The 72089-nt window shown below is 34.7% G+C and overlaps 1 protein-coding gene and 1 non-coding gene across 2 annotated transcripts; both read left to right on the forward strand.

The window, feature by feature from the left end:
- Positions 1 to 8369: 8369 nt before the first annotated feature.
- IL22RA2 (interleukin 22 receptor subunit alpha 2) lies at positions 8370 to 25334 on the forward strand. Its single transcript, XM_074309734.1, has 6 exons — positions 8370 to 8562; positions 11288 to 11423; positions 18006 to 18184; positions 22874 to 23043; positions 23671 to 23821; positions 24476 to 25334. Exons 1-6 carry the CDS (start codon positions 8460 to 8462, stop codon positions 24514 to 24516), a joined length of 780 nt encoding a protein of 259 aa, XP_074165835.1. The 5' UTR covers positions 8370 to 8459; the 3' UTR covers positions 24517 to 25334.
- A 5073-nt stretch (positions 25335 to 30407) lies between these two features.
- LOC141542099 (18S ribosomal RNA) lies at positions 30408 to 31364 on the forward strand. The gene has a single exon (XR_012482101.1). It is a non-coding gene; the product is annotated as an 18S ribosomal RNA (ribosomal RNA).
- The last annotated feature ends 40725 nt before the right edge of the window (positions 31365 to 72089 follow it).

Below are 72089 nucleotides of genomic sequence, written 5' to 3' on the forward strand. Positions count from 1 at the left end.
TTAGTCCATGTGGTTCGTTTATTTCCTTCCTTAGTTTCAGCCACTGGTTTGAACTCTTCCTGTTCTATCTGTAGTAACCTAGCTTTTTCTTCTTTCTCTATCTCCATCTGTAGTTTAACCTGCAATTCCAGCAACTCTTGCTGTGGCATTTTATACTCTATATTGTCATACATACGCATTAGCTCTAGGTTGCTCCCTCTCCGAGCTATATTTACTGGGTGTGGGGATAGCCTTCTGGGAGCTTGATTACAAGCTTCCTGCTGTTCTTCAGTGGTGATCTTTGTTAAAAGATCTTCCATCTGGCTCTTTAACCTCTTGATATAAGCATTATGTTCAGCTGTGTCCTTGAGTCTGATCCCAGATTTACCTGGGTCCATATTGCTTCTCTGTCTTCCCTCTTAAGTGGCGTTTCTACCGGATCTTTCAGAATCTTAATTCTGAATATTAAATATTTTCAAAACCTGATAATTCCTGATGCGTCCACCACGTTGGGCGCCATATGCTGGAACTCTATCTTTCCAGAAATCAGCAAGAGTCAGGATCACTAAACGTCTTTATTCTAGATCTTTACCTTCGCCTCCAACGCCCGGTCACGATTGCAAGTGAGCGTGAGTTCCACCACCCAAGTTTTTTTTGCTCCTCCCACACAAGTCACTTCCCTCTCTTTGTCTCACCAATCAAGTCAGCACAGAACAGCTGGGGAGGGTCAACCTTAAACAAGTTAATAGGGAACCGTCCAATTGGCAATTAGTCTCACGTGCTTCATCATCCAAGTGCATTGCTCAGTTCTAGCCCTTTACAATTTTCTTTTCTTCTTATCAATGGTTTCCTTTGGGAATAATAATATGTTTCTTTATGTGCTGAAAGAAGGTAATTTAAATGAAAGCATTTAATAAGCAAATATAGTTGTTGGGATTGATGTCTAAATTCATTTCTAATAAAACATTCAACTAAAAATTATTGGTGAAGAAATGCTAATAATGATCTGGATGGGTATATCTATCACATGGAAGAATTAGCTTAGTTTTTGATGAAAGCTGTAAATAATGGGCTGCTTTGCATGCAGTATGTAAAAACTTGTGGCAAGACTAATAATTAAAATAATTATTTGTGTATAATTCTAAAGAAGTTCCTTTTTCCCAACTCAGTCCCATAAACTCTTTTGAAATTGTTGCCAATTATTTCCAGGAAGAGGAACTGCTTAAAGGTCATCATTCTATATCAGATTTGCCCAAAGTCAAGGGAAAAAAGACACTCCAATAAAGGATTTTGTGGATGTATTCTTTATGATCTTACAAACACCAAAATTCCAACTATTGCATGTGAAAAAAATTTGGGAAAAATGTTTATGTTGATGAATTATGCAAATTTTTGAAAAGAAGTTAACCAATTGTTCTACTTTCTTAAGATAGGATAATATCCAATCAACTTCATATATTTAAACTTCATTTTAAAAATGTATATACATTACTTTAACTTTTTAATACAATTCTAATATAACTTTCCTTTGTACAAAGTACATCCAAGCAAAATGAACAAACATGATCATGTCTAACAATATATAATCCTATTTCATATCCATAGTTCATTATCTTTCTTCCAAGAAGGAGATATGTTTTGTCATCAGTCATCCATAGCCAAGATTAACAAGTCTTTAAATATTTTATCTTATTTTTATTGATGTATTTTTTACATTAAATTTATTTAAAATATATCCTCTCCTCACATCCCCCTCACCCAGTGAGCTGTCTCTTGTACCAAAGATTAAAAAAGAAGGAAGGAAAAAAAGCATTTCACCAAAACTAACCAACATCTTAAAAATATCACCAATATATGTAATATTCTCCACCAGAGTCACTCACTTCCTAACAGAGGTGGAGGAGGTATATTTTCTTATCACTTCTTCAATGGCCTGCCATTTTATGAAGGGATAGAAGTTCAAATATTGATCCTCTGCTTTCTAGTGGAGAAACAAACCCTGAATAAGTCCATTTCTAAGAGCTTTGGTTACTACATCTATAAAAATAGGGAAACAGGGATAATAATATTTGTGTTACTTACCTTGGGTTGTTGTAAAGATCAAAAAGATAATGTCTGTGAAATACTTTGCCACTAAAAACGTCTATATAATCATCATTATCACCCCCAGTGAAATAGGATTTTCATTAAGCATTTACTCACTTATAGTACTAGGCACTGGCCCTACCTGTGAAGGAGTATACAATCCACTCAGGAAAGAAACACATGAAAGGATGATAAAAAATAAGAGTGGTACAGCAATGTATGAAGGCCTGTGGGAGGTGGTCTCGAGACCTTGGTCCAGGCCCAACAAAATAAGGCAAAAACTTACCTATCAGAGCCAAAGGGACTCAGGTACCTGCATCATAAGTTATAGCAGATGTAGGAATGATATTTCCAGTGGAGAAAGGCTGGAATAAAGGTGGACAGGAAGAACAATGGAGGCCTTGGCCCTGACAACAAAATCCCTAAAATATTAATAAACTTATGGTCACGCAATCTGTAAAAACCAGAGTAAAAAACCCACTAACTCAGCTCATGTCTAACACACTCACATCCACCAAGTCTGAGTCATTGCTAGAGTCTATTTCATTTAAACCATGGTTTCAAACTTATTTTTAAAACCACAGCATTCATTATGATTTGTAGTCAATTAGGTCTCTGTCTCTAAGTTGAAGAATGTGATTAACAGTTAAAAACCAGGGTAAAGTGCAATCAACTTTATTGTAAAATCCAAGCTTTTTACTTTAGTGATAGGAAAACTGAAGCTTAAGAAATCTGATTTGTTCAGGGTTAGCAGCTAGAAGGTAGATAGTTGGGATTAGAACTAACTTCGTAAAATTTGTAAAGTTCCAAGACACTGGAGAAGGAACTACTTAGACCTTCTTCCCTTCTTGGAAGGACTATGGATGTATAATATTGCATTTATTGTCAGACATAGGATATGTAGATTGATTCATCAAAATCTGGAGAGTAACTCAAGAGGAGGTAAAGGGCTAGCTGCTGAAAAGAAACTTATAAAACAAAGGAGGGGGAGTGAGGAAGAAGGAAATGAAAGAGAAGACATTTGCATGTTGCTTCCTGAAATTGTGAGATTGTGGACTGTAAAACCCCCTGAGAAACAGGAAGAAAGGTAAATACTAGAATTGGACTGGTGGAATCTCTAAAGGGTGAGAGTAGCATGAATTAGCCACAAGTGGTATTCAGATTTATTCACTTAAGTTGTTTAAAATAATAAGTATTGCTGAGTATCTCCTTTGTAATTCTCAAGTCAACAAATATTTATCAAGAACTATAAGGGCAAGGCACTTAGAACTGACTTTATAAAAACAAAAATAAAACAGCTCCCAGCTCTCAGCTACTTTACAATGAAAGAATACCATCAAAGAATTGTAGAGGACATAAAAAAATAACCAACACATAGAGTTTAAAGTTATTATATACATTATTCTCACAAATAAAATGAAGAACAATACAATTATATTAAGTGATAAAGTAGGTAACTTTCTTTATAAACCTTTAAGCATCATAGAAATGTGAACTATTTCATATATAATAATAATAAAAGTCCCTACCATAGAACCATATACTTAAACCCTAAAACTTTAGAACTGAAAGGGAATCTATTTTGTAATACTAGAGAAACTGAGACAAGTCAAGATTGGTTTTTAATCTTTAATGTGGAGAGTTTAAGCTAGCTGACCTCATGAAACTCTTGCCAGATCATTGGGTGTAGACAAACCAAGGCAAAGAGCTTATATAGGTTTTAGTTAACTAAGGTTTGCAAACAGAATAATAACCTGAGTATACATTCTTATAGGGGAAACAAAAGCAGAAAAGGGGGATGAGCACACTGGGAGGACAGACAAGCCATAATTCCAGGAAAGGATCATAACTTAATCCTGATAAGATGGGGGTCAGGATCAGAAGGTTAAGGGCAGGAGACAGCAAGGCGTGGGGCACTACTCAAAAGGAGGGGGAATTGTCCTAGAAAAGATGAAGATAATGTACCTGGAGTTTGTGACATAATGGTATGTAAAAGTGGTGGGAGCTTCAAGGTTTTTCCTGGGCTTTTAAAAAAAAACTTAATTCTCCCAGTCCTAATGGCAAGGTGGGGAGGGAAGGAAGAGGTATATATGTATGTATGTATATATGCATGCATACATGAATATGTATATCCATGTATGGACATGCATATATGTATATATATATATGCATGTGTATGTATGTGTTTGTATGAATGTCTGTTTTTGCTTATATGTATATGTATGTGTTTAAATGCATGTCTACATGTATTGCTATATGTATATATATGCTAATATATAAGTATCTATCAATGTTTGCATTTTAATTTTTGCATATGTGCTACATTCATTTATTTATGAACATATAAGTTCCTTGAGGACATGTACTGCTTCACTTTTGAATTTGTTTTCCCAAGAAGAATTAGGAATGGAAGTATTTGCAGAACTGGTTGAGCTTCTTGAATAAAGTTCCATCTTCACCAAAAAGCACTTCCTTTTTCATATTATGCCCCTACAGCCAAGGTTTGGAGGGGAGGAGTGGTTAGAGAGGAGAGTTGGGGTAGAGAGAGAAGGAGAGAAAGGAAAGACAGACGGAGAGAAAAGAGAAGAGTAAAGGAGAGAGGAAAGTTGGAGTGGAGAGAGACAGACAGACAGAGATAGAGACAGAGAGATGAATCTACAACTTCCTGTAGTCAGTATGTTTTATAGTTTAATTTTTCTTCAAAAATTATTTTCAAATTACTCTGGAACTGTAAAAGTAAGATTTCACTGAAGTTGAAAGAGAGAATATCTAGTAGTATGGGTAGTTGAATGTATATGAATCAATAAAGAAATCAAGAAAAATCAGGATTGAAACAAAGCCATTAATTATGGTGACTAGAAGATCATTGGTGACTGTACAGAAAACAGTTACAATAGAGTGAAAGGGTTTAATAAGTTGCTTTTGTGAATAATTTTTTTAAGATATAAAGAGAAGCAAAACCTCAACTCAAAGAAATGAAGCTCTAATGGCAAAATTTCATGTGTAAATGGCAGTACACCTGCTATGTTTATTTTTAAGGCCAGCCCCAGACATGGAGTGCAAGTTAGCCTGTTAAGGTTTAAAAAGAGCTTTTCCCAAACTGCACCAACTTATACTAATAGCTGTAAGTGATGATACTCACTACCCCATGATGTTTAATTAGGAACAGGTGATAAACATGATTTTTGAGAGAAAGAATGGTTTATTACATGTTGTCTTTGTTATTCCCTACTTATCCAGGTCTGAGTCTCTGTTTGCTCATCTATCTATAAAATAAAGAAGTGGGACTAGAAGACATATTCTGTCATTCTGTGATTTCCTCCCCACTGCTGCTTTGAAGTTACTATTGGGCTATTAGGAATCATACTGATCCCTACCTTCTGTAATAGGAAATTTGGAAAATGAGAAGAATTGATTAATGGATGAGTATGAGGAAGGAAATCTACAAATAAGAATAGGTATCTGGGGTGGGGGAATTCAACTGGAAGGAAGACATCTTATACCTTATTCTAAAGGACACACAGTAAGATCTTGAAGTTCCATTAGACAGTGTTTATACAACCCCTATTTATCTGTGATGGTCAGCTAATTATTTTTATTAGCAAGCTGTGTTTTTTCAACCCAATTTTATAACAACCCAATGTAATTTTTTCCCTTCCCTACTCAATAAATTCCAATGTCTCCCCTTTCAAAATCCAACTTTTTAATCTTGTTTAGCATTCCTAAAGTCTAACCTTTCTTCTAACCACATTGCCTTCTTACTGTTTCTAAACCATATCCCTCCATTTCCCTTGTATATCTTTGCAATGGCTCATCCCCATACTTCCCTCTTTAACCTCCACCTCTTAAGATCCTTTGTTTCATTCAAAACTCAGCTCAAGGGCCACCTTCGACTTGAAACCCTTCCTTTTTCTCTCAGTTGCTAGTATTTTCTCTCTCTAAATTACTTTCACAAATGTATGTTGTATATGCTGATCATTCAAGATATTTATGTCTATATGAATCAACTAAATCTATCTTGATTTTGATATTGATATGATCTGAATTATAGACTACCCCTGAAGAGAGAAGCCAGCACAATAACTGGGAGGAAGGGGAAGAAAAGCAGGCAAGCTTTTGAGTGCTACCAGGCTAAATGCTCTTTACTCCAAGTATTATCTATATTATATTATATCTATCTATCCTCCAACCTCCTAGTAAAGATAATCTTGGTGTGGATAGATTCAGAACAAAGCCAAACTCTGGAAGGTATTCTTTATAGTGGGGAAGATTATCCCAAGCCTATACTCGCTGGCTTGGCTCTTTCCCACCAAAAGACCTTTCCAAATAACAAATCATAAGTAAATACATTTATCTCATATATAGCAAACAGAAATCAGATTAGGATATATTGGAAAATATATAGAGAGAAGGCCTCATTTTATCCAACTGGAAATTCCCTAACATCTCTAGGGAGACAAATTGAAAATCAAAGGCATGTTGAGGATCTGGCTTCCCTTACACAACTACAGATTCCAAAGTCTGTCTCTGTTTCCACTTGTCTGAAGTTGGTTTCTAAAAAAAGAGTTTGACACAGCATATGTCTTCTCTCAAAGAAAGAAAGTCTTGCGTCTTCAAAGCTCTCACATCAATTCTACTCTTCCTGTAGACATAAGGCATTCAAACTTTCCATTTTGACTACATAATGCCATAAAATTCCCCATCATTAGCTGGAACCCTAAATTATGCAGATATTTTGTATATACTTATAGACATAAATGTTATCTATTCCTACCCCAAATAAAATAAGTTCCTTAAAGTCAAGCACTTTCATATGTCTATAAACCTATACGTATTGATTAATTCTATTTGATTCCAAATTCGTTGTTGACAAAGAATAAGGAAGATAATTTTTAAATTTCTTATTGTTCTCAAATCTGAGACAGTTCAATAAAAAAAGATATGCCTATAACCTCAATTCTTACCATTATTCCCTTTTTTTCTGCAAATACTAACACTGATAAAAGTTTATGAACTCTCAGATTAACCATATGTAATTTTTGAAAAAAAAATTAACTATTCTTTGTTGCAATTTTTCTCAATAATGACATTCTTCTGTGTGCTATCTACTCACTGACTTGGTCCTTTGTATGACTTATGAAAGGAAACTTTCCACCAATGAAACAGGGATTTTCCTGTGTTTGTCAATTATTCTTCCAGGCATTCAATTATTTTTTGTTCTCATTATCTTTAACTTGAAAAAGAACATGGAATAGTGGTTAGAGAATCTTCCTTGCATATTTTCAAGTTCTGTATCTGACATTTTACTGAGCAAATATTTTTTTTTGAGTCCCAGACAACTCTCTAAGACTTCAAATCATAGATGTAAATCTTCATTGGTAGAGGGAATTTCCTCACCAGAAGTTCTCTTCACCAATGAAATCACAATTCTAAATACACAGCCCCATAGTTCTTCCTTCATATGTTTTACATATTTGGCTAGAGTTTCATTTATCCTCCACATTATAACTAAACTTACTGTCCTGAAACACCCCTCTGCTCAGAAACTGTCTTTTTCTACATATATTTGCTCTAGGAGTCTAATGAGTAGGCCTTTGAGACTAAACTCTGACTGATCTTTGTGGCAGTGCAGGGCTGGGAATGGTCTATGGTAAATGGGTGGGACAGCTAAGTATCTTCCTGAATTCAGATCTGACCTCAAAAACTTACTAATTGTGTGAGTCTGGGCAAGTCACTTCACCCAGTTTGCTTCAATTCCTCATCAGTAAGATGTGCTGGAAAAGGAAATGGCAAACCACTCCAGTATCTTTGCCAAGAATATTCCAAATAGGGTCCAGAGGAGTCAGACACGACTAAACACATATACAAACATGTAGATTGCTATGGTGAAGATGATGAGTGAGAGTTTGTTTATAACGTGGGTAGGGTAAAGATATAAGATTAATAGATATGGAGTCTTTGATCAAAGCCACCAGAGAGCAATAAATGAACAAAAGAATCACAGCTATTTGACTGAAGCAGAATAGTAAAATAGCAGCTATTTTCTAGAAAAGTTTAGACTAATTCAGGTGTGCATCCCAGGTGGGTTTTCTCAGATCAACAAAAAGGTTGTATTTCCAGCATAGAGCATAAGGTTTCAAACTAGAAAGAACTTCAGTGATTATTTAAGGTTCTAAGATATAGGCCTAGAAAGAATTTTAAATACCATCCAGTTCCTCTACCTCCACCCTTCCAATTCTCCCTTCTCATTATAAAGACCAGGAAAATGAAGCTTTAAAGGGGCAGTACTTACAAAAGGAAGAGTCACAAAATTCCTTTTAGTATCACTTCCTTTTTTCAACCTATTTAGATATAAGGAACTGGAATTGGAGTGAGTGGGTTGGAGGTGTTTTTTAATGGAAGGGACTATTTGTTTCTCTTATAGTCATAGTCTGACCATGATGATTAAACATTGCTTTCTAATCTTTCTTATCAAATTCCTCTGGATTCATGGAGGAGGTAAGTGTTCTAATTTTTTTAAAAAATTATTATAAGTAATCCTTTTTTCTCTTCATGAACTCAGCATTAAAGATATTCTGGAAACAGTACAAGCTCTTTTCTTTGTGTCTTTATATGGTCTATTCCTTATCTTAATATGTTTCAGGATAGGCAGCAAATTAAGATGAATCAAAATAGGAACTTACATTCATTTAATAAATTTAATTTTTTATTTAATAAATTATTATAAATAATTATAATAAATATAAATTATATATTATATAAATTATATAAACATAATTATAATAAATAATTATTTAATAAATTAACTAGCAAATTAAATCTAGATGTCTTGTAATTTTGTATTTTAAAATGAACTTTTCTTCTCTCAAAGCATTTTCACTTAACTAATTTCATAAGTGTTTTTGTAAGTACAGTGTAGAACTATAATGTTAGTAACTTATGGGGAAGCTTTAAGTTATGTCTTTTTTGGAGTTATAGAACTGTCTATGTCTTATTTGTATGTGCTAACGAGTAGTGAGGAGAGGGTCAAGTTGTAATAGAGAAATAAATTATTTAGGTTATATTAAAAGACCAAGGCACCTTTTGCCTCTAGGTTATCCAGTTCCTCAAGGTTCCATGATATGTTATTTCCTGAGGATCTTTTGGCTTATTAATTGTTATAAATAGTTCTCATCTTTTGATGAACCAAGGTGAGAAAATAATCTTTGTTTTGGTCACAGATTCTTTCCCAAGAGCTGTTACCTTTTAATATGAAAGAAGAAGCAATAAAAACCAAAAAGGATCATTTTTATCAAACACCATGGGCAAAAAGAATAAGACATGACTGAAATGACTAAACAACAACAGTAGCAACAACATCTTAGGTACTGTAGAAAAATGAAGGCCAAAGGATAATGTAGCCTAAAAATTTGTAATTCTCAAAGGGTTTATATATAAGAGGATTTGCCTTCAATATTTATCTATCTCTTCCCCAAAGAGTTAAAACCATAGAGATATATTTTGTTGACATGTCAGGATTTAATTAACTTGTTTAAAAAAAAAAAAATCGACAAATTTATTAAGCACCTATTGTGTGCCAGGAATCTTGTTAAACAGTAGATATGCAAAGTAAATCATGACAGAGTCCATTCTTCAAGAAGCTTGAATCCTAATGGGAGGATAGAGGTGAATAGCAGGAGAGTGGGACACGAAGTATTTTTTTTTCCAGATGGGAACATCATCAGGTCAAGCTTCCATCATGAAAGATCTGCTTTGAGCAATTTTGGTGGAAAAACCAAAGACAGTGAGCAAGTGTAAGGTTACTTTCAGCTTCTTACCAATTATGTTCATTCACTATTTAGAAACAACTCATTATATTTCCCCACCCTCTAATCCTCCCTTCTTAATTCTCCTATATTCTGTTTAGGTCACTATAACTATGCTACCAGTCATTCAGGTTCATAACCTAAGCATCACCCTGGATTTCTTCTCTATTTTGCTGGGAATAGAAAAAGGAACTGGACTTAGAATAATAAATGATTTGCCAAAACTAGGAAGGATTTGAAGTAATATTTGAACCTAGTTTGTTTTTTTTTCCAGTGCTATATATAGTACCCTATCCATTGTGTCTTCAAACCAGATACTATGTCTGATACTTATATTGTAGCTTTTCATTTGCCAGAGGTAAGTTGCAAGCAGTCACACTGATGCTGGAGGAAATGATGGTGCTAGCATTTATATACATTCTTAAATTTTGCAAAATGCTTTACATATTATAACTCATTTAAGCCTCACAATCACCCTGAAAGGTAGGTGCTATTATTATTCCTGAATTATGGATGAGGAAACTGAGGCACAGAAAAGTTAAATGACTTGCCAGGGTCACATAGTTACACAGTGTGTGCTAATAGAACCAAGAAAATATTGTATACAGCAAAGACAAGATTATGTGATCAACTCTGAAGGACTTGGCTCTTTTCAACAATGAAGTGATTCAGGCCAAATCCAATAGATTTGTGGAGATGGCTAGAGCTATCTGCATCCATAAAGAAGACTGTTGAGACTGAAAGTGGATCACAATATAATTTTTGGACCTTTTTTGTTATTTGCTTGCTTTTTGGTTTTTTTTTTCTCATTTTTTCCTTCTTGATCTGATTTTTCTTATGCAGCAGGTGGAAATATGTATAGAAGAATTGCACCTGTTCAACAAATGTTGGATTACTTTCTGTCTAGGAGAAGGGGTGGGAGGAGAGAGAGAAAAATTTGAAACACAAGATTTTGTAAGGGTGAATGTTGAAAACTATCCTTACATGTGTTTTATAAATTATAATAGTATATATTATGTTACCTGGAAAGGGACTGAAAACAAAATTCTTTGAGAAGGGCAATTTGTCTTGGATAATAGATACCCAGCTCTGCTCCTTAAGAAAACACTGATAAAAATAAGCTAAATATAATATGATGTAATATATATGTGCACACATATATATATAGGCATTAACCTATTGCTTAATGCTAGTGACTTCCCTATGCTTATTATCTCATATATAAATTGGCACAAAAATGAGTCAGTTTAGAGTTCAAACATGATCTCAGACACTTACTAGTGTCTATTTGCCTCTGTTTTTATATATAATATATAAACAAATATGAAAATATAAAATAAAAAATATACTAAAAAAAAAGATAAGCCATTTCTGGCTTACCTCTTACTACTGCTTTTTTCCTTTCCTTCTTGTTCCAGGAAGCCGACCAGTACAGGAATCTCCGAGGTCCTTGAGGGTTGAGTTTCAGTCATTTAATCTCCAGAGTATTTTACATTGGCATCCTGGAAGTGCTTTCACCCCCAATAACACAGTCTATTTCGTGCAGTACAAAATGTAAGTGCTCTAACTTTTGCTTGGCTAAGAATTTTTTTTCTATAGTGCCAAGGAAATAATGATGGGTATGGAGTGAGAGAGTATGGATATAAATCTAAGCTTTATCATTTATTACTTGTATGACTGTGGGCAAAATCTTTAATATCTCAGAGTCTTAGTTTTCATATCTACAAAGGTGCTGAAGACAATTCTTCCTCAGTCCAAGTAAAATGAAACTGAAGTCAGAAAGTTAGAGGATATAGTCTTAACTATGTCAGTCAGCAAGCTCTCTGACCCATAGAGTTTGAGTCACATTGTGCCATGGTACAATTGAAGACCATTGAATATAGAAGACTAGAGTTCAAATTTCAACTTTGTCATTTCCTAACCAATGTGACCTTGGATAAAATACTCTCTGAGCCTTACTTTCCCCCTCTGTAAAACAGAAGTAACAATATTCACACTACCTGTTTCACAGAGTTATTATGAGGACAAAATAAGGAAGAGAAGAAAAACACTTCATAAAGCCCCTAAACAAATGTTAGCATTTATTGCTATTATTTCCTGACATCACAGGATTGTTGTCAAGGAGTTAAACTTTGTGAACTTCACAGTCACTGGAAATCTCACACAAATATAAGTAGTTATTGATACCTCACAGGATAATGGGCTTGGCTTAATGACCTGTACCAGGAATGCATGAGAACTTCAAACTGACCTGAAAGAATTGATTGTTAAATTTTCATTGTGAGCACTTATACCTTAGAAATCAGCAAATATTACACATCAAAGCTTGGTTGAGTGTCTCAGTGATTTCTAGATATAAGGAAGTGATGAAGGAAAATGATAATGATACAGGCTAAACTTAAAAGGTATGTCCATTGTGCTTTTCTTTTTCTGAGATCCTGTTGTTAAACATTTACTAGAATATCCCCTGGTAAACGTTCACTTTTTTCACTTGCAGTAAAGGAATTAAACAGGAAGAGTAGCAGTGACTTGGAAATTCCCTCAGGGATTATGAAGTAATGGACATCTTCCAGGCTGCCTTGCAAAGGTGGTTCAAATTTAGAAACTCCTTTAATACTACCTCTCACACTAAGACCCATAAATGAAAAACAATCTGGTTTCAGAGAAGGCAAAAGTCTATTTTTAAAAACTTCATTGTTTATCATCATTTCCTATTACATAGGAAATCAAAAACTTTTCCATATATCATAAATACTTTTGGCTGTTTGGTAAAGCCTATGGATCCCTACGCAGAATAATGCTTTTAAATGTATAAAATAAAATACATAGGATCATTAAAACGTGTTGAAATCAAAATGTTAATAAAACAATGTCATAAATCCCAGGTTAAGAACTAGTGAATAGCCCAATCTGCATTCAACTATATCCAAATTTCATTTGTTGGGATATAAAAGCCTTTTATAGTTTGCCCAGATTCAGTTTTCTAAATACACTATGGTAGTGCTTTAGGGTCCTTGGCTAAAGAAGTTTAATCCAACCTGGGGGCAATAATAAAGAATATAAAAGTTTAAGATGGCTATTTTTTATTCACTAGGGAGGGAGGTAATTGAGGTTAAAGGAGTCTACAGGTGACTGTACAAACTGGTTCATGATGTATGGGACAGGTACAAGACCTGCTTTCCCAAATTAACTAATCAGAGACATCTTCAGGTAAAAAGAGAAAGCATTTAATTAGTTCCTTTGAGGAGAGGCCCAGACACACACATGTGTGTTGTCATCCCAACTCCTGCCATGTGCTCATCAAACCTGACCAGTTTCTGGCTTATCTAGGCTTAAACTGCAAAGGATCCAAGCCTTTTCATTGAATACCTTAAATGGATGTAACCATCCTTGACCAATGGTCACCATGTCTGCTTCCTAAAGGTCATGTAACTTCCTGAGGGTCTGATCTTTAGAGATCATGTGACTTTCTGCAACTCAAAGTCCAAGACCTGATTTTCTGCTTCTGGGACTTAGTCTCAAACTGAGAAAACTTCATCCAACCAGTCCCATTCAATGGCATTCTCTAGCTTTATTAGTTTTGCTTCTGTGGACTTAACCATAGTCTTTGTTTTTGTGACCTAGAGACTGCCAAGATTTATATTTTCTCAAACTCTGATTTCCTGATTCCCTTAATTCAGATCCAAAGTAGAAAATAATGGACTTGGAAGCTTCAGACACATTATTTGGGCCTTTTTTTTATATAGCTTTTGATAGCTTAGATTTCTTCCTTAGAAAACTTGTGCATAATATACTTTGAGCATTTGCCAACTGGAAAATTGGAAATGAGACATTTGCTGCAAAGATTTTTTTCTTCCATTTTATCAATTTTCTTTTTTTTAATTTTAAGACCTATCTTTTTTTTAATAACATTATTTTTCTCATAATGTTAAATCACTGTGTGATGGAATACCATAGACAACAGAAGCTGTGGGAAAAAATATTGATGCAGTCGATGGATTTGCAAATGGACACAACCATTGTGGAAAAGAATCTGAAATTACATACAAAGAATTACTAACTAATGAATGTCCTTTGACCTAGTTATGCCATTGCTAGGCCTGTACCTAAAAAAGATCAAAGGAAGAAGAAAGGATCCTATGTGTATGAAAATATTTATAGCAGCTCTTTTTGCACTGGCAAAAAAAATAGAAACTGAAAAGATACATATCAATTGAGGAATGATTGAACAAATCATGGCAAATAAATGTGACTCCATTTGGGGTTTTCTTGGCAAAGATACTGGAGTGGTTTGCCATATCTTTTTCCATCTCATTTTACAGATGAGGAAACTGAGGCAAATATAAATGACTTGCTAGTAAGTATCTGAAGCTAGATTTGAACTCAGGAAAATGATTACTCCTGACTCCATGTCATACACTTTATCCACTGAATCACATAGCTGCATCCTACTAGGTCAACTAGGTAATAGAATATTATTGTATTGAAACAAATAAGAAGCTCAGTGATTTCAGAAACATGGAAAGATTTATATGAACTAATGCCTGGTGAAGTAAGCAGAACCAAAAGAATAATTTATACTGCAAGATCAATATTATAAAAAACAAAACAAAACTTTTGAAAACTTTTACAAAATGAAGAATCAAATGAACAGAACTCAGAGAATAACATATAATACCAATATTGTAAAGATATACAATTTTAAAAGTTGTAAAAATTATGTTCCATGCAAATAACTATCCCTTATTCCAGAGGTTGCTGTCCACCTCCTGATAGAAAGGTTGATTCAGGTTCAGAAATATGTTCATATATATACATGCCTACCTACATACACACATATATACACATATATTTAACACAGACAATGAAACGTATTTTGCTTGATTATGAATGTTGCACAGAATTTGTTTCTTCTTTCTTTCTAAAGACATGGAGAGTGAAAGTTAAAGGAAATGGATTTCTGTTAATTAAAAAAAAAACTTTAATTAACCCCCCACACACATTAAATTGCAACAAAATTCAGATTGGACAGAGTAGACAGCACAGTAGTAGTGAATTTTCTTTTCTCTTAATGTACACCATATACCAGTAGTTGTTATTATTTTTAGTGTATTTTGTTTAACTGGTTTCTGGAAAAATGCTTAGTAAATTTATATTTGTCTTCTGTGTTAAATCAAAATTTATCAACTAAGAAAGTCTCTAAAGAATAAAAATCAAGTCACTTAGAGGACAGATAGAGACATGCAGTAGGGGTGAGAACGCTAACATGTTAAATGAAAATTTGCACAGAAAGCAGAATAAATTATGCTGTGAGATATATAAATAGGAAAGAAAAAAGATGAAACAGGTACATAATGAGAAAGATAAAACTGGCAAACAATTCATATAAATTCATTCATATCCATGTTATTTCAAGTACATAGAGGAAGATTCTAACCTTTATTGGGTGGATCCCATGTGGAGAATCCTTGAAAGAGCATGGCCAGTGGAGGCAGAGTATGAATAGATATGATAGGTTTACTATCTGCCTCATTGTATGGAGTAAACACATCAACGAAACCCCTTGAAGGATTAAAATACTTTGGGACAGAACTTAGAACTACAACAATCACATATATCCATGTTTATTTCATGCATAACATTCCACTGTCTTCAGAGTTTCTCACTACTTGACTCATTAGCTATTTATTTCAACTCTCTTAGAACTGGCTTTCCCACCTAGAATTTCTTCTTCCAGTTCATTTTACTACCATTATCAGAGATAGCAATTCCTTAATAGCAGTTAACACACATATTAAAAAAAAAATTTCAGCATTTCCTTATTGTTCACTGAATAAAATCAAAGTCCTTTCTGGTTTCTCCTCCCCCAAGCAATCTGATTATATGCCATATTCTATGCCAGTATTTCCCAAAATTTTTCATCTCAAGATTTGTTTGTATCCTTTACAAATCACTGAAGTCATCTTCCCACTAAAGGACTTTTTGTTTATGTGGGCTATATCTATTGATATTTACCATATTAGAAATTAAGATATCTTAGCATTATTATGAAAATTGCTGTCAATGCTTCATTTTCTAAGACAATCATTGATATCACAATGGGGGGATAAATAGTGGGTGATGGGTATGCCTTGATTTGTTGGTGAGTTGAATTTAAATAAGGAACAGTTGTAATTTTGACCTCAGGGACTGACTAAAAGAGTATCAGGATCTCTCATTTTGAGAAACTTGCTACCTTTTTGTCTGTGCTCTTACCACAGTTAAATTTTGATAGCTAATAGTAATATTAAGATGAGACTGGATTTTGCACCAGCAAAAAAAAAAAAAAAAAAAAAAAAAAAGCTCTTTGAGATAGTTGTTGTTACTGAGCTCCTTGAGTTGTGTCCAACTCGTCATGAAAACATTTTTCATAGCCCTACAAGAGTCTATTTGCTATCCAAGGACAAATCTAAATAACTTTGGAGAAAAGGATCATTTCTAAGCTAGCTAAAAAGACAATATTTGATTATAGCTGTCAAAAATACTGGAACATGCCTCTAATTCTAATGGAATGCAAACAGTGCAAACTAGTGACAGAAAAGTCAGGGATTAAGCAGAAGTTTATTTAATTAATTTCAGAGAGAGGAAAATGCTTACAAATAGAAGCCCTGGTTTCTTGATAAGAAAAGCTTTCACAGTGGGGCAAAAGCAGAGTTTATATACATAAAAAAAAAAAATCACAAGTGGGCTGGACCATGACACAATCATGCTTAGGTTTTGAGTACCACTTCCCACGCAGGTTCATGCATGGACAAGTGTTACTGGGTCCTGTGGGAACAGAACAGTCACCAAGAGTTAGCATGCTGGGAATAGGAGTGCAGTATGGTCCACGTGGCAATTACAGGAAAGAGATTGTGATTGTCTCATAAATATATCAGGAAACACATGGTTGCTGATCAAAGCAATACACTTTGCCAGAGGGTGAGATGGTCCAGAATACAAAGAATTTCTGTTGGCATGCCAACCTCAGGGCACAGCTTGCTTTCAGAGACTTCATAACTAAATAAAGCAGCTAGGTGGCACAGTGAGTCATATAGTGTAGCCTACTGAACTTGAAGTCAGAAATCTTTCTCAGTTCAAATCTGGCCTTAGACACTTAGTATCTGTCCAACTCTGAGCAAGTCACTTACTCCTGTTTGCCTCAGTTTCCTCATCTGTAAAATGAGTTGGAGAAGAAAATAGCAAACCTGCCCACTATCTTTGCCAAGAAAACCACTGAACAGCAATAAAAGGTAAAACAGTGGATAGAAAATTGGGACTGGCTTCTGGAAGACCTGAGTTCAAATTGTCCTCAGATATTTACCAGCCATTTAATCCTCAGTATGTAACTTTTCTCCTATAAAATGGGGATAACTTCATCTACCTCCTAGGATTGTTGTGAGGATTCAATAATATAATATGTGTAAAGTATTTAGCACAGCGCTTGGCACATAGTAGGAAATACAAATGTTCATTCTTGTTCCTTCCTTTCCCTTCTCTTCTCCTTGCCCTAGACAAAGAGCTGGTGAATTTTTTCTCATAGTTTAGGAAAGAAAACAATACTGTACATTTTTGAACTAGGAGGGAACTAAAAGTTTATTTGTTCTAAGACACTCATTTTATAGAGGAGGAAAACAAGACTGAGAAAGATTAAAGAGTTTGCTAAAGATCCAAAATCATAAATAACAGTGCCAGATTTTTTAATCCAGATCCAATCACTCCAAATCCAGCATTTATTCTATTGTATCTTATTGAAGGCCAAAACCTTCAAAACATAGAAGCCCAAGCAACCTCTCAGTGGGACTGTGTCAATTCAGCATCCCAACAAGACTGAAGTACTAGGAGGAATCCTTTAAAGAATCATCTCAGGAGGACCTGGGTTCAAATCTGACATCAAACATTTAACACTTCCTAATTGTGTGACCCTGGACAAGTCACTTAACCCCAATTGCCTTAGGGAAAAAATCATCTCAGGCTGTTGCTGCAGAGATGGTATTTAAAAAGGCTTCAATTAGCCTGGGGAAAACAACAGTCATCTAGAAAAAAACAAGCATACAAACAAAGCAATCCAGGTCTTTACAATAGTGGTGATTGTTGTTTCCTCTTTTTCTTCTATAGATATGGAGATAAACAATGGAAAATCAAAGAAGAATGCTGGGGCATTCATGAACTCTTTTGTGACCTGACAAATGAAATGTCAGATGTACAAGAACCTTATTATGGAAGAGTGAAAGCTGCCTCTGCTGGCATCAATACTAATTGGAGCAAGACAGAGAGATTTAACCCATGGTGGGAAAGTAAGTATGTTCTTGTTGCTATTCCTGATGCTATTCCTACATCTCTGCAGAAGGAAATAAGCATTTATTAAACATCTACTATGTGCCAGGCACTGTGATAGGAGATGGAAATAAATAGCATAATAAAGTCCTGGGAGGTCAATGCTATTAATTGTAATGCCAGAGAAACTGAGTCAGAACAATAAAAGAAAACTGTGGCACAACATTCCACACTCTCTCTCTTCTGAATATTCAAATCAGATAGGTCTTAGCCCCATAATTTTGACCAGTCCTATGTGAAGCAAATAAACCAAAATAAAACTAGAAAAATGCAAGCACCTATGGCAAGGACAAGTCTCTCCCTGATAACCCCAGAGTTAATCAGCAATACAAAGGCTCCCTGTTACTAGCATGTCTGGTCCTCTGCAGTTCTGGAGCATTTCACCCAGAGAATCCAGTTTGAGATGGACAGTTCACTGTGAGTTAGGTCTGTGGTCATTTGTGCATTTAACTCAGCCTCTGCTGAGTAGGAGTGCTCAAGACAGTCCTGCTGTCCCTTCTAAGAGGGCACCCCAGGTCTGTCAGGGACTCCAAAAGAGGGGAAAAAGTGGGGCCTGTAGTAGCTCCCCCGTCCCCTCTCAATAGAATAGGAGCTGCTACTAGGAGACAGATTTCTGAGCAAAGTATACTGTTATTCCAAGGCAGGCAACCCTAACTATTAGAGGCCTGATACCAAACTGCTGAAATACTAATTAAGGAATTGGGGTAGCATAAGTGGAGAAACAGATCAGAGAGACTGCTAGTCCCAGGACAGGTGTCTGATTTCTGGTTGTTTCTAAAAAATCTAAAAATCCCAAAAACTGAGTCTGCCAGGGTAATTCCAGCAGAATAAGGGGTTTCAAAGTTAAAGTATAGCCAGCAAATCATAATCCAGTTATTTTAAGCAAAGAGTAAAAACAAAAAGGACTGTTTAAATAATTTCCAACTCAATCTGAACTAATGAGATAGGGTGTGGGGCAGAAGTGCCTAAGGCAAAGTGAAAAGGAATTGTTCCCATTCTTTCAGGTATTTTGAGAAAAATATACCAGTTTCCCCAATTTCCTATCTTTTACTCCCTTTTTTTCTCACGGAAAGGAATTATCAAATAACCATTCCACATATAAATCCCAAGAGTGAATCAAAATTCCTTTAAACCTACTAGCAGGCTGCTTCTCAAGGAAAAACCTTTTTTTTTTTTTTTTCCATTCCTAAAATAGACAAGTTTTTTTTTTCTTTTTCCTGTTTAGTAACAAAGATTTCAATATTCAAACATTCTGATGATGTTGAAGATAGAAGATCTTTCTCCTTATCTGGGTCATCATGATTAGGAGGAAGGGGTAGTGTTGCAGGATTGACCAGAACAATTAGGAATGAGGCAGGACAATTCAGGGAAATCAAGGTAGAACAATTTAGGGAAACTGAGTCAGGATAATTAGGGAAACTGAGTCAGGACAATAAAAGATAATTGTGGCACAACATTAATATCTACATTTTACAAGTGAGGAAACTGGAGAAAACAGAGATTAAGACATGCAGGCTCAGTATCACATAGATAATAGTGTCTGAGGCTGGATTTGAACTCAAGTTTTTCTGATTCTAAGCTCTAACCACTGTACCTCCTAGCCATAAAAGCACCAAAAGAAAAATGGACTCAAAAAATATCAGCAGAAACTCCAAAAAACAAACCGACAAGCCAACACTAGTATCTTTAAAACATTAAATATAGATAATAAATCCACTAAATTGGATAAAATCCTCTAAAATGAATAATAAATTTATTGAAAGAATTAAATAAAATTGGCAAAATTATCAGCAGATGAAATAAAAAGAATCTAAATGTGGCTAAGATATTTTAGAATAAAATGAAACAACAGTTTGTAAAGTTGAGAAGAAATATAAAATTATTGGTCATTAGGAAAAAATACTTTCTTTGGAGGGTATAAATAGAACAGAGTTCCTAATCTGGGGTATATGTTTCTCTTTGGAGTAGAAGAATCTTGTCAATATGAATGGGGAATATTATGTTTTACTGGAAGTATATAGCATGAACATTGATAAATGTTTGTTAAGAATTTTCTATATTCTCAAAAATTTGGGCTCAAAATCAAGAAGATTCATCTTCATGAGCTCAAAAGTATCCTCAAATACTTTTTAGCTGCATGACTCTGATTGTAGTTTCCACATTGTAAAAATGAGCCAGAGAAGGAAATGGAAAAACAATTCCAATATCTTTGCCAAGAAAACTTCAAATGAGGTCATGAAAAGTGGGGCTCAACTGAAAAATGACTGAATAAGAATAACAAAATAAGGGGATTGGGCTAAATAACTTCTCTGGTCCCTTTTATCTCTAAATTTATGATCCCATGCTTGCAGGGCCTTAGCTTTGGAAAATAGGGTATCTGCTAATAACTTGACACAGCTTTTTCTGAAGCCCAACTGATAGATCTGAAGAGATTATTATCTACATGAAAAGACAGATTATAAATAGCAACAAAACAATTAATGAATTGGAGAAAAGCCATTTACCCTTCTCTCAAGAGATCAATATACTGTGCTGGAACTCTATCTTTCCAGAAATCAGCAGGAGTCAGGATCACTAAATGTCTTTATTCTAGATCTTTACCGTCACCTCCAACGCCAGGTCATGAGTGCAAGTGAGTGTGAGTTCCACCACCCAAGTTTTTCTTACTCCTCCCACACAAGTCACTTCCCTCTCTTTGTCCCACCAATCAAGTCAGCACAGAACAGCTGGGGAGGGTCAACTTTCAAACAAGTTAATAGGGAACCGTCCAATTGGCAATTAGTCTCACGTGCTTCATTATCCAAGTGCATTGCTCAGTTCTAGCCCTTTACATCACTGGGATCAAGAACCCAGTCTTTTGTATGGCTGAAATATCAACCATACAGAATTCCTTCTAATTTTATGATTATTTTGTACTTTAAAGCTGCATTGACTTGAGTAGATAAATCAGGTATGAAACCAAAAACTCATCATCATCAACTCCCTTACTTTCTCTCAGCTCACATATATCACCTGTTACCAAGTCTTATCAGTTTCTCCCCCTGTAGCTCTGGAATATCAACCTCTCTCTTATCTCACCTGGTCACCAACTTAGTTAGGTTCTATCCTTAACTCTCATTCAGAGTTTTTCAATAACCTCCAAATCAATTTCCCTCTCTCAAGTCTCTCCAATTCATCCTCCATACAGTTATTGCTTTTTGATTGATCTCCATTCTCAAAGTGGAACAAAATGACATTGCTATGTTAGTGTGTGTCCTATTGGAGCTGATCAGAACAATGTAATCTTGGAATGCTCTATCACAAGTCAGGTACAAATATGAATATTTGGGGTGGATTCTCTAAATCTGTGCTTTCTTTTGAAACTTTAATTCTGCTTTGCTCATAGAGAACAACACCTTCTCTGACAGGGGCATTCCATGCTGGACAGTCCTGTGTCCGTATCTTCTATATCACACAATCATTTCTAGAGCTCCTAAGAAAGACCTTGACAGTATTCTTGTACTGTGTTTTCTAACCTCCATGGGAGTACATGCCCTGTGTGAACTCTCCATAAAATAGTCTTTTGGCAAGCATACATTTGACATTCTAACAATATGGCCAGCCTATCAGAGTTGTGCTCTCTAAAGTGTGAAACTGCTTGGCAGTTTAGATCAAGAAAAGACCTCAGCATCTGGCATCTTATCCTGCCAGGTGATTTTCAGAATCTTCATAAGACAATTCAAATGGAAGCAATTCAGTTTCTGGGAATGGAGCTGGTATACTGTCCAGGTTTCAGAGGCATATAGCAATGACAGCTATTAAAGTAATATTTCCAAACACAGTTCTGACCAAATCACGTTGGAACTTACTTAGCAAGCTCCAAAACTATTATTTCTGGATAAAATATAAATTATGTTGTCTGGTATTTAAAGCCTTTCATAATCTAGATCTGATCATCCTTTTCAGAATATTATACATTATTTCTTCCCATGAACTTTATTCTTGTTTTGTTCTTGTCCAACCATTTCAGTCATGTCTGACTCTTCATGACTCTTTGAGATTTTTGTAGCAAAAATACTAAAATGGTTTGCCATTCCTTCTCCAGCTCCTTTTACATATAAGGAAACTGAGGTAAACAAGGTCACACAGGTAACAAGTGTCTGAGACAATATTTGAACTGAGGTCTTCCTGATTTCAAGTCCATTATGCTTTCTATTACTCAACCTAGTTGCCCATGAACTTTATGATACAGCCAAACTAGCCCTTTTTTACTTCCTGATACATAATACTTCATCTCTCATCTACATTCTTTTGCACAATAAGTTCTCCCATGCCAAAAGTACACTCCTGACTCTTGGCCTCCAAGGTATGGAGTTTTTTTTATTTTGTTTCGTTTTGAAAGTCACATTTCCCAAAAAAAAAAAAAAAAAAAAAAAAAAAAAGTCTCTGATGAGCTGAAAATACTTCTGGAGTAATTTTGAAATGAGAACTATCAGAGAGCCTTCTCTCCTGCAAGACCATTAGTGATACCAATAAATGCTACTTTTGAATTCCTTTCTCAAGAATTTGATAATAATTGACCATTGCTTATAATTTGACCAAGTGAAGTAATTAGATCCAGTGAAAATATTGTTTTTCCTAATATCCTAATTTTCCTTTTCTTTCTTCAGCAAAAATAGGACCTCCATCTATCAATGTGATACAAAGCAACAAATCAATGCAGTTGACACTCCATGCTCCAAGTTCACCATATAAAAATAAAAAAGGAAGAAACATATCAATACAAAATTTCTATGAGCTAGTATACCGAGTGTTTGTAGCTAATAATTCACAAGACATGGTAAGTTGAATTATGTGTAAGCTTTGATCTTTCCCTCAAGTAAGAACATAAAGCATTCAAATGGCTTCGTTTTCTTCTCCCAATTTAACATCATCAAGATTACCAAGAAAAAGATCTAATCTAGTACATAACACAACAATAATTATTTCTTTGTGAATTTCTTCATTTTTTTCCATATATATATGATCTGGGAAAGGGAGTATGTTTTGATTTGATTAGATAATTTCTAAATTCCTCTTAGCTCTAAATTAACCAAATTTCAATGACTGATAAATTTCAGAGTAAATTTCCTGGATATTTTTTCTGAGCTTGGTGGAAATATAATTATATTTACTTTTGTGAGAATTCTCCCTCCCTAAGCCATTTATACATAAAATCCAAGAGCAATTTCCTTCTTTCAACATTGAGAATTTGGCAGGGAAAAACATTTTGCCTAGGATTTTTCCATGACTTTATCTAATTATTTTCCTTTTTTCCTGTGTTTTTTTTTTTTTAATTCTTGTATGATTGTGAATTCCATGTGTCCTTTTATTCTCCATGTATAATTGTTCTGTTTGTTGGAATCATAGTAAAAAAATGTCTTTATGAAGTCCATTTCACTTTCTACTTTATCATTCTTGCATGAAGAAGCAAAAAGTTTATGAAGGCACCAATCACAAAGTTGAAATGGATATGATACCTGGCCCCAACAACTGTTTAGTTGCAGAAATATATTTGCCTGAACTATACCGAAGCAGTGAGAGCACTGAAATCTGTATCTTCATGACTCAGAGAAATGGTATGCACATTTGAGAAGACTGTGAGAATTTGGGTTCTATGTACAAGGTTTCATATTTCTTAAAAATTAAATATTCAAGTTTTTTTTATTTTACATATCATTCATGAACAAAGCTTTATTTGGGGTACTGATACCAGGGGGGAAAATTTTGGAATTGAAAGGGGAGATAAAAAGCAGGTCCTTTTGTGAACCATTCTTAATAACTTAAATCTTGTATCTAAAATTATACATATAATTGTATATTTTGTTACTGTTAAGAAGACCCTTTCAGGAAGTTAAAATTATTGTTAAAGACCAAAAAAAAATAGGAATTTAATAAATAATAAGTAAATTATGAGTAATTATGATTAATGGATGGAAGAATGAATAAATAAAGCATTGGAGATTACGCTGAGGCCATCCACTTAGAATTTTTATTAAGCCTGTCACATTGAAAAAGAAAGATATGGTAACAAAGTTACTTATATACTATGGACTATACTTGAAAATATTCTCTTCCCTATTACATGATGTTTCTTTTAAATAAATAGAAATTTGGCCTCTGAACTAGCATGTCAGAGAAGAAAATAGGAACAATTTTCTTGAATCTTCTGTATAAGGCACCAAAAATATGGATTAAGAGAACTGATAAACATTTCTTTTCTTTTTCCAAAGATTCAGAAGATGACCCTCTCAGAAATGCCAACAGCTCATAAATTGATGGACTGCAGTATTCCTAAAAATTGCTCAGATTTAAAGATGGTGGTTACAAAAACCTGGAAGAAATAATCAAGCAAAATGCAAAAATATTACTCGTCTGTCCTTATAAATGCTTCTCTTAATTGCTAAAAATATAGGAATGAATATATGAAACAGTTAAGTTTGTCATTATCCTGAAAAATATTTTTAATAGCTCTTGTCTTTAAAATGTTGTCATGTTTTCAAAAAAAAGTGGTGAAAGGACCTCTATGTGCAAAAAATTATAGCAGCTCTTTTTGTGATAGTTAAGAATTGGAACTGAAACTATAGTATATAATTGATGGGATATTATTGTGTTATAAGAAATGACAAGCCGACTTCAGAAAAACCTGGAAAGAATTACATGAATTGATGCAAAATGAACTTTGCATAACTAGCACTAAATTGGTGATGATAATAAGACAATGATCATGATAATTATGATGATGTCTAGTACATATAACTGAAGTGCTTTGAGGAACATCAGTCCTTATTACCAGTCCTAGATACCTCCCTGATGATTTAGGGTTACTCTGGAAGTTGTCCTCTAGTCACAGTTCTTAATGGTTTTTCCCAGTTACATGCACCGAATTTTAATAATGTCCTTGGAGCTCTTGTATACTTCCCAAGTTACAGCCTTTCTAATGCTTGTACTCACATTAAATATAATAATACAGATTTAACATACAAACAAAATATTACAAAGTTCCTATAAATTCTACCAGCTTTGGTGCTTATTAAGGTATACCTAAATCCAATGAAAATTAGAAAAAATAAAGTAATAATTAAAAATAAACTGGAACCAAAAGATTTTTCTGATGGGTATATAGGACTATCCAACTGTAGGTCCGGACTCATTTTATATGCTGCTGCTTGTTGCTTTGCTGCTGTTTTGTCCTTTGTTCTCAAAGGACCATGACATCAGGGAGGTGATGCCATGACATGCAAGTGAACTGGATTTAAGTGAGAGAGGGCTGGGCAAGAACATCTCCCTAATTTTCCCCTCTAGAGCCATCTGGAGAAATAGAGAGAGAGAGAGAGAGAGAGAGAGAGAGAGAGAGAGAGAGAGAGAGATATCAGGATGACTTGGAGATGGCCTTGGATGCAATGGAAGACCATTGCATTCTAAGCTAAGATCTTCAATGCTGAGGTTGCATCCATTCAGTGATTAAGGCTAGATTGCAAATGAGGCAAAGAATCACCTCTTTCAAAAAAATATGCTTAAAAAATCAGATAAGTTTAAATGATCCCCCAAAATGTGAGATGCCTAAAAGAGAATAAGCATAGGACTTTGATTAAAAAATCAACCTCTGACACTTTCATCAACTGTTGCCCTTACTCAGAAAGAGCAGAGTTAAAACTATATAAAGCAAAACTGGGGTGGGGCCAGATGAACTTATTAATGATTCAATAAAATTCTTCCCAACAATTTTGGAAGGATATTATAAGTTGGTGACTGTGTACAGAGTGAGGAAATGAGGAAATCTGTTCCTATAGTGTCTGCTGCATTAGTCCCATCTATTTTGCAGAAATTGAAAGATTAAGAGGTTTGTCTAAGCTGATACAAATAAAAGCAAGATTTGAACGCAAAAACAGCTTCCAAATACAGTTCCTTGTCCACTGTTTCACATGGTCTCATTCACTCAACAAGCTTTTAAAAGTATCTATTGTGCACAGTGGATAAAATGCTGGCCCTAAAGTCAAGATCTGAGTTCAAATCCTAGCTGTATGACCCTGGGCAAGTCACTTAATCCCAATTGCATCAGCAATGATAATAATAATAATAATAATAAGTATCCACTATATGCCATGGATTTGGATTAATATGGGGTACCATGAGGGATCTTACATTCTATAGAAGGGAAAGAACATGTAAACAGGTAAGGAAATATAAAATCTATATGAAGTGAATACAAAGTCATTTCTGGAGGCAGAAGAGAGGTGTAAGGGGATAGCAGAATGGAACTTGCATGGAAAATGTCACTGAAGCTGACCCTGTAGGGGAACTAAACAGAGGTAAGGAGTACATAGTAGTCATGGGAAACAATTTATGCAAATAAATGGAAATATGTGAGAATGTAGTATACAGGGAAAAACAATTTGGAAAGTTTGACTGAAATCTAGAGAGGTAGAGAGGCTAAAACAAGACTATGAAAAGCTCTATACACCTAAAGAATAGCAATCCAGGAGAAAATACAGTCATAGAATCTTTAAGAGTAGGGGAGTGACATGATCGGATATGTATTTTAGGAATATCTATTCAGATGAACAGATTAGAAAGAAGTAGATACAAGATGATCTGATAGGAAGGTATTTTATTAGACTAGTGATAATGGCTTGAATTAGAGTAGCTTAGTGCAAAGAAAAGGGTCCTGATGCTAAAAATGAGGTGGAGAAAAAATCAACAAGACATAGTGACTAATGAAGCCTTTTTAGAATCCTAGTTTCCCCAGGAGTATACTCAGGTTGCATTATATTTGCACCATTAAAATATCATTGATTCTTTGGGAAGATTAAAATAATGGTCACCATCATCATTGCTTTCCCTGCTGTATATTTCACAGAAACTCCATACTTACATGCATTTTACATAATTTATAATTTTAAATTTTTTATAATTATAATATTCTAAAATTATATTTTCTTTGAAAAATGGAAAATATCTGCAATTATTTTTTACAAACATCTTATCTTTACTTATAGAGACAATGCAATCACCAAATTTGAATTCTAATATCACAGTACCATATGTGCTTATAAAGAACAATGATATGATACCAAAGAGAACAAAAAACAAGGAAGAAAAAAGGATTATGCCAGATAATCAAGTGTAAATAAAGGAGAGTCATGATAGAAATGACAAAATTTGGATGGCTTGAATATTTGATGTATAAGTTATCAGAAAGAGGGTAAAATATAAAAAGGCTGAAAAAAATCTCTTCTCTATTGCTAAATCAGGAAAAGTAAAGTGTGATTCTATATTCTTATATTCCATAGAGTCCTTTCACTCACTAAAGTTGGATTATTTTTCTTTATTTTGCAGTAATTATTCATAGATCCCTGAACTTATTTGCTAAATCTAAGTCATTTTTCCTACTGTAAATGTTTTCCCTATTGATTTATCTGCTTACATTCAAGGTTTTTGAGTTTTCCTCTTCCTGAGATCTTTGGTAATTTCAGTCCTTTCTTTCCTGATTTTCTCTTATTCACTTTCTGACTATGTCCCCTATAATTATTGTTTATTTACTTAGAGACTGGATCTCAAAGTATTTTAGTCTTTCTTCCAAGTGATTTTGGGGTACTTAGAACTGGCTCCAGCTGGATGTGTGCTCATTTTTCACACACACACACACACACACACACACACACACACACACACACACACACACGTCCTGATCCTGCTATCCTGTCCTGCTCCCTCTGAGTTCAGGTCATAAAGTAATAGGCTCCTAAACCTGAAGTTTATAGCTTTACAATACTGGTGCTATGGAATTCTGTTCCAGCTTGTCAGCAACATAACTGCTACCTCAGTACTATGAAGTTGTGACTCTCAGCAGGTCTTTGTTGCTAAAGGGCTGCTACTGCCTGCTATCTGTCTGTCTGTCTTTGCCTATGCAAGCTAATCTGGAATTGTGCTGTCTATGGTACTGGCAAGAAAAATGGGGTACCAAATTGTGGGATTAGATTTTGTTGCAAGTCCCAACTGGTGTGTGTCTGTTTGGTTCTGCTGCTACAGTTGCACTATTAGCCTCTATCCTAATCTTACTAGTAATTCCTTTCCTCCACACAGCCAACCAACGAAGCATGATATTCTGACCCATTTCTCAAACACTATTCTGAATCCTTACTGCCAACCTCATTACACTCACCTGAATCGTCGGCCAGCCAGTAGAACAGCCATTTATTATTATCGGCCAACTAGCCTCCATTCTCTACTTCATACTTATCCTTATCCTCATGCCTCTAGCAGGCCTATTTGAAAACTACGTACTTAAACCTAAATGAAGAGTCCAAGTAATTTAACTAAAATACTGGCCTTGTAAGACAGCAATGAAGGTAAACCCCCTTCCTAGGACACATCAGGAAGAAGGCATTACGCCCCACCATCAACACCCAAAGCTGACATTCTGTTTAAACTACTTCCTGCCCACACGAAAAATCATTTGATAATATTACAATTTTTAATTTATATACTATGCCAGCATTAAATTTTTTTGTTAAAAATAAAACTTATTACATAATATCCATGTTATAAGACATACTTATATATAAAGCATTCATATACATTCCCCTACCATATAAGCAAGTAAATTACATATTATGTAATAATAAATATTTATGTATATAGAGCATACATTTATGTACCATTAGCATATAATAATATACATAATAATCATATATTACTAACTACATTAATATAAGTATTACTAATAATTATCTAATACATGCAGATCATTACCTAATATATCTCATATAGTACATAATACATTGTATGTATATATTACATAAGACATTACATGTTGGTGTACATAGACATAACATCCATGAAGGGGGATCAACAAAGCTATTTCCTCTAGCAGATCATCACCAATAGGAATACCTTTACCCTCAATTCACGAGAGATCAGCAACCCGCCATCTGAAGATACATGATCCTTCAGAGCAAACCCATTAACTGCGGACGAACCTAAATTCCCTTGACTGGCTATTAGTTGCTACTTCAGGCCCATGCATTCCTATTTCAGCTCAACCATGCTTTTCACCGAGGCATTTGTGATGGTAACAGTGCAGTTTGGCCTCATATTGCGGCATCTCCAGTGATTTCAACGGCATAAGGTAGGGCTTTATTTGGGGGTGGTTTATCAGCAGGGCGGGAGCCTGGGGGACGCCAATAAACAGAGCAGACTTACATAACAAGAGGTACTAACATCATAACCTGACATCAACTGAAAAATGATTGCATCGCACACGGTTATTTCCAAATGGTATTAATCAGCGAATGATGATAAAACATAATATTAATCTATTTGACAGTAGTATATATATTGTTAGATATTAAGCAAGATTATAATATCAATTACTTAAAGACATTATCAATGATCTATAGACATAAATATTAATTATTACTTAAACCTCAATAGACATGCATTTATACTCCCCCCCTCAAATCTAGGCGGAGTGTGAACACGTGTTTGTGTATGCATATGGGTACGTGTATGTGTATGCATACATGTGCACATATGTGTGTACTGTGTGCGTGTGTGCTGCATGTGTATGTGTGTACATGTATACGTACGTGTGTATCTGCGTGTGTATGTGTGTGCATGCCTGTGTGTGTATAAATATATGCAAATAATTTATAATAATTTTTTTACTGCTAAGCCCCCTTACCCCCCTTACTAAATTTTATCTCTTCGGTCAAACCCCAAAACCGGATGATAGGCCTTTAGTATGGTACAAAATACCACGGAGAAATAGGTTTAAACACATATATAATAATAGCTGGCTTTCCCTAAACTTATTCAAACTACTATTAGACACTACTGGTATAAATTATTATAGAGTATTATAGAGTATTACAGAGTATTGCAAAATATAATCATACTAGAAATCATAATCAACTACTATAAATATTATTTAAGCTATATAAGCTATTGTAAAAACTAGATGTATTACACCTTTTAAACCAAAACCTTGGCTCTTTTTTCTTTTTAAGTTTTTTAAAAGTACAAAAAAAAATTTTAATACTGACATAGTATACAAATATAAATTTTTGTAAAAAACTTTTTTTCCTATTTATTAGTTTGTGTAGCTTAACCAAAGCATAGCACTGAAAATGCTCAGATGGACTTTAATCAGTTCCACAAGCACAAAGGTTTGGTCCTGACCTTACTGTTAATTTTTATTAAACCTACACATGCAAGTCTCCGCAATCCAGTGAGTATGCCCTTCAAACTTAACCTTAAGTTTTAGGGAGTGGGTATCAGACACACTCTTAAAAGTAGCCCATGACACCTTGTTTAACCACACCCCCAAGGGATACAGCAGTGACTAACATTGAGCAATAAACAAAAGTTTGACTTAATTATAGTAAAAAGGGTTGGTAAATCTCGTGCCAGCCACCGCGGTCATACGATTAACCCAAATCAACAGAAGAACGGTGTAAAGTGTATTTAAGCAAAATAACACTTCAATAAGGTTAAAAATCAACTGTGCTGTAATATGCCCTAGTTGTTATTAAAATACGCAACTAACGTGACTTTACCCCCTGCTGAAGACACTAAAGCTAAGGTCCAAACTGGGATTAGAGACCCCACTATGCTTAGCCATAAACAGAGGTAATTAAACAACAAAATTACTCGCCAGAGAACTACGAGCCACTGCTTAAAACTCAAAGAACTTGGCGGTGCCCTAGACCCTCCTAGAGGAGCCTGTTCTATAATCGATAAACCCCAATACACCTCACCCCTTCTCACTCAACAGTCTATATACCGCCATCGTCAGCTCACCCCAACAGGGTTCAAAAGTGAGCAAAATCATGAAACCATAAAAACGTTAGGTCAAGGTGTAGCATATGGAGGGGGAAGCAATGGGCTACATTTTCTACTCTAGAACACAAGGAAATGTCTATTGAAATAAAGATATGAAGGAGGATTTAGCAGTAAATTAAGAATAGAGAGCTTAATTGAAAATGGCAATAGGGTGCGCACACACCGCCTATCACCCTCCTCAGCAAAGTAACTTACCCATACCTAACAAGAATACGTCAAAAAGAGGAGATAAGTCGTAACATGGTAAGTGTACTGGAAGGTGCACTTGGAATATCAAAATGAAGCTTAACGAAAGCATTTAGCCTACACCTAAAAGATTTCAGCTAACCCTGACCATTTTGAGCGAGACCTAGTCCTAAAACACAATTAAACCATCTTACTTAATCTTCAAAACATTAATTAATCCTAGTATAGGCGACAGAACAGATACTTCATAGGCACAATAACGAAAGTACCGTGAGGGAACTTTGAAAGATCCTTTAAAAATCCTGCAAGCAATAAAAAGCAAAGATTACATCTTATACCTTTTGCATAATGATTTAGCTAGTCAAATCGAACAAAAAGAATTAAAGCCCGACTTCCTGAAATTAAGTGAAGATAAAGGGTTTTGAGCAAGCATAAGATCAATGAGAGTTCAGTTCATGAATGTTTGGTTTTTTAACTGTATCTTGGATTCTAAGTGTTCTAGCCTACAAAGACAATTAACAATCTTTGGTACATAATTTCTGTTTTTGGAGAGGTTCAAGAGATCATGGGCATAACTAAATATATTTAATTCTTCATCTTGTTGTTCATGTTGTTGTGCCTCAGTTTCCCTAATTGGTCCTGCCTCAGTTTCCTTAATTGTTCTGCCTCAATCCTCTTAGTTGCAAACACACACCCCCTCTAGTTCACTAAGATTGATATAACTCAGAGGTTATAAATTGTCAATGTGTAAGCTCAAGATAAGGGGGAATCCAGACTTCCTGGCTCTAAAATGGACACTTTCTAAACTCCCAATTTGTTAGTACCCCCCAACCTGTCAGAACCAGATTGATGGTTCCTACCTGGAGATTCCCCACTCACCAGAGTTTGTACTCCACCCCTTGCCTTTGTTTAGCTACTGTATATAAATATGTCATTGAGAACTCACATTCTCTGTTGGATTCTTTGGACATCAGCCCTGGGGGCAACGTGCCCTCAGTACAATCTCTCCCTCTCAGAAATCCAAATAAAATATTAAAAATTCTCTAATCTCTATCTTGCCTCAGTTTCTCAGACATTACAATGTGACCCAAAATTCAGCTAACAATGTATTAAATGTTTTGGTCTCAAAAAAAAAAAAAAAAAAAAAAATAGGGGCAACTAGTTAAATACAGAAACAGCCCTGAAGTCAGGAGGACCTGATTTTCAAATTCAGATACTTACTGACTGTGTGACCCTGGGCAAATCAATTAACCCAAATTGCCTCAGCAAAAACAAAAAACAACTCTTTCTTGAGAATTTGATTTTTTTTTGTACATACCAGATTCTATTTATTAGTATATGTGTATATTTGTTACAACTTGTGATTTCAACCTGATTAGGCAACTAAAAGTCTCTTGCTTCAGAGTCTCATCCTATATCTGATAAAGGATGTTATTGCCTCTTGTAATTTCTAGTGACTCCAAAAGAACTATCTACCAAGAATCGGACCACTTTTGGTAACTTTTGAATAAAATTTAGAATAAAATAAACATTTGTATGTTTGTATATGGAATCGTGACATCATACATAAAATAAGTTCTGAATCTCTGAATTAATGAATTGCATCTGTGGGATACAACTTAGTCATTTCCTCAAAATATTTTATGTGGCATAATACTTCCTTTGCACCTGCAAAGAAACCACAAAGTATAGCATCTTTTAAAGTTTACTTTCTCTGAAATAAAGGCACTGACATCACCACTGTCCGGACACACACTGTTAGTTTTGGTAGAACCAACTTCATTTTTGGAGTTAGTAATATTTTAAGAATACTTATAACTATCAAGACTAATGAGAACAATTAATAGAATTATATAGATTATATAGCAATTGGAATTGCTATTAGAGTGCAATCAGGTAATGTGTATGTCTTTAATAAAAAAAAAAAAAAGATAAAACACTAATAATTTGGGGCTTCACAAGACTTATTTATTTGACAAAAACAAAAGAATGAAAATAAAATCCAGGGCAATTTCAGTGTTCAAAACCACTTTTCAAACTTTTAAAGGTACATACCATAACATCCTTCAAAGATAAAAGGCTGGTTTCTACTTCATCATAACAGGAAGTCAGGGTTTACTTAGGGAGACAGTATGTTCTTGTTAACATTTCTCAGCCAGTTAACTATGAAATACTAGTGTACAACGTAAGAAAAAAGAGTTGTTAATGCAAATAATAATATTGAACATAGGTTATGAGGTAGTATGGGATGGGGAAGGAGGGAAAGGAGGAAATTCTAAATCTTCAATTTCCTTACAGGAAGATGCCAGGAGCCTTGGACAAGCTATTGGGACTTGATAGCATTATCACTGGAAGTAGGCTAAGAGTGCTGAGTGAGCAAAAGGTAAGTGAGAGTCAGTTCATGGATCTGTTTGGTTTGGGTTATTTTTAACCTTCCTTTGGATTCTGGATATACTAGACTATATTAATGCCAGAGAAACTGAGCAAGATAGAGATTAGAGAGTATTTAATAATTTATTAAATAGTCCCAATATAGGGACCAAATGGATCCATGGTTTGGTTTTAGGGCTGAATGAAACTATCATCTCCAAGAATCCAGAAGACAATGAGAGTTCTCAATGGCATATATACACATGGCTCAGACTCAGGGGGTAGAATGAGGCAGAATAAGGGATTTCAAAGTGAAAACATAATCAGAAACTCATAGTCAAGTAAATTTTAAGCAAGGAGTTAAATAATTTCCAATTCAATCTGAACTAATAAAATAGGGAGCAGGGCAGAAGTGCCTAAGAAAAATACATCAGTTTTTCCCAATTTTCTGACCAGTTTCAACCAGTTTCCTTCCTCCCTTTTTTTAACACAAAAAAAGAAATTATCAAATCACCATTCCACATATAAATCAAATTCTTACACATAATGGACTAGTACAGTAAGTTTCCTAAAAATCTCTCAAACAGAACAGCAATAGTTAAACAGTTTTAACAAACCCAAGTTTTCACAATACAGTGATACAGTTAAAATTTTAACAATAATTCAACCACTTTCTCACTCCCCAATATCAGTCCAAATTACATCAGGAGCAGTGGGCTCTCAAAAACTGCTTCCTGCTGAGGATTGGTCCCATATGATCAGTCCAGGGAGGGGATGGGCTGTGCTGACTGCTACCAAAGCTTCAGATGACCCAATCCATGTCTCAGAAGCAAGTCAATACCTGTAATTTTGACCAAAATCTAGAACAAAAAATTCAAATCTAGCAAATGAAGGTTAGAACAGACTGATACAAAATGTGAAGAAGCCGATATGAATTGGCCAGCAGCCCTCCAGTAGATAAAACAGCAGTTAGGCTTTTGTTCTCTCATTATTAGAAACCTTTAAAAACCTGAATATCCACAGAGACAAATATTCAGTAACAGATAGATGACCAGGAAATACCCATTTGCCAAGTATTTAGGATATAATGATTACATATAACAAGGCTTAACATATAGCCAGATTGGAAATAGCAATGTATGACATAATTGAATTGCAGTAACAGTTTACATATATATATATATATATATATATATATATATATATATATTTTTTTTTTTTTTTTTTTTTTTTTTTTTTTTTTTTTTTTTTTGAGGCTGGGGTTAAGTGACTTGCCCAGGATCACACAGGAAGTGTTAAGTGTCTGAGACCAGATTTGAACTCAGGTCCTCCTGAATTCAAGGCTAATGCTCTATCCACTGTGCCACCTAGCTGCCCCCAGTTTATATTGATCATTGCTCTGATCATAGAAATTTGTTATAGGAGGAAAAAATGCAAGGGCACAACCATAACATAAGCAGTTAAAACTTAACTTTCAGCAAAACAGGATAAAATAACTTTAATTCATTTTTTCTCCTATGGATTGTCCCACTAACTGTCAGAGGGTGGAGCTTTAAAACTCCCAAATAGCATTAATTATAAGCTTAAGGAATTTCACTTCTAATAACAAATTCTATTAATCAAGTTTCAGACATATCCTAAACAGATATTTACCATAACCTTATATTTATGACAATAAGAATTTGTCTCAGTAAGTTCATTTCTTTTTTATCTAAGTAGATGTTCCCATAAGTAAACATTATACATATAAATCAGTTTGCTTTTAAAAATACCCAATACATAGACAAATATCCCATACATATTGTCCATAACAGAAACATTTTCAAAAGGACAAAAAAAATATATTATTTTCTGAGGCTCTTTAAATAATCTCAGGATGACCTAATATAATCAATTAAAGCTTAGAATATCCTATACAGAACATCCTAATATCACATAAAAAAATCCAAGAGGTTCTTAAAAATATTAAACTTTTAGAAATACCATAACCTCATTTTGATAACAGTAATAAATTGGTTTCAGTAAGTTCACAAGTTAGCTTTCATATTTAACAGAAATATTTTCAAAAGGACAAGGAAGAACTATTATTTTCAGAAGTCCTTTAAATTATGGGCATATATAAACTCAGGATACAATCAATTAAACTTATACAGAATATCCAATTCTACAGAAAAGAATCTGAAAGATTTTTTTAAAATATCTTGAAGGAGTGTGGAGGGGAATTCCAAGTGGCTGCCCTTCCCCCTACTCCACCTTCAAAGAGATAGGGTGGAGGGAAGGGGATAACTAAGTGCTCCGTAGATGGAGTAGCAGAGAGCAGTGGGGGTGAGTTTAATCTTCACTTTTGAAGACAAAAGATCCCTATCCCACCCAACATTTGGGGTTGGGGATGGGTTCCCAATGGACTTTTCCTAAACTCCAACTTGGCCAGGGACATCACTCCCAGAATTTATGCCTATCAGCATTTCATAATTCTGGGAATCCAGGTGCTGGCACATACAGACAGAACAGAACAGGTCTTAAGACTTAATCAGATAGTATCCAAAAGGTACTCAGAAAAACTTACTCTCCTATGGCTGAAATGGAGTGTCTACCATCAGGCTGTTGTGGCTGGAAACTGCTCTCTTTCCTGGAGGCTCTGGAAAAAAATAATCCAGGGGGGCCGGCTTCTCTAGTAAGAATTCAGATCCACAGCCACTCTGAGGCCCAAGGCAGAGACCCAAAAGTCTCATCTCTAATCCTGCTCATTTTCTAACATCTTGCTGGGGAGCTCCAAATGTAATGTTGGAGAGAAACTAAGGCAAAATAGAGATTAGAGAGTGTTTGATAATTTATTAAATGGAAGAGATTTATTGGGAACAAATGGATCCATGGTTTGGTCCTAGGGCTGAATGAGACTATCATCTTCAAAAATCCAGCAAACAATGTGAGTTCTCAATGACCTATATATACATGGCTCAGACTCAGAGGGTAGAATGAGGCAGGGATGGAATCAGGGTGGTGAGAGCAGGAATGGGACTCTGACAATCTGGCTGGTGAGAAAATCAAAAATAAATAGAAAATATGCTAGAAGAAGAAATGTTTGACCTGAAGAAAAGGGCAAAACTGTTATTTTTTAAATACTTGAAAGGTTGCCTAGAAAATTTTCCTGAGCCCAAAAAGTATATCTGAGAGCAATGGGTGGAAGTTTCCAAAAGTCAGATTTGGACTAATACAAGGGAGAGTTTCCTAACAGGGGCCCTGTCTCCTATTCCCTTCCCACCTCCCCCTATCTTTCTATTGTTTTGTTCTCTTGGGATATAAATTCCTGTTGGTAGGGATTGTCTTTTTTTTTTTTTTCCTTTGTATTCCCAGCAGTTAGCACAATGCCTAGTTAGCCAGCTAGCTAACATTTATGTAGCACTTTCAAATAATAATTAATTTGATCTTCACAACAATCCTAGGAAGTAAGTACTATTATTTTCTACATTTTCCACTTGAAGAAACTGAGGCATATAGAGTTTAAGTGATTTCCAGGATCACATAGTTGCTAAACGTCAGAGGCTGGATTTGAACTCTGATTTTTCTCATTCCAAATCTAATACTTCTGTGTCACTTCTGTGTCACCTAACACATATTAGCTGGTACAAAATAAGTGCTCAATAAATGCTATATCTAATGAGAGTTGCCTCAAAGTGGAAAGGGTAATCCCAGGAAATAACAGTATTCCTCATCTCTGGATGTCTTCAAAAAGAGGCTAAATGATTAATTGCTATAAACAGGATTCCTGTTCTGATATAGCCTAAACCTCAGCAGTACAATTCTGAGCATTTGTTCTATGATATGTCAACCTGTCATCTAATTGTTCTTAATGCTAAGTGGAAGCAAATGGCAAAATTTTCCTTAGGTTTAGTGCTGAAGATATTTTAGAGTTCAAAAACCTTTCTACAACTTGCCAAGGATTTAATATTCTTTAGGCTGGTTCCCTACGATGCATGGGATTGGTGAATTCTGTAGAACCCTTGTAATTAGCCTTCGTGCAAAAAGGTCAATGTTGAAATCTCCAAAACTTCTTAGCAAAGAAGTAGAACCTAGTTTATAAACTTGCTTCATAGCAGTTAGGTGACTCCTAATTTCTAAGCCTGCTTTCTCTTTTAAGGACAACAGGAACTTTGATATTCACCCATCTAGATACTTTTATGGCAGAGATCATCAAAATGGAGAGATACACACACACACACACACTTCTAAAATATGATAGAAAAGGGTACAAAAACACATGTTTTACATATGTCTATAGTTTTTAAATTTTTTAAATATGCAGATACATAAATTATATATGTTTGAGTAGTATCAAGCTTGAATTTGAATTCTGTACTATGGGGGGAGGAGTTAAAAAGAAGAAAAAGACATAAACAAATCATAGGACATCACTAATTTCACATGGTTTGTTTCCCCCACTGCCTTCAGCCACACACAAATATGGTCATATCCTTGATCTTACCATTTCACACAAATGCACAACCTCTAATTCCAAGGATTCTGAAATTCCCTTACTAATTGCCTTAATTTTCTCATTTTATAAAATTAAAAACATCTATTCACAGGGTTGTGAGCATAAAATGAGTTAAGATATGTAAAGTATTTTATAAATTTAAAGTACAATATAAATGCTAGTCATGATCATTATTATTATTATCATCATCAGTACTAGTAGTAGTTCTAGTAGAATAATTCTAATAGTATTATTTGTTATATATCATCTTATAGCTGTCCTTATGTACTCAATTCATCCAGGCATTGTTCTGGGGCCTCATTGACCTCAATCATAAGCACTTTGTTTTAGCATTGATAATTTCTCCAGGTAGAAAATATACAAATCCTTATTTGCTTTGTTAATGAGGACTTCATTCTGGCACTGATGATGGTTCCCTATCTAAATCTGATTTGCTTTAAGGACATTACATTGAGAATGACTTATTTCTAGCTAGCTTATACACTCACTTAGTAGTGATCTTTTAAAAGCAGAACAGAAATACGGGGAAAAAGAAAGACTAAATAAATAATAGGAGGTTAACAGAAAAAGAAATAAAAAGTAGTACAATGGAAATAATTGGGGTTTAAATCCCACTTCTGCCTGTTTGACTTTCAGTGAGTCGCTTATCTGTAGTGTCCTTCTGGATATCCCTATTCGGGCGCCAAAATGTAGTGTACTTTCTAGAGTCCCCATGCTGGGGTGCCAAAATATACCCTCCAGACTAGCTCTCTGGAGGATCTTGGGACCAGCTTTGGTCTTAGTAGAGGAGTCAAAGAGGCAGAAGACTAATGAGGATGGTCAAAGATGGAGTGTCTTTATTTCAAATCTTCTTAGCCCTTAAATACCATTACAACACACTAAGTATGTGCCGACTAGAGAACCATTATATCACCACAGCACACTGAGCAAGTGCTAACTATAAGTACCCTTCTATTGATATGTGAATGCCTCTTTCTGTAAGTATCCCTTAATTCAAGTAGAACACAGATGGTCACACCTTCCTTGACTTCCCAGGAAAGGTAAGAGACCAAAGGGAGATGTGTAGCCAAACCAGACTTTGTCAGCAGGTTCCCTCTGAGCTGAAGGATCTTAAACCTTATCTAGAGTTCCCCCTCTATCTGCAGCCCTCTACATCTCCCACTTTTTTGTTGTTGTTGTTTTAATTGAAACAGGTATACATAAATCCATCAGCATGGGAGGTATTACACAAGTAAGTAATAATGTAATAAATAATATGAATGAACATGGTATTATAAAAGATTTCCATGAGTCCTAGAAGGAGCATATATAAATAACAATCACACATATACCTCCTTCAGCAGCCAAGAGGTAGTCCAAAACCAATATATTGTCCATCACTTCACATGTCAGGGAATCCAATGATTCCTGCAGGTTTTGAAGTCCTGCAACAATCTCATTAACAATTTTTGATGTTCATGAGTCAATTACCATACACATTGGGTTAACAGCCATGCTCTTTCAGTGGCACATATAGTCAGAGATGGAAGCACGAGATGTTTCTTGGGTCTTCTTCATTTCTTCTCTTTTTCTGTCTCTTTCCAATGGACAAAGCAAATACAGCTCATTGGCACCTCTCTGATTCCTTCTCTGTCTGTAGAGACACAAGTAAACCTTCTCCCCCAAGCAGTTAACCTATCTGATTCCTTCCATTCACCACTTTCTAAATCTCTCCACATCCCCTAGCGATTATCTAAGGATAGTGGAACTGCTCGAACTGGACACTGCCCTTCTGGTGGAATATGAAATTTGTCTGACAGAGCCAATGCATCTCCATCAAAAATCAAAAAATTAATAGTATAATTGGCTAAGTATAAAAGTTTTCTAGGGTTACCTGTGGCTCCCCCTTTCTTTTATTTTTGGAGGAGCATCTTAATGTCTCTGCTTCTCCTCTCTACTATTGCCTGTCATTGAAGATTAAAGGGTATGCCAGTAATGTGTAAAATCTGATACTGTGCACAAAAGTGTGCAAAATGTTTAGAAGTATATGCAGGTCCATTATTTGTTTTTATTGCTTGTGGCACACCCATGATTGCAAAAGCCTCTATAAAGAATTCAGTGACTACTCAGGTAGTCTCTTTTGCTGCTGGTATTACGAAAGTGAATCCTGAAAAGATGTCTACTATAACATGAGTGAAAGATAGATGACCAAAAGATTTATAATAGGTCACATCCATTTGCCAAATTTCTTTGGGTCTGAAACTATGAGGCTTCTTCCCTGTAGGGAACATGGAAAGGAAGGCTGTACAGGCTTTTACTATGCTCCTAGCTTCCTCTTTGTTATCCCAAATTGCAGATGGAAAGCTCAAGCAGCCTGATAATATTTAGAATGAGATTCTTGGACTTCCTGAAATAAAGGAGTATTGGCCAACATAGTTAGAAGGCTATCTGCCTTTGAATTTCATAATATAACTTTTAAAGATGCTTTTCTTACAGGAGTAAGAGCAGCAGCCATATACATTTGACATATAGCACGGCTATTTTTCATTCCCTGTGGCAAAACTGTCCATTCAAATCTTTTATAAGGTTTAGCTAAATTAACGCTGGTCACTGAAAAGGCAAATCTTTTGATATCCTCCTTATCCAGAGTGGTAGAATAGAAACAATCCTTAATGCCTATAACCCAGAGAGGTCATTCTCTAGACAACTGAATAGGAGAGGGAAAATCAGGTGAAGAGTTCCCATCATTTCCATCTGTTCATTTACTTTTCTCAAATCAGTCAGCATCCTCCATTTTCCAGATTTCTTTTTTATAGCAAACAAAGCAGAATTCCAAGGACTTAGAGAAAGTTGTAAGTGTCCTTGGTCAAATTGCTCCTGTACTACATCTAATAAGGCCTGAATTTTTTCACTTGTTAAGGGCCACTGTTCTACCCACACTGGTGTATCAGTTTTCCATTGAATAGGAATAGATGAGAGTACAGGCAGGCCTTCAACCACAGCCCTGCCTAAAAAGCCAAAGTACTCGTTTGTAATCTTAACTGTTGTAAGATGTCTCTTCCCCACAGATTGATGGGGATTTTTTCTACTAGAAAAAGAGTAAAAACTCTTTCATCTTCAAATATCCATCTCAAAGGGGTAGCACTAAATTCAGCTGCTATTGATCCTCTTATGCCAGACAAATGGGTTTCTGTTGTAATCTTTGGCCAAAGACTGGGTCAACTGGCCTCTCTAATGACTATATGATCTGCACCCGTATCTACTAATCTTTTAAATAGTATGCCATTTACATAGTGAGCATAGAACAGTCAGCTATAACAGCTGCAGTTAAGAATATTCCTGGATTCTATTGTTGGGAGTCAAAAATCTGGGCAAATATCACCAAATTGTGTATCAGGAGTGTGTATCAATAAACTTGATGCTACTACTTCTCCTGGGTGATAAGTCACACATTGTCTACCTGTATTAGTGACTGGGATATTAGCTACATATTCCCCAGTTTCCCACATCAGTTTATACATGAACACTGTTTTGTAAGCACTCTCAGGAGGTGAAATGGTCAAGCCTTCAGTGCCTGGAGGCAAAGGATCCATAGGCTGGACAGGGACAGATTTCAACTCTCTAGGGAATATCTCACTAGTCCCAGTGGCATACAGCTCTATTCTCCCTAATTGCAATCCCTTTTCCCCATCAAGTTGCTTCTCAGCTGATTGATCATGTTGGAGTACTGAACCTTTAAAGACACTCTGGTTGTAACATCGGCTGCTATTATGCCCCAAGTGTTTTTTGCCTGCGGTCCTAGAGCCGAGCCTTGCTTCCTATTCCCCTGAGTCAATGTACATTCTGATGACCAGTGGAAGCCCTTATTGCATTTTGGACATGGGGTTTTGGTCTTGTTCTCTCACCCTATTCTTTCACTATATCTTTTTGCCAATATTGAGCTTTCAGATACCCTGCCTTACACATTGAAAGCACTGATGAGTCTCTCTGAAAGTCCCTTGCCAAAAGGGATCCTGTTTTCTCATGTTCAGATTTTGAAAAGCTTGCATCATAGTCTGGGCATAAAAGGTATTTGTGCCCACTATGTCACAACATCTTATGATCTCCTCTAAAGGAGTATCCTTGTGTAGTCCTAGTATAATTCTTCTACAATACTCATTGGCATTTTCTCTAGCAAGTTGTCTTATCATAATTTCTGTTGCTACGTTTCCACCAATAGTTCGTAAGACAGCTGCCTGCAGATGTCCCACAAAATCAGCAAAGGGTTCATTTGGCCCTTGTGCTATTTTCATGAAGACTTCCCCTCTATCTTGTCTTCCTGGGAGAGTGCCCCATGCTTTGATAGTTGCAGAAGCAGTTTGCTCATATTCTGTCAAAGGGTAATTAATCTGTGCCAAAGTGTCCACATAATGACCTACAACTGTTAGTTGGTCAGAGGTGACTGGTACATTAACTCCAATTTTCCTATTTCATTGGGTTTGTATTCTAGAGAGTTCACTATACTCAGAAAGCCACAACAAGTTTTGTCTAGGTTCTAAACATGTCCTTGCTATAGATTTCCAATTACTAGATGTTAAAATTACATAAGCCAAATTCTCTAACAGCATCTTTACATAAGTTGAAGTAGACCCATAAAGAGTGCAAGCCTTTTTTCAAATCTTAAATAATTTCCATATTAAAAGGAGTATATCTTCTTCTGATTTGGCCAGAAAAGTCAAGCTCTTCAATCACAGGATATGCTTCTATTCTTAATCCTTGTATTGTATCCTGTGCTTCCTTCTTAGCTTTAACTACTGCCTCTTGTAATAGTGACATAGGGGGTGGGCAAAACTGCTTCATGGATGATGCTGATGATGTCGCTGCCCCTCCCACTCCTACTCCTCCCTTTGCCCAAGAAGTCAGAGTAGAGGGAGAAGGGTCAGGAGATGGGGAATGCTCTAAGGGCGCTTGCTCAGGTGTAGCTGGAAGTGAAACTGAGCTGTGAACTATAAGCACCCTGTTGTTGATATGTAAATGCCTCTTTATTATAAGTATCCCTTGCTTTAAGTAGAATACAGATGGTCATGCCCTCCTTGACTTCTCAGGAAAAGTGAGAGCACCAAAGGGAGGTAGGGAACCAAACCAAACATTATCAGCAGGTTCCCTCTGGGCTGAAGGGTCTTATACCTTATCCAGAATTCCCCCACTATCTGTGGCCCTCTACACTTGCCTTCTTTGGATCTCAAGTTTTTAATTTATAAAGTGATGAGATTGGATTAAATTGGTTCTAAGGTCCTTTCCAGATTTAACACTTCTAATCCTATGATCCTGTGATTAGTTCAGGGAAAGAGAAGCTAATTAACTACATAGATTCAATTTCCTGATGTTGTCTGCCCATCATCAATATCAGGGCAAAGTCTTCCTTTATGGTGGAGATTGAAAGTGGCAAAAAAAGGACTAGTACAATGCTTATGTCCACTCATTACATTGATATAATGATAATAATTTATGTAATGCCCTGTATTTATGTGCATACATCTTTTTATCTAATCTGAATAAAATGAAACTAGTTGAGCATGTGATGGAAAATTTTTTTAAATTAATTTTCATTATTTATGACCCAATGCCATTCCTCCTACACCTTTAGTAAACCAAAAGCCTGTCTTCTCTTAATAGTAATCTCTCCTGACTAAAACCTGACTCCTAGAATAATAGTATTAAAGGAAAAGTTTTGACACTCCGGAATCTCCCCAAAAGATTTTATATGTGGAAGAATTTCTCTGGTTCCCTGAGCCAACTTCCCTGGCAAGTAAATATTTTCTTCTCAATCAATCCTCTAAATGTAGTTTACTCTACAAACTAACTTAGTTGACCTATAAAGTTTCTTTAAGGAATTTATGAATATTGATTTTATTTAACCAATTTTCTTCAACTATCATGACAATGAAAGAATAATGTGATTATGAATCTTTCTTTTTAAGTAGTCTTAAATAAGTAGATATTTACATGTAAAATGATTATTTCTCTGTCATTCTGACATAATTTTATCTATTAAAGCCTCTTTAGAATTTTAATATTTGTTTAGGATTTTGATTTGTGTTTTTTGTTTGTTTGTTTTGTTGGGATTTTTTTTAGAACCTTGAGCCTATGCTTAAGCATAATAAAACTTCTATTGATTTCTGCATTGTGGTAGCTTTATTTTGGTTTGTGTTTTGGGGGGGGGGTTATTGTATTTTAAAATGTTAATAGTATTTTATTTTTCCAGTTTCATTTAAAGATAATTTCAACATTCATTTTTGTAAGATTTTGAGTTCCTTTCTCCTCCCTTAAACAGCAAAAAATCTGATATGTGTGCATTTTAAACATATTTCCATATTAGTCATTTTGTTAAAGAAAAATCAGAACAAAAGGGAAAAAATGAGAAAAAAGCAAACAAACAAAAAAGGTGAAAATAGTATGTTTTGATCTGTATTTAGTCTATATATTTTCTCTCTGGATATGAATGAAATTTTTGTTTATCCCAAACCTATTGGAATTGCCTTGGACCACTGTATTGCTGAGAAGGACTAAGTCTATAAAAATTGAGCATCACATAATCTTGTTGTTACTGTGTACAATATTCTGTTGGTTCTGCTCACTTCACTAAGCATCAGTTTGATGGGGTTCTAGTGGCAGTCAGAAATCCCCTTTTGATTGGAGGCCCAGGTCCTTCATGAAAGAATTCACTAACCCAAAGTAAGCAAAAATGGAAGTTTATTGTTGGATTAAAAGTCAGCTTTGCTAGAAAAACTGACTTCTTCAGTGGCAAAGTCCTATTAGGAAAATAACAAAAGGTTTTTCACTGAGAAGAGAATGTCTTCACATCAGGCAGGGTCCTGGCAGCTATGCCAAAGGCAAAGCATGCTCTGCAAAAAAGTAAATTTAGAAATATCCTTTATAGAAAATCTGAGGCTCAGGTTTCAGGTTGAAAAGAAAGCCAAAGACCCTAGGCCTAGATCTCCAATCGAATGGAAATCACTTTTTGAAGGCTTCTGGAATTTAGAATTTCCTGAAAAGGGTCTGCATCAATGGGGTGATTTGCCTTAGAAAAAGCCAAGTCAGATAATGCCACTTAACTTTTCTAGGGAGATATGCTTCCCAGGAAGGCCTGAGACTAGAATCTCCCTTCTTTATAGATCAAAGGGTATACAATTATAGAATGTTGATTTTACAGATCAAAAGGGAACACAGTTTCACACCCCCATCAAGTTCATGTAAGTCTTTCCAGGCTTTTCTGAAATTAGCCTGCTCATCATTTCTTATAGAACAATACTATTCTATTACATTTAAATACCACAGCTTATTCAGCCATTTCCCAATTGATGGGCATCCACTAAATTTCCAATTCCTTACCACCACCACAAAAAAAAAAACCAACTTGAAGTTTTTTAAAATTATCATTTATTTTAACATTAATATTTAAAATGTTTTAAGTTCCAAATTCTACCCCTTCCTCCCACTCCTCAAAAGACAAGAAATGTGATATTATGCATGGGAAATATATAAAGTATATTTCCATATTAGCCATGTCACAAAAAAAGACAAAGAAAGTTTTAAAAAATGCTTCAATCTGCATTCAGATTACATCAGTTATTTCTTTGGAAATAAAGAGCATTTTTCCATCCTAAGTTCTTTGCAATTATCTTGAATCATTGTCTTGATCAGAGTAGCTAAGTCATTCACAGATGATCATCATATGATATTGTTGTTACTATATATGATGTTCTCCTGATTCTCTTCATTTCACTTTGCATTTGTTCATATGACTTCCCAGGTTTTTTTGAAACTTTCCTGCTCATCATTTCTTATAGTACAACAATTTTCCATCACTAATATATAGCATAATTTGTTCTGTCATTCCTCAAATGAAATCAAAAGATTTCCAATTTTTTGTCATCATAAAAAGAGCTGAGATAAATATTTTTGTTTATATATTAGTCCTTTTCCTTTTCCTTTGATTACTCTGGGATACAGACATATAGTAGTGGTAATTCTTAGTCAAAGAGTATGTACTCTTATTTATCCCTTTGGACACAGTTCCAACTTATCCTCTTGAATGGTTGGATTAGTTCACAACTTCACCAATATTTCATTAATGTACCTTTTTTCTATATCCTTTTTGATTCTATATCCCCTATATCCCACTTATTATTTTCCTTTTCTGTCACATTAGCCAATCTGATAGGTGTAAAATAGTACCTCAAAGTTGTTTTAATTTGCATTTCTCCAATCAATAATGACAAAGCATTTTTTTCATGTGACTATACATAATTTTGATTTCTTCTTCTGAAAACTGCCTATTTATATCTTTTAATCCTTTATCAGTTGAGGTATGACTCATGTTCTTATAAATTTGACTCAGTTCTCTACACATTTGAGAAATGAAGCCTTTAGGAGAAACTTGCCATAAATTTTTTTCTCAGTTTTTTGCTTTACTTCTAAACTTGGCTCCAGTAGTTTTGTTTGTGCAGAACCTTTTTAATTTAATTTTTTAATGTCTAAGTCAGGTAACTATTTTGGCCTTATTTTGGTCAATATAAGATATGTGAGATGTCGATCTATACCTAGTTTTTGCCAATTTTTGTCAAATAGTGAGTTCTTATCTGCAAACTTGCATGTTTATGTTTATCAAATACTAGATTAGTATGGTCATTTACTAATGTATATTATTTAATGAGCATACTGATCCACCACTCTGTTTCTTAGTCAATGCCAAATTATTTTCATGATTACCACTTAGTAATACAGTTTGAAATCTAGTACTGCTAGGCCACCTTCCTTCACAATTTTTTCCAACTATTCCCTTGATATTCTTGACCTTATATTTCTTTCTTTAGACATTGGTATGGCACTGAATAAGTAAATTAATTTAGGTAAAATTGTCATTTTAATCACAATAGCTCATCCTATCTATGAACAATTAATATTTATCCAGTTGTTTAGATCTGACTTTATTCATATGAAGAGTGCTTATATAGTTCTTCAGTTTGCCTTGGCAGGTAGATTTCCTTTTTCTGTATTTTTTTTTGCAGTTATTTGAAATACAATTCTTTTTCTGTCTCTTCCTATTGGACTTTGTTGGTAATATGTAAAAATGCAGATACTTTATGCGTGTGTGTGTGTTTTTTTTTTTAATACTCTGTATATTTGTTAAAATTGTTCATGGTTTCAACTAATTTTTAGTTAATTCTCTAGGATTCTTTAAGTATACCATCATATTATCTGCAAAGTGATAGTTTTGTTTACTTGCTATCTATTCTAATTCTTTCAATTTCTTTTTCTTCTCTTATAATTCACTATAATTAGCATTTCTAGACAACATTAAATAATAGTGGTGATAATGAAACCTTGCTTCACCCCTGATTTTATAGGAAAGGCTTCTTCTAGCTTATTTCTATTATATATAATGCTTTTTGGTGGTTTTAGATAAATACCACTTATCATTTTAAGGAAATTTCTAGTTATTCCAATGTTTTCTAGTGTTTTTAATGGCAATAAATGTTGTATTTTGTCAAAAGCTTTTTCTTCACAGAATTAGATAATTACATAATTTTTGTTGTTTTTGTTATTGATGTGGGCATATAGACTGATATTTTCCTAATATTAAACCAGTCCAGTATTTCTGATGTAAATCCCATTTAGTCATAATGTATGATCTTAGGGATATATTACTGTAATCTCCTTGTTGATATTTTACTTAAATTCTTTGCATCATTATTCATTAGTGAAATCAGTCTATAGTTTTCTTAATCTATTTTGACTTTTTGTAATTTAGAAATCAGCACCATATTTGTGTCATAAAAGGAATTTGGTAGAATACCTGCTTTGTCTATTTTTCCAAATAATTACATAGTATTGTAATTAATTATTCTTTAAACATTTGGTAGAATTCACTTGTGAATCCATATGTCTCTGGGGATTTTTTTCTTAGGGAGTTCATTTATGGCTTGTTGAATTTCTTTTTCTAATAGGTGATTTACAAATTCTTAATCAATGATTTAGCTAATTTTTTAGTGATTTTTTTTCATAAAACCACATTCTAGTTTTAGTTGTCTTTTTTTGTTTGTTTTAATGTTGGGTTTATAAAAAAGCAGCATAAAAGCCTACTTTTGTTGTTTAGTCCTGTCCAAGTCTAAGTTTGCTGTTTCCTTCTTCAGAACATTTAACAAATGAGGAAATTGAGGAGAACTAGATTAAATGACTTGCTTAGGTTCACACAGATTGTGTCTGAGGCTGGATTTGAACTCAGTGAGGTGAATCTTCCTGATTACAATTACACCACCTACCCTACATGAACTCAAAGAAGAGATATTTTTCTTACAAGATTTTTGTTTATTTGGTTGGTTAGTTTTTTGGTTTGGGTTTGTTTGTTTTTTACCCCAGTGCCTAGTTCATTGCCGTTTATGTAGTATGCTTATAAATTACTTGTCTAGTGGAATTGAATTGAGTACTCACAGGTCCTGCAATGTATGAAGTACAGCTGTTATTCTTAATTTTACAAATGACAAAACTGAATCTCAGAGGAGTTAAGGAAATTGCCAAGGATCTCACAGAAAGTTAACCTCAGAACTAAGAACACAGCCTCTCTGACTCATAGTCTAATGTTCTTTCCCCCTTTATCATTCCCAGAAGGAAGAATTGGCAGTCTTGACAAAAATATTTTTGTTGCCTCTTCTGGATCATTAAAAAAAAAAACTATTTATCCATCTGCATCTAGAATCCATAAATCTGTGTTTGAATACAGATTTCCATTTTTACTTGCTTTGTAATTCTAGTGAAATCACTAATAGTATTTGAGCTACCCACTTCATAAGGATACTGGAAAGAAATATCTTTGTAGACCCTAAAACATTATCTAAAAGGAAATTATAAAGGGAAAGAAGATAGAATCTGTTCTCACAATGCATCTAATTAGTAAGATAAATTCATAATACAAGGTAGGAAAAAAAGGACCTGAATGCAAATAGCTCTGTAACCTTGGGTTTGTCACTTAAACAACTTCCTGGGCATCCTTAAATTGGAAGATTGAACTAGATAGCCTCTAACGTCCCTTCCAGCATAATGGTTTAATGATCCAAAATGCCATGAGAAGGTCTCATACTACATGCCATGGGGAGATTTATTCATGCTGTCTTTTGAATCCATAATTCATTAGTTATAGGCTAAAATAATGTCTTGGGTCATCAGTATGCATGTAACTATTTTATTTCCTAACTGAAGGGAATGAAAACTGTTTTTAACTTGAAGAGGAAATTTTTATTTCCATGAGCACATATTTTTTTTCAATTAGAGGGGCACAATGAGATGGATTTTTAAAAAGCAAACAGAAATGAGCAACTCAGGAAGTCACTAGTGTTTAGAATACCTCATCCAGCTGCATTGGCCTTCTTTCAATCCTCGGCCAGCAGCAGTAGAAGTATCACATAGCACTTTATGTACAACAGTATTCAGAACTGTATAGAAGACTACATTACCAATGGACTAAAGGAAACATCATCTCCATAAGGGGAATTCTACTTCATTAATCTGTTAGACTCTCTGTGGGCTGTGGATGATAAAGAACCAGTGCCTATGTTTGAGCCAGACTTTCAGATAGTTTCAAACGTGGATGCCTAGCAGGATGGGTGGTTCTATTTCTTTGTGAACAGGAACTTGGCTTAGCTAGAAGGAATAAAAAACCAAGCTACACAAATGCTCTCCCCAGAAAGATGGGAGAGAGTGAACTTTTCTTAGAATTTATGTGAAATGAGCTTTATTTAAAATCTTTATGAATAATGACAAAGAAACTATTTGGGAAAAAAAACTTTTTACCTCAGGTAAAAACTTAGTTTACAAACTGAACTACCTTTTTTTTTTCCCCGCTAGATGGTGAATGGATAATATAGTGGAATGAAAAGGGGACTGGATCTGGAGTCCAGGTGTAACAGTTAAATTAAGGTAAACTGAGAGAAAAAGTTTCTAGGATGTTAATTTCTTTTATATATATAGCTTTTTATTTACGAGATATATGCATGGGTAATTTTTCAGCACTGACCCTTGCAAAACCTTCTGTTCCAACTTTTCCCCTCCTTCCCCTCACCCTTTCCCCTAGATGGCAGGTAGACCAATACATGTTAAATATGTTAAATACAATATAAGTATACATATAGGATGTTAATTTCTTAATAAAGTGAGAATTTACCAACAAACAAGATCTTGGCTTCCTTAGCAAAACAAAGACCCTGAATAAAGGAGACAGTTCTTTTGGGGGATTACATACAGACCAAAGAATGAGATGTCATTGACTTGGTTACAAGAGCTCAATATAATTAATGGCAAACAATATGATTGGTTATGGAGCTGAGATATAGGTAACAATATGATTGGTTGGAAATTGGGAAATTGGAAATAGCAACAATTACCTCCTTTCCTCCTGTGACTAAGAAATATTCATTGTTTGAGTTTGCCTGCAATGTCAGAAATAGTGGATCAAACATCCTTGACATCTAACTGTATCCATTAAAGATAGTTGATATCCTTGAGGCAAGAATGGAATGGTGATTAGCAAGAGAACTGGATTTCTAAATTTGCAGTTCTACTGAATTTTTTTTACTAAGTTCAAAGACAAAGAACCATGACTTAAGCAGTAACAGGACAAAATCAATTATACATAGGATGAATTAAATGATACAGAATTAATCTTGATTTCATAGATATCTGTTTTCAAATTTCAAGCTGTGTGATCTTGGGTAATTCAATTAAACATTCAGATCTCAGTTCATTCATCAATGAAATGGAGTTAATCAGTTAACAAATAAGCATTTATTAAGCATTTACTTCTGCGGGTACTGTATTATGCACTGGTGATACAAAGACAAAAACTTGAAACAATTTCTGTTTTCAAGGAGTTAGCATTCTATTGGGTAAAACAAGTTCACTTGGATTCTTTTCACTTCCATTTTACCTTTTAACTCTAAGATATCAGAGAAGTTTTCCTCTGCCTAGACACTTTATTTGATCATGGCTTTTAAGTAGTCAAATAGTTCTTAAATTATCTCTCCTTAATCTGTTTTCCAGGTAAGCTTTTTTTTTTTTTTTTCTGATGAGATATTTCAACTTCTTTTTTTTTTTCACTTTCAATTTTTTTTGTTTCTTGATATCTCATGAAGTCATTAGATTGCACTTGCCCAATTCTAAATTTAATTTTTTTTCTTGAACTAAATACAAAATGAAAAAGAACAGATTTTTTAAAAAAGAAAGAAAAGGTAAATAAAAAACAAAACAAAACATTGACATGTACCCAGAAGAATTACAGGGAGGATTAAAATATATAACAATAAATTTCCATTTCAAGAAAGCATATATAATAATAGAAGATATTATATTTATGATCCAATTCTAAATTGTAAGGAATAATTTTCTTTGGTCACATTTCTATCTCTTTTTTTTCCATTTAGCCCATTCTGTTTTTTAAGGTTTCCTTTTCAGTGCATTTTTGTGCCTCTTTTACTATTTGACCAATTCTGTTTTTAAGGTGTTATTTTCTTCAGTATTTTAAAAGTCTCTCTTACCAAGCTTTTTATCTTTTTTTCATAATTTTATTATATCACTGTAATTTTTCCCCATACTTTTCTTCTTATCATTCATCCCTTTCTTTAATTCTCCCAAGAATTCTTTTTAAGTTTGGGTCCTGTTGACATTTTTCTTTGACGCTTTTATGTTTTCACATTTTTGTCATCTTCTGAGTTTATGTCTTGGTCTTTCCTGCTGCTATAATAATTTTTTGTGATTCAATTATCTTATTGTTGTTTGCTCATTTTTGTAGCTTATTTCTTGACTGAGTTTTGTGTTAAAGTTGGGCTCCTATGTTGGGTTTTTCATTCTGTTTTTAGAGATAGTCCTGAGGATCTGCAAGTTTTTGGTGCTTCAGTATAAACCTGGGAGACATGTGATTTCTCTTGGTCTGTGTTCTAATATTTACTCTAGAAGGGTCCCTGGTCACTTGCAGCCATAAATTCTCCTCTTTGCTTTGAAACTGTGATCAGGTTCCCTGTTCCTTTGTGATGGGTTATCAGTGCTTCACTCCATCTTGGAAGTGAGCAACCATGATTTCAAAGGATGGATGATTAAAAAAAAAATGCTATCCAGTGCCTAAAAGAAAGGTATTAGACTCAATATACAGAATGAAATATTCATTTTGAACATAGTCAGTTTGGAAATTTGTTTTGCTTGGCTATGCATATTTGTTATAAAGATTTTATTTTTTTTCCTTTTACAATGAATAGCAAAACAGAAAATAAATGCTTATTAATTAAAAAAATGTAATAAGTGTTAATTAACAAAAATTATCTTTCTGGCTATCTTTTTTCCTTCTTCTGTCTGTTTCTGTTTCTCTGTTTCTGTCTCTGTCTGTGTCTCTTTCTCTGTCTGTCTCTCTGTCTCTGCCTCTGTCCCACACACAGCTATTAAGCTCTTGGGATTCTGCCATTTTTCATAAGCTCATCCCCAACACTTAACATAATATTCCACACATAATAAGTAATTTTAAAATGTTGTTAAATTGAATTGAAAATATTTTTCCTTGTAGAGGAAGAAAGGAATGAAAACAAGGGGTGAGGAAGGGAATTATAGTAACAGATGGATGTGGTGAATAGACTCTACAAAAGTATAAGCTATGGTTGTGCAACAATAACAAATTATGTTTTGAAGACCAAATTTTATTTTACTCTAGTCCATATGTTACTTGTAAATGCTCTTATTTCTTGTTGGCTGTTCAAATAGACTTAAATTGCTCAGGCATAGGGACTTTTATTTCTTTGGTGTTTTCCTTGCATTGTTTAGTAACAGTGCTATCTAGGCAAGACCAAGCTGTACCAATCAGTAGATTAGACATTAGAAAACAAAGTAGGTTGATCTTGGAATTCCTACTTGTTCCCATCTCATCCTGCCTCTCCACCTGTTGAAATTCTACTCATTCATTAAGGTCCAAATTAAGTATAACTTTCATCATGAAGTTTGATGTCTTGATTCTTTCCCACCTCTATATCCTCTGCCAAGAGTAATCATTGCCTTCTATAAAGGAAGAAAAGAAGTAAACTGGCATTTTATTAGTGCCAGGCACTATGGTAAACATTACAAATATAAGCAACAATGTGAGCAAAAAGATAATCCCTACCTTCAAGGAACTGAAGAGGGGAAAGAGGAGGAAGTTGATCTCCAGTACAGGGGCATGGTTTTAAAATCCAGAAAATCAGGAAACAGGGCAGGGAAAAGAATGAAGGCAAGCCACTTGAGCCTTTCCACAAAATGGAGATTCCAGGGAACTCACCAATAGGAAAAGGGGGAGGAGGGACAGGTATTGAAGAGATATATTTGAAATGAGCAAGCCACAAAAATATTATGATATTCTAGGGAAAAAGGAGACCTCAGATACGGAAGGAAATTCAAGATGAGTCAGCAGTAGAAAAGGCATAGTTTTAAAGCATAGAAAAACAGAGGAGGTAGGTTGACCACATCCCTTCCATAAAATGAATTCTCATTTCTTCTCCTATGTACTTTTCTTATGTACTAATCACATTCTGCTTTGGATAGTTGAATATGCCTTTGAATGGAGTGAGATATAAAAATATTCAGGGATTTATTGATAACTACTCTGCCAATCATACTTGTTAATACACAGAGATATTTTCATGAATGGTTTATTATATATTCTAAGCACAGTCCCCATGGCACACAAAAATCAATGGGCCTCAAGTAGCACTTCCAAAAATCTTATCTTCAGTTACATTAGCAGGAAGAATACAGCTAGAATTTTAGAGAGGGCAAAGGGGATATTTACACCTCACAGGACCAAAAAAGCAGAAACAGAAGATCTCTATCAAGTAAAAAATCACTTTGATCAGCAAATACAAGGAGATTTTAACTAGAATTTGCAAACAGAGCAGGAACTAAGCAAAGAGCATCAGTCCTAAATTAAATAGGGAATAATAAAACAGAGCTAAATTTTTTTCTATCATTAATCAAAGCTAAACTTTTGAGTCTCAGCTAAATTCAAAAGGCTTGAGCTAATTAAATGGTGATATTGAAGCCAATATAGAAAAATTAAAAATTCTTTTATGATATTGTATAACAGGGGTCTGGCCAATGAGAGCTCCATCTGGTCTGCTCACCACGTGGTAAAGAGACATAACCAGTTATGGAATGTCTTCAGAGGCTCCAAATAGGGAAGCAGGATCCTATTACAAGTTATCACAGCTCTGGAGATTCCCCAGCCTCTTCCATTTGGGCTGGTAGCAAGCCAAATCCTCAGAACATGCTTTGGAGGTGGGGTTTTCCATTGGCCTGAACATACAAGCTCTTTGAGAGCTAGGAAAAGTGCCTTATTTGTCTTCATACTTTTCACAGTACTTTGCATATAGTATGTATTCAACAAATGTTGAATTGGATTTTGGTATGATAATGATTTAAGGAACTTCAATAAATTTTCTCTCCCTCCTCACTAATTTATTTCCCCTACTTTGTCATCAGTGCCTAAAATTTTGCCATTAGAGATCTGTTTCTTCTGAATTTAGAATTTTTAAACCTGAAAAAATTCCTGATTAACATGCAAACATCACTGAGAGAACTAACACTACAAGGCATTATTAGTTCTCTGATTCTTAGGTGGGAAAATAAGAGAAAAAAGACCCTATCCACAAGACATAGGATAGGTACTCTGAGGGAAAGAGGATAAAGGAAAAAGAGGCATCAAATAGGGGGAAAGAGCTTGAAAAGGAAAGCAAGAAGAGACCAAAAATGATCTACTTTCTTTCTAGTTTTTTTCAGGGTTGGCCCTGGGTGCAGATGATTGTCCAAAATCTTGTTGATATGACTTAAAAAGACCATAGAGACCAAGAGACAATTAAATTGATAGAAAGTTTAAAATCTAATTAAAATATCTAAATTAACTAAAGTGAAGAAAGGAAATCCCTATCACTCAGCTCCAGAGACAATGGGGTCCTGTTAAAATAGTACGTTTGATTTAGTGACCAAATCTCAACTTGTTAATCTGATAGCAAAATAAACAGGATGGAGTTCCAAGGATTGGGACATGATGGAGATTTAATAAGAATAAAAGGAAAAGATCTTTATAAAGTTAAAAGCCCTTATAAAGTAGATATTTCAATGAATATATTTATATGTACATACATAAATATATATGCATAAATATATGAATGTGTATGTATATTTTAAAGCATATATTTGAGAACCAATCCTTCAGTGAACAACCCTCGGGTGAAATGGAAATGGAACCAAAGCTGGAGAAAACATTTTGCTTGTCTCATGTTCTTTTAGCCACTGCCTATTTCATCGGTAGTGACCCTCCCTTGTCTCCTTGGCACAGTGGGGCTGCATAATTAAACAGGAGATTCAAGGATGAGGCTGTTGGAAAATTGGAAAGAATGACAACAGCAGACCAGATGCTTCAGCCTTATAAATTAGGGGAAGATTATGCATAGCCAGCTGTACCATATAAATGCCCAGTTTTTATACCATACCATGATCCTCTGTGTTCATCATATGGTCCAGCATCTGGTCTGGTCCTGTCCCCAACTCCCACATATATATTTTAATCAAACATGGACTGGGGCCTGTTTATGTGGGTGTGCTTCAGTCTCAAGCAGAAATTCCTCCTGCAGTCTTATCTTACCATGGGCAGGGGACAGCAAAAGAGCCCTTTATATCATTGCTATCAGTTTTTGACTAGTCAAGAGATTATTGAGTTTAAATAAAGATTGGGTGAGAATAGGTGGTAATCAGGGTAGGGGGAATCTTGTCATTGTTATGAATCTTCCGTTGGGTTATAGTTTGATGGCAATACCAATGGAACTGATGTTATTGCAGAATGATGACAGAACTGTAAGTTAGTAGGAGGGAGGAAGGAAACTTGCATTTTTATATAAGGCCCCTTATGTGCCAAGCACTGTGGTAAGTGCTTTAAAAATGTATACTATCTCATTTCATTCTCACAATAGCCTGAAGGTAGGTGCTAAAATTTCCCCCATTTTAACAGTTCAGGAAACTGAGGCACATAGGAATGAAGTGAATTGCTCAGGATCATGCAATCAGTAAATGACTGAAGCTGAATTTAAACTCAGCTCTTCCTGATTCCAGACCCACTGTTCTATCCACTGCACTACTGTCTGTATCTATTTTCTATGCTTAAGGCACAAATAAAAGAAAAGCATTCAAGATTTTTTTAGAAGTGTGTACCAACTCTGGACATCATCTGAAGCGTTTTTCATTTCCTTTTCTTTGTTGCAAAATAACAGTAATCTCCTATTAGGGAAATCATGTCAGGACTTAGAATGTTTTGCTCATGGCTTTTTTCTCTGGTAGAATAATAGAGATGTCTTTGCAATGGACTATAAAGTAGAGGCCGGCAACTTCCCACGGATATTTCTGATACCTCAGATGATCTATAATGTTATTATTATGGATACTGCCATCACAACCAAAGCAGATTGAAATTAGAGTAGAAAAGGACCTTAAAAATCATCTGCTCTGATTAATTCACTTTACATATAGCAGCTGGGAACCTCCTCACACATGACACTCCCTGAAAACTACCAAAGACTCCCAATACTTTGTAAATCCATGTTTGTTTAAACTCACAACTATTGAGATCCCACTGTTATATCTATTTTGACAAATTAGCCATAGGACACAGTTAGTACAAAGTAAAATATCACAGTAAGCTTGTGAAAAGATCAAAATGTCAAAAAAGAGTTTGTATTTTATATTAAAGGCAATTGAGAATCATTATAATTTTTTGAAAAAGGAAATAGCACGGTCAGACCCGAGCATTAAGAATATCACTTTAATAACTAGGTGTAGAATGGATTAGAAGGGGAGAGGCATTTTGAGTTTACAAAAATAGGGTTCCATTAAGATTTCCAGATTTTGAGATTGAATTTTATGTCATGCCTAGTACTGTGTCCAAGTAACAAAATAAAATTACCCCTGATTTTTTTTTTGATCATTATTTAAACTTTCTGATTTGCCTGGTTCCTGATATGACTAATGCTCTATGGCTCTGTTAGGATACAATTGATCATGATGTAATGTATGTATCGTGTTCAAGTATGTATTCTATTGATCAGTTTGAGATAATTTTAACAAAAAAATGATTTAGATTGTCAGGTTTTCCCCATTTAGGATATAAGATTTCATCAGCATAAGTAAGTGTTATCTTCAATTTATAATCTTATGGAGTTCCCTTAGTAAGTGATAGGTTAAGTGAGTTACCAAGGTCATGAATCAGACATGACTGAAAAACAGGTGAACAACAAAATTGGTTGTACTCATTTCTTCAAGATCTGGGGTAGGTTCTCAAAAAATATCTATTCATTCTCCATGTCTTTCCAGTAACAGTCATTGAAATATACTCTGCTCATTTCTTTTACCAATATGTTTCCTAAATGCTGATTTTTACCTCAGCCATAAAGAGATCACAGGTTAATCAAAGATACATCAGACTTCTTTAAAATAAATTTTAATTAATGTCTTTTTTTACATTATCAAAATTATTCAGAGTATCCTTTTTTCCCTTTCAAAGAGCCATTCTATATAATAAATAATTATTTTTTAAAACAAGAGAAAAAGAAAAAAGAAAATCATCAAAACTGATCAATAGATCACAAAATTTTCTGTTATTTCTATTACATAAATAATATATGTGCATATATATATATATGTATATATATATATATATATATATATATATATATATATATATATATATATATATATATATATAAAACTATATGTAATGTCATATCACACTATCCATAGAACTGAAACCTCTGCAAAGGGGAATGTTTCCTCAATTTCTTCTTTAGACGTGCTCTGTTTTTGTAATTTTATAGCAATTCTTTTTTTAAGTGATTGTTCTTTCTCTTATATTGTTGGAATCATTGTGTATACTGTATTCTCTGCTTTTTTACTTCATATACCTTCCACCAAGCATCTTTATACTTATCATAATCATCATTTTTACAGCACTATTTATTACACTAATATTCTATCATATTTATATTTCTCCATTTGTTCAGTCATTCTCCAAATGACTGATATTCCTTTGTTTCTATGACATCATTAGCACACAAAGGTACTGTTATAAATATTGAGGAATACACAAAACTTTTATTTAGGACAGACAACCAAACCCATCTGAATTTTCCTTGTTGATGGCTCTAAGAAAACACAATCATATTTATATCACATTTTATATGTATATAAACTCCATAAAATAGCAGAGAAAGGGACCACAAGGTCCCCAGTGCCACTAAATTATAAAAGTGAGCTGGATCCTGTTAACAATGTGTGGCTAATGATATTTGCAGCTTCAGATGTGAGGAAGAAAAGGAGGGGGGAGAGATGGTGGAAACAGGTGAGGTCCAGATTACATTCAATTCCAGATCCTGCAGAAGGGAGGAGGGAGTGGAAAAGATTGATTACCTTCAGCAGTCAACCCTTTTCTTCCCTTAGGAGTTATACTTATTCATGTACACATCCACGGAATGTCTGATTCTGTTTTTGTTCTTATATCAACAAGGCATAGTATGTACTTTTGGCACATAGTAGGTACTTTAAAAAATACCTGCAAAAATCAATTAATTAGTATCATAAAACAAGATTTAGAACTTTAGTGAATAATAAAAATTAAAGGAAAAAAGCTAACAGAGATGGCATACAAATACCGGTAGAGTACGGTTCCAATAGCAGAGAGTATTTTTTTTTAAGTTTGTGCACGATTTCAATCTATCTTGATTTTTTTTCCAGGTACTTTGGGACTGAACCTGCCTATAAAAGTTAAAAATTTGAAAAATCATGCAATGCATCTGAAGCATGTCCTTCTATATATGTGACCACAGGATTCTATAAATGTGACCACAGCTGTTTACTTTGTGTGATAGACAATATAAAAATTCCAACTGCCTTACCAAGAGACTTTTAAATATCAGTGGTGCAAGAAAAATTAACTTCTTTTCCCCCTGCATTTAAACAGACTGTAAATGAATATTATTGAGATGTGCAGGGATTCCAATTTTACCTGCACTGAAATCCATGGATCTTGTTTAACCATCAGAATCTTCACCACTGAGCCAGGGAAAACTGCTTAGTCCATATAACAAGCAATTGAACTCTAGCATAGATGGACAGTTTTATAAGGTTTTTTCATCACCAAGCTGAGGCCCCAAATCTCTTAAATCACAAAATGTCCGGTTTAAATTCACTAAGAAATCAATAAGATCCAACTCTCAGCATCTTGAGACTGAGGACTACAGAGAAAATGAGAGGTAGAAATGGCTTTAAATTCAAGCAATTGGCAAAGAAAACTTCTGAAATTATCCTGTAACAGAATTCAGGAACCTAACTGAAAGAAGTCTAGAGAACCTTAAGCTAACCAAAATATGGCTTGTCATGCTTATAGATAGCAGGTCCAATCAAACATTCTCATTCTACCAGTGAGGAAATGCCCAGATATATTAAGTGAATAGCCCACAGAGACAGCAACTGTCATAGGTGGGAACTTGAATCCAGAATTGGCAAATGCAGAATCCATGCTGTTGTCCCATAATGACTCTCTAAAGGGCAAAACAAAGAAATGTCAATCTGTTCCCTAAGAAAATTTTTGCCTAAACTAAATTGTAATACCTGTGAATGTGATGTCAGATATCATTAAGCTTGTTTCTGACAAACTGATGAGGCTCTTTTTTTTAAAGGCAATAGACATTTTGCAAAAATTTTGTGTTCTGAATTTTTCCTCCCTTATTTCCCCTCTCCCCAAGACAGCAAACAATATGATGTAGGTTAAATATGTAGAATCCTTTTAAACCTAATTTCCATATTTATCATGTTGTGTAAGAAAAATCAGACTGAAAGGGGAAAAAAACACAAGAAAGAAAAAATAAGCAAACTATGTTTCAATTCACAATCAGTCTCACATCTTTCTGGATGTGATTGGTATTTTCCATTCCCAAGTCTATTGGAATTATAAGGCAATAATCTTTAAAGCTCCAAAAAGCCTTTCATTGAAAGATGACTTTTGCCCTTATAAATGGAATTGTCAATGATCTCAGGCATCATTTGCAAAGTCAATATTTTCTGCTGACTCTTGAAAGTTGCTAATTAATTTATGAAATAATGAAATGGGGTAGGTATGCCCAGATCTGTGGGCATTTACTGAAAAACCATGATGGAAGCAGGAAGTGAGGTTATATTCATACTTTAATAAGGTACAAAAAGTGTGGGGCAATCAGCACAGAAAGTACAGAGACAATTGGAAAAAAGACAGGACAGCAGGAAGATTTTGGGAAGATGGTGTAATAAGTCAATAAAGTTCAAGCTCTCCAGATTCCCCCCCCCCAAAAAAAAAACAGATAAAATTTGTTCCTCAGGGGCAACATAATGAAAGATTAAAAAGACTTGGGACAGAACATGGGTCTTCCTGTAAAAATATGAGAAGACCTGAAGAAAGATCCCAGGTGGGGGATTAACCCTTGGGAAGTATAAACATCTCCTCATTAGCTCCATAAAAACACCAAGTGAGAACCCACCAAGTGGCAAGCTGAGTTTGACTGAAACCTCAGAAGTAGCCTTAGAAACTTTCACTTCCCAGGAAGTGTAGGGATTTAGGGGTTTGAGTCCAAGAAGACTGAAGGAACCTTGGCTGATTAGGAATGCTGGGTTCAACTATGCTGCAGACTCAAGGTCCTGGGTGAGAAAGAACCAGCACATCTATGAGCGCAGAGACACAGGGCAGGAATGCTGCTAGCTTTGTATACTTGCAGGAGACTGGAGCTTTAGATTTAGGATTTCAGGTCAGAGGAAACAGTTGAAATGAAGTTTAGAGGCACTATCTCCTGACCCTATAATTTTTCTCATTGGGAAAAAAAATAAACCAGCAAAGAAGAAAGAACCCCAAACATAGAAACTTACTATGGGAATAGGGAAGACCAGAGTTCATTTTCAGAGGAGACACAAGTAAAAAGAGCTTCTTCCACCTCAAAGAGTAATATTACATGACTCCCTGCCCAGAGAGAATTTAAAAATCTAATGAGACGCAATGAGAAAAAAATAAAAATAAAAAATATAAAAATATTAAAGAAAAAAAAGATTATGAAAAAAGTTATACAACTAGAAAAGAAGATATAATATCTTAAAGATAAAAATAACTTTTTGAAATTTAGAATTGGGTAAGAAATGATAAGAACAAAAATGGAATATAAAGAATGAAAAATAGAACAGAATGTGAAATATTTTCTAAGAAAAACTACAAATATGGAAAACAGATCAAGGAGAAAAAATATAAGAATAATTGGACTACCTAAAAGCTGTGACCAAAAAAAGGATCTTGACACAATAATACAAGAAGTAATCCAAGAAAATCATTGTTGGTAATAAGACATGAGGGGAAATTTAGAAATAGAAAAAAAAATCCACTAATCATCACCTCAAAGAGATTCTTTGTAGAAAAAACATGGGAATAATATTGCCAAATTTCAAAACCCCCAGATCAAAGAGAAAATTCTTCAAGAAGCAAGAAAAAAAATTCAAATACACTGGAGCTACAATTAGAATTGTACCAGACTTAGTAGCAGCCATAGTAAAAGGCCACAGATCTTGGAATCATGTATACCAGCAATCAAAAGAACTAGGCCTGCAGCCAAAAATATATCCACCAAAATTATCCCTAATATTGAATGAAAAAAAAAAACATTCAACAAACTTGCATATTTTCAGGACTTACTTTCAACCAAACCTGAACTCAATAAAAAAGTGAACATATAAGAGCCAATATCAAAGACCAGTTTCAAGGAATTTAATATGGAGAAATTGTTTATGTTTTTAACATGGAAATGTATACTATAGGTTTAAGACTGACATCAACAATTTGGTAGCTCAAAAGAAAGATTGGGGCAGAGTTGAGTAGGATCTGACTCTGAAAACCAAAACTAACTTACAAAAAGGTTAAAAAAAAAAAAAAATATATATATATATATATATATATATATATATATATATATATATATGTTACACAGAGGAAAAATAGACACAAAGACATTAGTTTGGGGAAGAGAGCTTGTAGTTCTGAAAACCTTAAATAGGCAATACGACATAGATACCATGAAGGATGTAGAACTCCAAAATCTATAAAGAAACAGAGATTGGGATGGGTGGAGGGGGAAGCAAAACGTGTGGGAAGATTAGTTTATTAATATATCCTCATTATATTAATAGGGCAACTAGTTAGGGAGACCTGAGTTCAAATCTCACCTCAGATACTTCCTAACTGTCTGACCCTGGGTTAGTCACTTAATCCTTAATCTCAGTTTCCTCATCTGTAAAGAGAGCTGGAAGGAAATGGCAAAAACACTCCAGTATCTTTGCCAAGAAAATCCCAAATGAGGGTCACAAAGTTGCCGACACCACTAAACAACAACAACAACAGCTCAAAGTTATCGATAACATTTGACATTCAACAGCCGGTCTTACTGCAGTTATCTAGATATCATCTGAGATTTTCATATATTATTTCATATTATGACCCTAACAGCAAATCTTCCCCTGTTTTAGCACATGTTACCAAGATGTGATTTTTGGTTAATATTTGATAAAACTTGTGAATTATGCTCCTTTGATCTTTGAGATGGATGGTTTGGCACTTCTAGGCTCTCCTTTGCAATCTTACTTCCTGCTATTGCCACTTTAGATTAAGTAGTTATGAACTTACTCATTATACTGACTAGAAAGAGAGGAAGTGGTCAGGGCAACCAGAACAAGATACAATTTTAACACAAGTTGCTAGTAGTTACTTCCTATATCCTATTACCTCTATGATCAAAAAATAAACTCTTCTCTTTGGCCTTTAAAGTTTTTTTTCTATAATCTGACCCCAACCTACCTTTCCAGCTTTATTATATTATGTTATTTATAAACTTTAATTTATGCAAATAATAATTAGTATATATATATAGTAGTATTTAAGTTTGAAAAATTCTTTACAAATATTATCTCATTTGATCCTCACAATAATTTTAGGAAGTAGGTATTATTATTTTACAAATGAGGAAAGTGAGTCAGACAATTGCCTGAGACAAGGACATGCCCAGGGTCACGCAATTAGTAAATGGCTAACACTGGATTTGAATTTATCTTCCTGACTCCAACCTTCTATCCACTCAGCCACCTACATGCCTTATACTGGACAACTTATTCTTCCTCATAAATGGCAATCTATTCCTTCTCTATATGTCTGCACCTGAAATACACTCCCTCCTTATTTTCACCTCTTGGAAATCCTAGTTTTTCTGTAAGATTCAGCTTAAGTTTCACATTCAACATGCATCCTTTTCTAATCTCCTCCCCAAAATCCCCTCTATTACATATAAATGTAGATATGTTTATATAGAGAAATGTGTTATATAAATATGTTATACACACACACATATATACATATGTCCGTTTATCCATCTTTCTAGTCTCTTTTCCATCCCTCATAGACTGTAAGCTCCTTGAGGGCAGGGATGATCTAACAATACCTAAAATATAATAATTGTATAGTAATATTTGGAGATTGAGTGATGGCTATTAAGTAGAAATATTAAGATCACAAGTTACCCTTTACTCCTTTTCTGCTTCTTCTGAAGATAACTTAGTGTCTCTACTAAGTGCAGGCATATCTGAGAGCTGCTAAAAGCACAACCTCCACTTTTGGAGGGCTTTAGTTACCTGTCAACTAAATCAGGGGTTCTCAAACTACAGCCAGCTGGCCAGATGCGTCCGCTGAGGACATTTATGGAAATGGGCTGAGGGGCGGAGACAGAGTGTAAGCTTTTGTTTTCAGTATAGTCCAGCCCTCCAACAGTCTGAGGGACAGTGAACTGGCCCCCTATTTTAAAAGTTTGAGGACCACTGATAAATCCTGTTTTATGTTCAAGCCCTTCAAAATCGAATTTCTTCCTACCTTTCTGTCTTTCTACAATGTACTTGCTATTACATATTCTTCCAATCAGTGACGTTGGCCGCCTGGCTAATCCATGAATAAGACAATATAGATATAGACCAAGTTTCTGTTTATTTACACTTTGCTTAGCAGCTGAATAAGAGAGACGCTGTCACATCTTGAAAATTTCCCATTGGGAGCCACTAGGACTGGAGGAACTAGGACTGAGACCAATACTTGTTTATTATACCTGTTGGGTACAAGAGGGAACTGAGCCAAATCACTGAAGTTACTGTACTGGCAGAGGGCAGCTGGAAACCAGTTGAGAACAGTACTCCAAGCCATTTGCTAGGAAGTCATTGGAAAAACAAAACAAAATAAACAAAACATCCTAAATATCCATACGTCAAATTTACTAGGGATTTATGCTGATCTTTAGGAGAGGTCCTTTTACTATCAGACTTTGCTTTGTTTTTCCAAGTGGTCATTTTTTTCTATTATCTTTAACTTTTTTTGTTGTTTGTTTCAATTAGCAAGCATTTATTTTTTTTCCTCCTTCTTGCCTTTTCCATATTGAGAAAGAAAGAAAAAAAAAAAGGAAGGAAGGAAGGAAGGGAGGAAGGAAGGAAGAAAAGAAGGAGGAAGGAAGGAAGGAAGGAAGGAAGGAAGAGAAGGAAGGCAGGAAAAAAGAAGGAAGGGAGGGAGGGACAGAGGAAGCAAGGGAGGGAGGAAGGCATATATATCACATACATAAATATGCCATATTCTGTACTCTAAACTATAAGCATCCTTTCTCCAAGTAAACGTATTAATTTACATGAAATGAAATCCTAAATTGAGCTTGGTACAGTAGAAAAAAATGCCAACTCTATGATCACAGGAGATGTAAGTTCAAATTCTGACTGCTTGGTGACCAAGGATATCTGTGAAATGTTTTGGGTCATGTCCAATTCTTAGTGGCCCTGATTCAGGTTTTCTTAGCAAAAATAATGGAGTATACTGCCATTTCCTTCTCCATTTTATGGATGAGGGAACTGAGGCAAGCATGTTTACCTGATTTGTCCAGTGTCACATAGCCAGTAACTATCGAGACCAGATTTGAACTCAGGATGATGAGTTTTCCTTGTTCCAGGTCTGATGTTCTATCCATTGTGACACCTCATTGTCAGTAAAATGATGAGCGTTAGGCTAAATTATAGTGCTGAAAATCCCCTTAGAGGCCATCTGGTCCAGCCTCTTCATTTTAGAGATAGAAATACTTGCCCAGGGTCACATAAGTGACACAGAAGCAGAACTCACATTTGAATCCAGAATCTAAGATACAAAATCCAATGCTTTTTCTTTATCTCTCCTAACTCTAAGTCTATTATTCAAAAGTATTTCTCAAGTCTTCTTTGTGACTTGGAGCATTCTCAAAGCCACTAACTGGCTCTAGGATATTGGACAAGATTCTATATGTCTGTATATTTCTAGTTTCATTTTGAGGAATTTCTGCTTTGAAGTTTTCTCAGGTTAGGTCCCTAAAGCATAGGGTACAATGTAGCATTGGGCAAGAACTTGTAAGAGACTCCTGACACCCTGTGGCCAAATTAGGCAAGTGCAGCTTCAGAATAGACTAGCTCAGGTTAGACTAGAGCTGAGAGTTTAAAGCTGCAAATGACCTTGGAGATTATAGATTTTAAAAATAAAAAGGACAGGAGAGGCCATTTCGTTGAATCTGAACCACTCATTTTACAGATGAGGGCACCAAGGAATAAAATTAGAGGTATAATTGTCTTTATATCCTTACACAGTAAGAATTTAATAAATGTTTGTTGGTGAACAGACTGAGACCTGTAGAGATAATGTGATCAAGGTTGTGAAGAAATAATTATATGAACGTTTAAACTTAAGTTCTGCAACTCTGAATACAGCACTTTCTCCCTTGGTTTATGCTGTGCCTTACTTCAAGGGATTATAGTATAGATTATAGTATATTCATTTCTACATATATTTAGTTCCATTCCCATTAGGGACTCTCAATGGGCCTTAGTGTCATTTTGGATGTAAATTGTCATTGATTTTTCTTTTGTCTTTACCTCCTATTTCCCCCATTCAATCAGTCACCATGTCCAATGAATTCTCCTTCTGAAAAGTTTCTTGCATCTATTCTTTCATACCCATTCTCATCATCAATACTTAGACAAATGCTATAGTTTACATAGATGGTGTTCCTACCTCTTCATGGTTCTCTTTATCTTTCATTACTCTAATCCTAGATCCAGGACAACCAGACTCTTCACCCCAGAAAAGTTTTCCAACTGAGCCAAGGGAAGACTTAATTCCACAAATTTGTTAACCATGAATTTGTCCAGAGGCTGATATACTTGTAGTAACTCTGCTAGAGAAGGATCTTCCCAAAGCTTTGTCACTGAGTAGCAAGTAAGGGACCATCTGAGACTATTTAAGATCATGCAGGCTCTACCTCAAGGGATGATTTATCTATTTTCTAGTGAGTAATTCTGAGGCTAGATGCCATGACTGATGGAGTTGTGGAAGAGAAGAGAGAAATCTCTTTCTCCCTAGTTGACCTCTACTATCAGTTCAGGAGTACATGTCACAAAGCTGCTCCTGGCTTGAATTCATGAAAGCCATCTCACTCTTAGAACTACTTATTAGACTACATGGTTGAAGAGCCACTTTAGGGCCCTTTAGGAAGGAATGTCATGTATGCAGAGCAATAAGGAGAGTTTGACCTTATGAATACCACAACTTGTCATCACAAATTCTAAAATACCAATATTACCATATGAAAAGGCACCAAGACCCCACCCAAATAATCTTATCAGCCAGATATCCAATAATAATGCTAGCTAACATTTATATGGTACCTGGCTTTATGATAAATGCTTTACAAATAATATCTTATTTTGCCTTCATAACAATACTGAGAGTAGATGCAATTATTATCCCCATTTTACAGAAGAGGAAACTGAAGCAAACAAAGGTTAAGTGATTTGCTTGTAAGAGTCTAAGACTAGATTTGAACTTGTCTTTCTGACTCTAGGATTAGCACTCAAGGATAATTGCCTCAAGTTTGCCTTAGCAGTCTATTCCCTCTCTCTGGCTAAAGGAATCACATCTGCTACATATCATTCCTCCTTCACATTCACTTATACTGCCATCAGGAACTTAATAACAACTCTCTTCCCTATCTTCTTCCTCACATACATCCCTATCTTTTTTTTAAAACTTCTCATTCAATTATCACTCTACACTCTCTTTCACAAACTCGTAGGATCTAGTATCCTACAAATTGTCAAGAAGAGGTCATGATGTGTTTTTTATTTTTCCTTTTTTTCCTTTTTTTTCTTTTATTTTTTAATTATAGCTTTTTATTTACAAGATATATGCATGGGTAATTTTACCACACTGACAATTGCCAAGCCCTTTGTTCCAATAATGATGTTTTTTCAATGGTCTAAGAGTAATCAGCGATTTTAGACAGCTGTGGGAAATATTGTCTTTCCCCAGAAGTACACTGCCTTCCCCTATGGTTCTTAAGTCTAACATTCTGTCAGCACTAACCTCTGATGAAAGCTTTCTAACTGTCTTATGAGTAAAAATCTGCTTTACCCAACACTGCCCATTTCCCAATAAAAACCTCTGTCTCCTGCCTTCTGGACCAATAGCATGTCAAAGGAATGTCTAATGACTGTCTCTATTATTTGATCTCTACTAATAATCATGAACAGACCAACCCTCACCTGATAATACCATTACCTACATCCTTCAAGTTCTCTTTACTACCTCACTGCTTCATGGCAAGCATTACCACTCAAATTCTAGTGGCAGATACAGCATACTTATTCTTCCATCTGATATATCCTAAACAGACTGAGCCATTTAATTCAAAGTGCTGGTAATAACAAAATTGACTAGCTATGTAACCTTGAATGTTTTGGTTTTTTCTCTCTTCCCTGGCTTCAGTTTTATGCCTGCACAATGAGATGATTGATTCAACGAAATCAAAGCTAACCTTTATATAGTGTCATATATATAATGCCAGGTTCCTTCCCAAGGTCAGGCTGACATGTGCTAGTAATTAGGTACAATGTTTGAGTTGGGAAAGGGCAACCTCCTTATGGGGCCAAGAAAGCAGGATCTTTATTGAAAGTAGAACAAGCTTAAACTGCAGGAAAAAGAGCAGGTTTGTACAAGGATGTGGCTGAATAGCAGAATCCAAGGAATAAGATGAGTGAGAAGATTGGTTGCCAAACAGGTTCAGAGTAGGGATTCTATTCAAGATCAGGAAGCCAAAAATGCAGGGAGTGACAGGAAATGGATGATTTTTCTGACTCAACCTAATTGTCCAAAGCATGTCTTATAATTTCAGTTGCCTGAGTTCCTGCTGCCTTTGTGGGAAATCGAGAGCGGTATCCCCAGAAAGGTCTTTTAAATTATTTTTAAAAGAATGAAGGCTCACCAATATGAGAATATATTTATACTAGCATATGATGTATTAGGATGTACTTACTGGCTTTAGGTAAAATGTACATAATAGAGAAGTAAAAAGTTGGCTAAACACTACTAAAATATTTTCTGAAATTTTTAGCTTATTTTTTTTTGATATAGCAGAATGTAAAAACTATGTGATCTAAATTTGGTTTTTAATAATTAGTTTAGCTCCCTGTGTAATAAGATTTGTCTAATGTAACCTTTTCGTGAAACTCTATAACAGACTCATTTAAAGTTTTGGAATCAGTGATTCACCCCATTTTGACAGCTAAGCATGAGAGGGAGGGGGCGTATCTCTTATTTTTTTTCTCTTTTCATCAGAAAGTCAAGTTCCAGTCTGTCTCATGAATTTCGAAACAGCATTGTTAGGAGATGACTTATAAAAACAATGGTATGTATGAACCAGTTCACATTCAGCATGGCACAATAAAAACCACATTAGATAAGATGGGCATTCTATTTTGATTCTGCCACTCTCTCTGTGTGGTTGAGCACTTTCCTGGGCTTCAGGTCCTTCATCTATAAAGTGAAAGGATTGTATTAAACAATCTCTAAAGTACTTTCCAGCTATAAGATTCTCTGAATTCTACAATGACTCCACAGTTTAGTCAGTAAGGATGATACAGAAAAGTAATTGCTGTGAGTTTTCAACCACAAAAGATCACCTTTTTTCTCAATATTGATCATATTGTTCATTGAATGGTTAACAACCTATTTTGAGACAGATAGAATAATGTAAAGAATGCTGGATCTGGAGTCAAGATCTGGATTCAAATTCAGTGGTTGTCAATTCTTTTCTTTTGGTATTGATTTTGTCAACTATAAAATGGGGGAGAGGGTTGGACTAGGTGACCTTGAAAGTCTATTCCATCTCTAAGTCTAGGATTTCATGCTTTGGATTTCCTGTATAACTGGAAAAGGAGATAGAATCTATGAAGTGAGAGGCAAGAATAATAGATATATTGGCCAAGCATTATTTTGGGACCCATGAACTATTACTGTAAGAGAGCAAGAGGAAAGGCTTTGTTCAACAAGCATTTTTAAAATCACTATTATTTGTCAGGTTTTTATATGGAGAAAAAAAGGTCAAAACACAGTCCTTACCTTCAAATTTTCTAATCAAAGAAAAATTATACAAATAAGATATACATATATATGTATATATGTATTGCTTATTTGTATAATATATATATGTATATATATATATATTATATATATATTTATATACACACACAATAGAGCTCTGAGTTTCATTTCTTTTCATTTCCCAATGTATTTTTACCAGTACTGGCTGCTAGAGAGATGACTAAAAATGTCCAAATAATCTAAAATACATAATATTATTAGTGTTGTTATTCTCTTTTGGTGTTTTCATTGAATCATTTTAGCCAAGTCTGACACTACATAACTCCATTCAATTTTTTTTTTTTGGCAAAGATATTGGAACCATTTGCCATTTCTAGTTCATTTTGTCAATAAGAATACTAATGGGAATGTTATTATTTTACCATTATTATTATTATTATTATTATAAATGGAATTGTATTATTGTTTTACTTGCAAAAAAAGATTTAGTATAGTTAATAATTCTGGTTTAGAAAATTGCCTTGAGAAAGAGGTCAAAATGCTCTTGACTGAAGTGGATTAATTATACATGGACTTAGGTTATAATTTATTTCTTACCTGAAAAACCCGAGGACTAGTTATATTTTGGGGGGTTTTCTGCATGTGTAATTTTCCAACTTAAAAAATTAAGCAATTGAATCCTGAGTTTCCAGACCAGAGCTCACCAAAATTTTGGATTACAGTATCAAAGAGACCACTTAATCCAAACTCTCCTAGTGAAGATCCAAACTGAACCTAGACAGATTAAAGAATTTGCCAAAGGTCATTAAATAACCCAAGTCTTCTTCCTCTAAATCTAGAATTTTTCTATTGTGTCATTTTGTTAAAAAGTCATTGTACGTCAATACAATAATATTGACAAATATTATTGGAAGGGCATATTTTTATATTACAATGAATGACATGTTATTTCATTATTTCTCTATTATTGCACATTAAAAGTCAATGAATTTTTTTTCTGTATTGATGCATAGTACCTCTGCTTATAAACTCCTCAATACAAACTGTCTCAAGCAACATCCAGTTTTCTTCTGCACTTTCCCATAAATCTTCCAGAGGTATTCTACTTAATAGGATATAGTTCTTCCTATTCTTTAGGTATTTTGGGAATACCATTTTATTTGGTTCTTAATACCATTATACCAAGCTGTCCATTTTTTGTCTCTGCTGCTTTTTGCTCATATTATTAAGGTCCTTGTTTATGTTATTATTAATTTATTATTACATATCAAAAATCAATAAAGATATTTTCTTCATTGGTGCATGGGATCTAGGATTATACTGTCATTGCTTTCTTTGTAAGACTGAACCTGTGACTTCATTGGTCTATGGAATTCCAAAGAAGGATCTTCTTCTCTTGATGCAAAATCAGCATCATCTGTGCAAACTCTGGTGTTAGAAAGTTGCCTCGGTTACTGAGGGTTCCAGTGACTTGCCCAGGATCAAATACTCAATATGTATCAGAGCTAGGATTTGAATCCACTTCTTCCATAGTTCTAGATTGACATTCTCTACATAATAACTATACTGCCTTTCCACAACACCCTTACCTTGTCTTATACTTAGCCTTACCATTCAGTTGAAAATGTAAAAAATAGTTTAATAAACAAGTATAGGCCCAAACTTGCAGTCTTTACCCATAATTAACCACTTTCACTTTTATGTGTTGAACTATATAGCTAGTAGCCAATAATGAATCAGAATTAATCTGAAAAGGGAATGGGTCTTTCTTGAAAGAGCTTTGCTTTACTTACTATCATATCACTGGAATAGGTAACTAATGTTCAAGAACTTTCAACTTTAATTGTTAAAATTTAAAAGGGCTTTCCAGGCAAAGGAATTAAAAGTATCTTCAAAAATTTATCGATCCATCTATCTATCTACCTATCTATATTATATATTTATGTTTAATTATGGTATATATTATAATATATTATTCAATACTTTAACATTATCCACAAAAGTTTATTAAATAACTATTTGTGTAGCATATGGAAATGGGATTTGTACTGACTGAATTACAAAGATGCTACATGTGATCCACCCATTAATATGGATGAACATGTGGAAGATAAACAGATAATTGGAAATCAATCTATGAATATTATGCAACTTAAAAAAGAAATGAGTTTAAATATTTAATCAAATATGTCAAGCCTAACAATACACACAGGAAAAACCCAATAGACAAATGTCTATTATTCAGTTGATTGTATAAGTAAATGTACAGGCCAATGAGCAAGGCCATCTGTACATTTATCTTAGACAAACATTTTAGCTACATAATAAACTATTTAGAATTGAATGGGAAGAGAAAACAGGCTTGGAATAAATTGAAAATAATAATAGTAATACTAATCAA

This window comes from Sminthopsis crassicaudata, chromosome 4 (genome assembly GCF_048593235.1).
Source record: "Sminthopsis crassicaudata isolate SCR6 chromosome 4, ASM4859323v1, whole genome shotgun sequence".
NCBI lineage: Eukaryota > Metazoa > Chordata > Mammalia > Dasyuromorphia > Dasyuridae > Sminthopsis > Sminthopsis crassicaudata.

Bases quoted from the DNA above. Each gene is read 5' to 3' on its own strand.
- IL22RA2 (XM_074309734.1), top strand. From the start codon at position 8,460: ATGGAAGGGACTATTTGTTTCTCTTATAGTCATAGTCTGACCATGATG. The intron at 18,185-22,873 runs GTAAGTATGTTC...TTCTTTCTTCAG, and splicing joins ATTTAACCCATGGTGGGAAA to CAAAAATAGGACCTCCATCT. The intron at 23,044-23,670 runs GTAAGTTGAATT...TCTTGCATGAAG, and splicing joins CTAATAATTCACAAGACATG to AAGCAAAAAGTTTATGAAGG.